At 43.6% G+C, this 72089-nt stretch overlaps 3 protein-coding genes across 5 annotated transcripts; 1 reads left to right on the top strand and 2 right to left on the bottom strand.

Annotated features, from left to right (window-relative positions):
• Positions 1 to 32598: 32598 nt before the first annotated feature.
• LOC120640715 lies at positions 32599 to 37303 on the bottom strand. Of its 2 annotated transcripts, none has more exons than XM_039916630.1 (4): positions 37039 to 37303; positions 35900 to 36336; positions 35678 to 35797; positions 32599 to 33984 (listed from the first exon to the last, which is right to left on the bottom strand). In XM_039916630.1, exons 1-4 carry the CDS (start codon positions 37040 to 37042, stop codon positions 32785 to 32787), a joined length of 1761 nt encoding a protein of 586 aa, XP_039772564.1. In that variant the 5' UTR covers positions 37043 to 37303; the 3' UTR covers positions 32599 to 32784. The 2 variants fall into 2 exon arrangements, with proteins under 2 accessions (XP_039772564.1, XP_039772565.1); XM_039916631.1 differs by lacking the exon at positions 37039 to 37303 and adding an exon at positions 36614 to 37022.
• A 15264-nt stretch (positions 37304 to 52567) lies between these two features.
• On the top strand, positions 52568 to 56113 carry LOC120640714 (DNA-directed RNA polymerases II, IV and V subunit 9B-like). Its single transcript, XM_039916629.1, has 5 exons — positions 52568 to 52831; positions 54290 to 54347; positions 54449 to 54524; positions 55215 to 55373; positions 55811 to 56113. The coding sequence occupies exons 2-5, from the start codon at positions 54319 to 54321 to the stop codon at positions 55889 to 55891; spliced, it is 345 nt and encodes a 114-aa protein (XP_039772563.1). The 5' UTR covers positions 52568 to 52831; positions 54290 to 54318; the 3' UTR covers positions 55892 to 56113.
• Positions 56114 to 56852: 739 nt separating this feature from the next.
• LOC120640713 (vacuolar protein-sorting-associated protein 11 homolog) lies at positions 56853 to 62618 on the bottom strand. 2 transcript variants are annotated; one of them, XM_039916627.1, is made up of 6 exons: positions 62213 to 62597; positions 61586 to 61645; positions 61472 to 61553; positions 61011 to 61337; positions 58666 to 60444; positions 56853 to 57596 (listed from the first exon to the last, which is right to left on the bottom strand). In XM_039916627.1, the coding sequence occupies exons 2-6, from the start codon at positions 61636 to 61638 to the stop codon at positions 57240 to 57242; spliced, it is 2598 nt and encodes an 865-aa protein (XP_039772561.1). In that variant the 5' UTR covers positions 61639 to 61645; positions 62213 to 62597; the 3' UTR covers positions 56853 to 57239. The 2 variants fall into 2 exon arrangements, with proteins under 2 accessions (XP_039772561.1, XP_039772560.1); XM_039916626.1 differs by having other exon boundaries at positions 61472 to 61645; positions 62213 to 62618.
• Positions 62619 to 72089: the final 9471 nt, after the last annotated feature.

The following is a 72089-nucleotide window of genomic DNA, read 5'->3' as shown; positions in this document are numbered from 1 at the left end:
CCGCCCCTAGAAATCATTTTTCAAAATTGTTCATACTTCTTTTAATGCAAAACAAATAGTAAAACACATCGAAAATATTTGAAATGTTTCCCATACGTATACTATGCTATGTATCACCATGGAAAAATATAAAAAATCAAATTTTACTGCATTTATTGAAAATAAGTGTCCAAACTACAAAGTAACCCTACACACAATGTACCCTTAAGACTAACTTTGTATTTTGCTCACTCTTAAACAATGAAGGCATTAAATTATGTATTTCATAATTTTCTCTAGGTCTATAGGTCAGCATATTTGTATGGCTTAAATTTCATGAATTTTCGATGTGTTTTACTATTTATATTGCATTAAATGAATTTTCGGATGAATTTTGGAAAATGATTTCTAGGGGCCGGCGACGCCCCCGCCCGCCCCTAGAAATTTATTTGTAGGGGCGGGCCACTTCCCCGCCCGCCCCTATAAATTGATTACTAGGGGCAGGCTAGGCCCCCGTCCGCCCCTAGAAATCATTTTCCAAAATTATTTCGAAAATTTATTTTAATGTAAAATAAATAGTAAAACACATCGAAAATTTTTGAAATTTTTTCCATAATAATATTGTGATTTTGAGAACATAAGAAAAATAACTAAGTCACATGTCAATGTATATAGCAAATAGAAGTGTTCATACACAAAGACCTCAAATGTTAATAAAGTAACAGGTGACATTTTTATTAATAATTATTTCAAAATACAGAAATTCATGAGATATTTAAGTTGTAACAATTCTTGATTCGCCATCTTTGCGTGCCCATGGCTTGTCATCTTTTCTTATGCTTGCTTCTATAATCTTCATCTTCTGTGCTAGATCTGTGAAAAGGTTCATTTCATTATACTGATTATATTCTTCCACATCGTCGATGTCCTCAACTCCGATGATATCTTGTTTTCCACGGACGACAACATGTTTTGTCTTTTTTGCAGGATCAGCAACATACAGTACCTGTGCAACCTGTGAAGCTTGTACCCATGGGTTGTCTTTATAACCAATATTGTTGAGGTCAACAATCGTCAATCCATAACCGTCCACCTCAACACCTGTCGGGTGTTTGACCCAACGACACCGAAAGACTGCGATTTGTATGTTGGAACCATAGTGCACTTCCCATATATCATCAATGATACCAAAATATGTTGTATTTTGACTTGTTCTCTCGTCTAAGGCCTCAAAACGAACACCACTATTCTGGGACACAGTTTTTCTATCCTTGGCGGCAGTATAGAATAGATATCCATTAATATCATACCCTTGCCAGGATGTGACCTAGCTAGATGGGCCAGCTGCCAATCTTTTGATTGTTTGCTCTTCCACGGTCTCCCCATCTGGTAGATGCAGGTCCTTCAACCATGCAGTAAGTCGACGTTTGTGCTCTCTCATGATCCAATCATCCGAGCGGCCGTTACTCTCTGTACGAATCATGCTCAAGTGTTCGTTGACTAAAGGTGTCATTATCGTGAGGTGTTGCAAGATGCTATAATGTGCTTGCTGCACACCTTTGAAATCTTTGTCGATGAAGATTTTCCTCCCTACTGTGCCAACACCTTCCAACCTCCCCAAAAATCGTGGAGTTGGCAAACCAATGGACACATTATCTTGTAAGTAACCAAGGCAAGACTCGATGACTTCCTCAGTACTGTATCCCTCTGTCATGGACCCCTCAGGATGAGCACGATTCAATACGTACCGGTTGAGGATGGACATAAAACGCTCATACGTCCATATTTCGTGTAGGTAAAGTGGACCAAGTGCCCGTATCTGATCGACCATGTGAATCATTAGGTGCATATCAAAAAATCCTGGAGGGAAGCACATCTCGAGCTGTGCCATAGTCTCCCCAATGAATTCTTTGAGATGCTGCAACTCATCTTGGTCGATCACTTTTTATGAAATCCTATTGAAGAAGTAACACAATCGAGTGATTACCATCTTTACATATACTGGCTTGATCGCTCTGATTGCAATCGGGAGGAACAACGTCAGCAACACATGGCAATCATGACAGTTATAGCCGCATAGTGACAAATCTTTCATCGACACTAGTTTCCTTATGTTGGACGTGAAACGACTCGGGACTCTGATCCCTCTTAAGCTCTCGCACATTGCCTTCTTTTCATCACGTGTCAAATTGTAGCTAGCTGGGGGAAGTTCATATCTACCATTCCCTTTGTCAACGAGGTGAAACTCTTTTCTTATCTTCATGGCTACCAAATCCTGTCGTGACTTGTATGTATCCTTTGTTTTAACAGATGTATCCAGAAGGAGCCCAATTGTGTTACCAAACACATGCTTCTTGAGGTGCATACCATCGATTGCATGGTGGACCTCAAGATCTGCCCAATACGGCAAGCACTTGTAGAAGATGGACTGTTTCTTGAATGGTACGCCTTCGATAGGTGCCTTATCTCTCTTTCTCTTCTTCCCATCTTCCTTCTTCTTCCCATAAATGACCTTGACATTTCGGACCATATTGAAAACATAATGCCCGTCTCGTCATTCTGGAGTAGAACGGAATTCAGGGTTGCCATCAAAATAATTATAGAACTTCTTACTTTGGTACTTATGCCCTTCAACCAAGAAGCGTCTGTATCCAAGGCAAACTACCTTCCGAGAACCCTCAAGGAAAGCCGATACGTTGTCATCCACGCACACCGTGCATCTCGTCCTACCTTTGATCTGTCCTGACAGGACAAACAATGCCTGATAATTATAGATAGTGACGAATATAATAGCTCTAAGATTAAAGGTCTGCTGTGTAAAACCATCATATATATCGATACCCTGCTTCCATAAAGTTTCCATCTCTTGCATCAAGAGGCTCAAGAAAAATATCTATATCGATGCCAGGATGCTTGGGGCCCTGTATAAGCATAGATAGCAAAAGATACTTCCTCTTCTGGCACAGCCATGTAGGCAGGTTGTACATTGTCAGTATCACTAGCCATGTGCTGTGGGTGCTACTTCTTTCACCAAACGGATTCATTCCATCCGTACTCAACGCGAACCGAAGATTTCTTGGGTCTTTCCCAAATTCCAGATAGTACTTGTCATCGAATTCCTTCCACTGCCGAACAGCAGCTGGATGTCAAAGCTTTCCATCACCCTTTTTGTGCTTATCTGAATCCCACCATCGCATCAGCTCCGCATCCTTTGGGTTCGAGAAGAAACGCCTAAGGCGATCAGAAACTGGGAGGTACCACATAACCATTGCGGGAATTCTGCCCTGTTTCTCAGAAATGCCTAAAGTAGCGTCATCTGTCTCAATGGAGGCAGCACTATTATTCTTCGCCATGTTCCCCTTCCCCTTATTCACACCGGTTGGATCTTGATTGTCGTCACCACAGTATCCGACATTATTTTTGTACCGACTTGCGGAACATACAGGGCATTTTTTCAAGTCTTTAAAAGCATCCCCACAATACAATATATAATGATTTGGACATGCATGGATTCTTTCCACACCCATGGTGAACGGGCTGACAAGCTTTTTTTCTCGGTATGTGTTTGCTGGCACTTTATTTGGCTTTGGAAGCAAACAACCCAAGATACGCAGCAGATCGTTGAAACTACCATCTGACCAACCATGGTTAGTCTTCAGAATCAACAGCTCAATTACAAAACGAAGTACGGTCCAGTGTTTCGGGCATCGCTTCGATCGCTCATATATATTTTCCTTTGCTGATTTTCTAACCGTATCAAAGTTTGGTAACCCCCTGGCATTAGCAACCAATACCTCCGCTTCGGTGTTCTGCAACAACTGGCTCAGAAAATCACCATCATCAATTTTCTTATCACTGCTCTCACCATCGATGGGCCCGTCGTCAACATCATCACCATGGAATCCACCAACACCATCATCATCACATTCGCCATCATCATCAATATAAGCATCAAACATTCTGTCAAACTTCTCGTCTAGTATCATTTCATCCGGTGGATTATTCGCCGGAGGGGGAGCATCCGTCTCACCAAGTTTCTTCCAGATCATGTAGTCCTTAACAAATCCACTCACTATCACATGCGATCTGATTGTGGTTGGGTCGCTGAACACTCTCAAATTTTTGCATGCTTTGCATGGGCAATGTATCCATTATGTCTTCTCATTTCTTGCATGCTTCTGTGCAACTTTAATGAATTTGTTAAGCCCTCCACGAAAATAGAGTTCCGTCCTATTTGCCTTGTACATCCATATCCTTTCCATCTCTAAACAACACCAAATAAATTAAATGCATTAACACAATCAAGTTTTAATGTAAATACATGAAAATAAATAAATCAAGTGCCCTAAATTTATATAAATATATACTTATATATATGCATATGTGTTGATTTTTTTATATAACTATAGTAAGTACAAACAATCAAAACTGATCATATCATATTACCACAAAATAATAATAACAAACTAACAAGTATCTTTGTGAAATAGGAAAAAAATAAAATTTCTTCTCTCTCTCCTCCATAGATCTTGGGCACTATTTTCTTAAGAATGAGGCTAAAAACTATAGATTCAGTCCAAATGATAACATAATCATGTTCTCCTACTAAAATAGCACAACTTCATCCAAAAGTTTGAGGGAAATTGGGTCTCAAATGGCTAATCTACACTATGAAGATCTAGATCTAGTTAGAGGCTAATAGAGCTCCATTTGAGCCATAAATCTAACAAAAGAGCTTAGAAATGAGAGAGAATTAGCGTCGACTTACCTCCTAGACCCTCCAACTCCAAGGAATTCAACTTGAAAACCTCCCCCTTTTTTCTTTTTTTTGGATCTTGGGGGAGCTCCTCTCCCGACCAAATAATGGGCGGGGGGGTCGAGAGGAGGAAGAAGGGCCCAGATTTTTATATACCTTTTTAGGGGCGGGTCACCCCATATGCCGCCCCTACAAATTAAATTTTCAGGGGCGGCCGAGGGGGTGAGCCGCCCCTATAAATGCATTTACAGGGGCGGCTCATTAGCACAGTATCCCGTGCCTTATTTGTAGTTATGGGTGGATTTTTTATCCGCCCCTAAAAAGAATTGGGGTGTTCCTAGAAATCTTTTCCGTAGTAGTGTGCCTACTCCTGATTTGCACTGACGCATAGGATAATCTTGATGTGCTCTTGCGACTTGTTGCAGATTATGATGTCTGTTCGAGGTCACCGACCCATGTTGAATGGGTGCCGATGCCACAACGGATGCCATGTAATTCTATGAAATTCGTGAGAGAGGTCACAGAGGATGCGTACCTACGTCTCTACATCAAGGGCACACAACACCACAAACCTACAAGAGCACAACGGATGACTGTGGCTCGAGGACGCTGTTGGAAGCTTGGAGCCCGTCGAAGGAAGCAAGACTGAAGGTACGGAGCGGTGGCCGGAGCTCTTCCTGTGCAGTTGCTGACTTGATCTCCTTTTGAATGAAGCAAATCCAGCACAAACCACATAACAGCGGAGATGCCCAAGGGCCGCGTCGTGATTACCACGCCAGCGGCAGGAGGGAGATGGGGGACAACAATGAGCGCGAGGCGAATCAGGCGTCCGAAATTTCTCCGGCGGGGGTGAGGGAGGAGGGGAAGGCAGCGACCGCGCACGCCGTGGCCATTGCAGGCTCATGCGAAGGACGACGACGCAGTCACAGGGCTTGCCGAGATGGAGGTTGCCCTCAGGTTGGTAGGTGGCGGTGTTGATCCGGCTTGTAGAAGCTGGCAACACCTGCACCACCCGACGCGAGCTGCCGACGGAAGATGAGGCCACGGGTCCAAGCCGTGGTGTTGGGATTTGGCTTTGGCCTATTAAGTATTTTATCTATTTTAAATAAATCTTAAAAGTCCATATGGGTATGAGGAAATGGTGTAGTGGTGCAAAATTTTAATCCCATATTGCTAGAGGAAGTTGAGGCGATCCTATGGCTCTCCTATATATCTAACCCACAGGCTGCCATCAGAGAAAATAATCACCTCAAACTAAGGTTACAAAACCAAGCTAGGGTTACAAAATCTAGGGTTTTTGCCTCTTCTCGCTGTTGCGCCGCCACCATAGCCTAATCCATCCCAAGCGTCGGCGTGCACCGGTGAACGGGAGAGCAGGTCTTCGGAACCTTTCGCCTTTGGGATCTTGCACCGGGAGAGGGTGAATAAGGTTTTTGGGAAGCGTCCAGTGCGACTGCTCAAAGATCTTCATCACGGCTCGTCCTTCGTCCAAGTCAGGCGCTGCGGCGAATCGTCGTCTGCAACACCGTCTCCTACACTCCGTTCGCAGGATCGTCTTCGTTCGGTCATCGCCGTTCGTCTTCCCAAAGGCAAACACACCGTACGTATACTGTTATTCAATCCAGTTTCTAATCATATTTTATGAGATCATGATCTTGCTGTGTTTTGCTACTAGTATGATAGAGTTGTTCATGCTAGATCTAATCATGTTCATGATTTATTTATTTCGAAATTTAATCATGCAGTTGTCTAATTATTCAACAATCCAAAAATCTTATGCTAGGCAATCTGTTGATTTTACTATAGCTGGTTTTGCTGATGCGCTGAGACCGGACAAGTTTATCGGTGTGAACTTTAAGAGATGGCAAGTCAAGGTCCATCTTTGGCTTACTGTGCTGCATGCATGGGAAGCGAGGCTTGGTATTCTAGTAGGTGATCATTCTCCTGAGGAGAGAAGAAAGTTCACGGATGCCAATAATGTCTTTGTGGGATGCGTGATAAATGTTCTGCATGATCGTTTGGTTGATGTGTACATGCACATAACCATGATTTTAAATAGCGGACTATGACAAATGGTGGTGTATTTTTTTCAAGCCTAAGAGGCTATAGCGGGTTATGCCAAATAGCGGTTTACTACTAAATCATGAAAAATACAAGTAATAGATGCACAAAAACATAGTAAGTAGTGAATTTCATAAACATAACTATATTTCTAGAGCTACGGAAACATTATTTAAATTGACAGTACAATAAAATTCATACAATCAAATATTAAGTTATCCAAAATACTAAAACAGTAGCACTGAGCTAAGGATAAGGCTATAGCGGCGCTAAAACTACAACATTTAGCATAGCTATAGCGCAATTTAGCGTTCAAAGCTGCCATAGAGGCACAAATACAAATAGCGTAGTAAAAAGGCTATAGCGGAACTATAGCGGGGCTATAGTCGGCTATTTAAAACCATGCACATAACAGATACAAAAGAACTGTGGGATGCTTTGGTTGCCAAGTATGATGCAACCGATGTGGGCTGTGAACTGTATACCATGGAGAGTTTTCATGACTTCAGGATGGTGAACAACCATTCTGTTGTAGAACAGGCTCATGAGGTACAGGTTCTTGTCAAGGAGCTCGAACTTCGGAAGTGTCCTTTGCCTGACAAGTTTGTGGCTGGGTGCATAATTGCAAAGTTACCTTCCTCATGGAGGAATTTCGCGACTACTCTGAAACACAAGAGACAGAAAATATCAGTTGAAAACCTGATAGCATCTCTTGATGTTGAGGAGAAAGCTCGGGCTAAGAATGCTTCTGAGCAAGGAGGCGAGGGTAATTGTAGTGCCAACATGGTGCAGAAGAATCACCCACACAGCAAAAACAAGAAGGCAGCCCACAAGTCTATCAAAACTACTACCTTCAAGAAGAAGAAGACTACAAACTTCAAAAGAGCTTGCTACACGTGCGGGGATGGGGGACACTTCGCAAGAGACTGTCCAAACCGTGCAGATCGCAAGGTAAAGGCTAATCATGGATCAGGAGGATCCAAGAATGTTCACATGACAACTCTCGGCAGCACTAAGGTTGGGTTCGGTAATCTGTCTACTGTTCTTTCAGCATTTCAATCTATGAATTGGTGGTTTGATGCGGGTGCTAATGTTCATGTGTATGCTGACATCTCTTTGTTTTCTTCTTATCAGGCCGTCCAAGGGTCAAGCGTGTTGATGGGGAACGGGTCACATGCTTCTATTTGTGGTGTTGGTATGATAGATCTGAAGTTTACTTCGGGGAAGATCGTGCAGCTGAAGAACGTGCAGTATGTTCCAACTATCAACAAGAATCTAGTGAGCGGCTCCCTTCTGTGCAAGGACGGATTTAAGGTAGTGTTAGATTCCAATAAATTAATAGTGTCGAAACATGGACAATTCATTGGTAAAGGCTATGATTGCAGAGGCTTGTTCCACTTTGCCTTTGCAAAATTTTGTAACAAGTCAGTGAACCATATTTGCGGTGCTGTTAATGATGATGGGAGTATTTGGCACTCTCGTTTATGTCACGTTAATTTTGGTTTAATGTCTCGATTGTCTAGCATGTGTTTAATTTCGAATTTTACCATCGCCAAAGGTTCAAAGTGCCATAGTTGTGTGCAATCGAAGCAACCTCGGAAGCCTCACAAGGCTGCCAAGGAGAGAAACTTGGCACCTCTCGAACTCATACATTCTGATCTGTGCTAGATGAATGGTGTGTTGACAAAGGGTGGAAAGAGATACTTCATGACTTTGATAGATGATGCATCTAGATTTTGCTATGTTTATTTATTGCAAACTAAAGATGAAGCGCTAGACTATTTTAAAATATATAAGACTGAAGTTGAAAATCAACTAGAGAGAAAGATCAAACGTTTAAGATCAAATCGTGGTGGTGAATATTTTCTCAAAATTTTTAATGAATTCTGTAAGGAACATGGTATTATTTATGAGAGGACGCCTCCCTACTCACTCCAGTCAAACGGAATTGCTGAGAGAAAAAACCGCACATTGACTGACTTGGTTAACGCCATGTTAGACACTGATAGTTTATCTAAAGCATGGTGGGCGGAGGCTTTATTGACTGCGAGTCATGTCCTGAATAGAGTTCCAAACAAAAATAAAGAGCAGACTTCATATGAGATATGGATGTGGAGAAAACTATCGCTTTCTTACTTGCGCACGTGGGGGGTGCTTGGCGAAAGTCAATGTACCAATCAACAAGAAGCGCAAGTTAGGACCTAAAACAGTAGATTGTATCTTTTTAGGATATGCTCAGAGGAGTATAGCTTACAGATTTTTAGTAGTAAAATTTGATATACCTGATATGCATGTTGATAGTATTATGGAATCTCGTGATGCAACATTTTTTTAGAACATTCTTTCTATAAAAAAATATGCATAGTACTTCTAGATTTTCTTCTGAGATAACTCCTGAACTTATTGTCCCTACTATTTCTGAGTCTTCTGAACAACCAATTGAGCGTGAGGAAATTCTTGAAAACGATGACAGTGAAGCTCCTCGAAGGAGCAAGAGACAAAGAGTTGCAAATTCCTTTGGTGATGACTTCACTGTGTACTTTGTGGATGACACACCCACTACTATTGCTGAGGCATATGCATCTCCAGATGCAGATGATTGAAAAGAAGCTGTCCAAAGTGAGATGGACTCGATTCAATCCAGTGGTACGTGGAAACTCACTGAGCGATCCTATGGTTGCAAATCTATGGATTGCAAATGGGTGTTTAAGAATAAGCTTAGGCCTGACGGTACTATTGAGAAATACAAGGCTCAGCTTGTGGCCAAAGGTTACATGCAAAAAGAAGGCAAAGACTTCTTCGACACGTACTCACCTGTTGCTAGACTGACTACTATTCGAGCGCTTCTTTTCCTAGCTGCCTCATATGGTCTCATCGTTCATCAGATGGACGTAAAGAAAGCTTTCCTGAATGGAGAGTTAGATGAGGAGATCTATATGGATCAGCCTGATGGGTTTGTAGTGAAGGGTCAAGAAAGTAAGGTGTGCAGATTGTTAAAGTCTTTGTATGGTCCGAAACAAACACCTAATCAATGGCATGAGAAGTTTGACAGAACTTTAACTTCTGCGGGCTTTATCATAAATGAGGCTGATAGATGTGTGTACTATCGCTATGGTGGAGGTGCAGGAGTCATATTGTGCTTGTATGTGGATGACATACTGATTTTTGGCACAAATATTGATGCAATCAATGATGTCAAGTCTTTTCTATCAAAGAGTTTTGATATGAAAGATCTAGGAGAAGCAGATGTGATTTTGAATATCAAGTTGATTAAGGGTGAGAATGGAATTACTCTTTCACAGTCTCATTATGTGGAGAAGATCTTGAGTCGCTTTGGCTATGTGGATAGCAAGCCTTCTCCAACTCCTTATGATCCCAGTGTGATACTCCGAAAGAACAAGAAGATTGCGAAAGATCAACTGAGATACTCCCAGATAATTGGTTCACTCATATACTTAGCTAGCGCAACAAGACCCGACATATCCTTTGCTGTGAGCAAATTCAGCAGGTTCATGTCCAACCCGGGTACTGATCATTGGCATGCACTTGAAAGGGTTATGCGCTATCTAGTTGGCACTATAAGTTATTTAATTCCCTATTTTAGGCACCCTGCTATGCTTGAGGGATATAGTGATTTGAACTGGATTTCTGATGCTGATGAGCTCTATGCCACGAGCGGATATGTATTTATCTTTGGAGGTGGTGCGATATCATGAAGGTCTTGCAAACAGACCATCTTGATAAGGTCAACCATGGAAGCATAACTTACTGCTTTGAATACAACCACTGTAGAGGCAGAATGGCTGCGTGAACTCTTGATGGACTTGCCTGTGGTTGAGAAACTAGTGCTGACTATCCTTATGAACTGTGACAATCAAACAGTGATAGTCAAAGTGAACCGTGCTAGGGATAATGCAAAGTCATCAAGGCACATTAAAAGACGACTGAAGTCTGTAAGGAAAATAAGAAATTTCGGAGTAATAAGTGTGACTTATATTCAAACAGACAAAAAACTGGCAGATCTCTTTACAAAAGAGCTATCACGGAATATGGTAAAAGGTGCATCAAGAGAGATGGGTTTGAGACCCGTATAGTTGCCATAGTAGCAACCCAACCTATATGATCGGAGATCCCGTGAATTAGGACCTGGGAAGAACAAGCTATCGGTTAACTAAGGAGAGTAATTTCTTTATAAACCCTCTCTAGATCAAGATGCAATACTCTCAGATGCTGTATAGTAGGTTGGCTATGTGACTTAATGTGTTTCTGTTGGCTTGGTTAAGCAAAGATGCTGTCCTACAGAGTATTCTTGAAAGAAACACACATATATGAGCCCGACTGTTCAACGTCGTAGTCTATGAGACTTGGTTAATCTCTAGTAAGCTCATGAAGAGATCAGGAAGTATGACGTATATGCTCCACCCACGGAGTAGGCTATTGGCAGCCGTGTATTGGTTATGACTCTGAGTGAAACTTGTTCGCACTAAACTTGCAATTCAAGGCGTAGTCCATTGGTCAAGTTGTGGATAAGTGTAGTTCGGAGCTCTAGGTGAGAGTTCAACTGAACAGTCCTCACCAAAACGCTGATATATCAAATAGTAGTGAGAAAAAGGCAAATCCCTAAATGGGCATTTGAGATCTGGTGGGGGATTGTTGGAATTTGAGTTTGGCCCATTAAGTATTTCAGCTATTCTAAATAAATCTCAAAGGCCCCTGTGGGCATGAGGAAGTGGTGGAGTAGTGCAAACCTTTAATCCCACACTGCTAGAGAAAGTTGAGGAGACCCTATGGCTCTCCTATATATCTAACCCACAGACTGCCACCAGAGAAAATAATCAACTCAAGCTAAGGTTACAAAACCAAACTAGGGTTACAAAACCTAGGGTTTTTGTCTCTTCTCGCTGCTGCGCCGCCACCGTAGCCTAATCCATTCCGAGCGCCGGCGTGCACCAGTGAACGGGGGAGCAGGTCTCCGGAACTTTTCGCCTTTGGGATCCTGCACCGGGAGAGGGCATATAAGGTTTTTAGGAAGTGCCCGGCGCGACTGCTTAAAGATCTTCATCACGGCTCGTCCTTCGTCCAAATCAGGCGCTGCGGCGAATCGTTGTCTGCAACACCGTCTCCTGCACTCCGTCCGTAGGACCGTCTTCGTTGGTCATCGCTGTTCGTCTTCCCAAAGGCAAAGACACAGTACGTATGTTGTTATTCAATCCAGTTTCTAATCATATTTTATGAGATCATGATCTTGCTGAGTTTTGCTGCTAGCATAATAGAGCTGTTCATGCCGGATGTAGTCATATTCATGATTTGTTTATTTTGAAATTTAATCATATAGTTGCCTAATTATTCAACACGTGGTGTGGGGGGTGGGGGTGGGGAGATCGGAGCCGTGCATGGGAGTAAGGCGGAGGAGGTGATCGTAACGGTGAGAGCTCGAGCAGAGGAGGTGGCGACGGTGAGGGCCCAAGCGGAGGTGAAAATATAAAGACGACGACTCAGTTAAAGTTGGCTCGATTTCTTTGCCACACAACGCTGAGGCCCTAGACCGGTTCACACCGCGTGGAACATACGCAGCCAGCAATGCTTGCACGGTAAAACACGCACCGTGATCTACAGTAAAACGATGCCCTGGCTGGCTTCCCTTTTCTTCGGGTATATATATATATATATATATGTGTGTGTGATCTACAGTAAAACGATGCCCTGGCTGGCTTTTCTTTTCTTCGGGCATAAAGAGGGGGCATAAAGAGGTACTAGGATGAACCGCGCGCTTCGCCGCGCCCGTGCGGCTGTGCGCTTGACCATGTTGCCGTATCTGTTGGTCATTTGCATTTGTATTAGGGCTAAAATATATATTTGAATAGCAATATATTTAAGCTGACTTAGTGTGTGTGCTGTTCTGACTTGTGGAACTGAACCAAGCCTAGCCTGCGCTGTGTTCCTATGGAAAGAACCAACACACACCCTTTCAAAAAAAAACGTACACACACACACACACACGAATTCTTCTTTCAGGGCGAAATGCAGATAAAAGATGCAGAAATGATAACCTTGTCCAAAAGTTCGTTTTAATCATTTGCATAGAAGTTCAAAAGGAGCTTGTTGCTACAAATTGCCAGCCACACAAGTTCATTCTTACATGTCGAGTTGTCGAGACTCATCTACCACACCACAGAAGCATCAACATCCGAAACATAATGCCTCTTACATGAAACCAAACTGAAAAACAGGAGTAAACATACGTATTTGGTAAAGTAATTTGAGGTCCCATTGTATCTTAGAGCACATCTTGCTGTTTAACTCCATGCACCGTGCAAACATCTATTGTTTTCCCCAGCAAAGTTAGAACGGCTATTGCAGTATTTCTGAATTAGCACAAAGAATAGTATCATTAGGAAAGAACACCAATCCAATAAGAGCAACATAAAAGGTTAATATACTCTTTTTTTCACTTTTTGCATGTTTAGTGCAGAGAGGGTAAATGCATGGAAGTCATTAAACATTAGAATTGAAATGAAACTGCACATTGGGTTTTAACACAGGAAGGTCAAGAGATTAAACACTGCTGCAAGTAACCCGCAAGAATGAGGAGGTGCACTACTACAATATTCTTTTTGGAGGCAGTTAGAAAACATTTTCCGAGGCGGGCAAGCCCGTCCGCCTCGGGCGGAAGGCCACGGTAAATCGAAGGATTTACCAAGGCGGACGGACTGCCCGCCTCGGTTAATGAAATAAAAAAATAAAAAAAATCCAGTGAGCCCGCCAAGCCCATCGACGAGGCCCGCCAAGCCCATCGGGGAGCCACCAGCCTCCCTGCCGCCGTGCAGCCCCCGTGCCGCCCGCGACGCCATTGAGCCCCACCACCGCCTTGGAGGCCCCGCGCTGCCGTCCCCCCACTGCGCCCGCCCTCCTCCTGGACGGCCCTCCCGCCGAGCGCCGCCGGGCCGCCGAGCACTGCCAAGGACGCCGTCGGACCGCCGCCGCCGGGTCCCCCCGCGCTCGCCGCTGCCGGGTACCGCCGCGCCTGGGCGGATCCATCACCGGGGGCAAGGGGAGGGGGCCTCCTGGCCGGATCTGCCGCCATGGGGACCCCACATGGCCGGATCCGCCTCCGCCGGGTACCCCCGCGCCCGCCGCCGCCAGGTACCGCCGCCATGCCTGCACGACCGCGCCCGCCGCCTCGCCCGCACGGCCGGGCCCACCGCCTCGCCTGCATCCGCCGTCGCCTCGCCCACGCCCGAAGAGGGAGAGGGAGAAGGGAGAGAGGGGCGGCGGCAGCGGGACTAGAGGGAGGGGAGGGAGGGCCGGTGGGAGGGGAGAGTTAGGGCCCTCGGCTGCGCGGCCGCCGGCCCGCCGCGGCCGCTCGCCATCCGCGGCTGCACGCTCGGAGCTGGGGCTCGACGCGGTTGGGGCCGGCGTCGGGGGCAGGTCAGGGGCAGGGGGGAGAGAGAGAGGTGCGGCGGCTAGGATCTAGAAGAGGAAGTGAGGGGGTTAGGGTTAGAGATTTTTCTTTTATAGTTGAATGTGGTAGTGGGCTCCACGGATATGGGTTGGGTCTGATTTTTGGAGATGGAAGCTTTACATATATCTGCCTCCGTAAATGATTAACCGAGGCGGTTCAAAAAAACTGCCTTGTTTAATAAAAAATAACCATCTCGGTTAATCGCAGGCATTAACCGAGACGGTTTTTTAACGTGTCTGCCTCTGAGGCCTTTTCAAAGCGCCTCGGTTAATCAGTTTTTGTAGTAGTGGTGTAAATAAGAAAGTAGGCGGCGTCATGTTAGGTCAAGAGAAAATACAGTGATGCGCCATTGGAATGTTTTGAGAATTAGCCTGCTTCTACAACCGTGTTGTCGTGTTGATATGGGCATCACACAGTAATGTCGCTGCACGGCTGCACCTGCACTAATCACAATATAGTAAAGCATGTACCTAATTTCTTGTTCCCGATTTAGATTTGGGCAGAGAAAGAAGATATGTGAGGAGAAGCTGGGCACAGTGGCGTCATGTGCTGAAAGCAGGACATGTTCTACAACTACAGCCTTCCTGGTTTATCATTTGACTACCATGTTAGCAACTAATACAAACCTGAAATAATGAGTGACGTAGCAGTAGGATTAAACTGAGCTATGGCTAATCTACTCGAAATTACACCAGTGAGAGAACCGAGGAAGAAAAATCATGCCATCTCCACTTCGACCGGCTCCTGTTCCATTATCACTGAGTGAGGAACAGAGGCCCTGATTGGTTACCCGCGCTAGAAAGTACTAGAAAATTTTAACCGCTAATTACAGTGTTGAACAAAGTTATTTTATAAAACCAACTCCAGAACTCTGCGCTAGGAACCCTGAAGAATCTAATGATGCCTTTGACCGTGTGATTAGAGAATAGTTACTGTAGCATCACTGTAGCCAATTATTGATTAATTACCGTCATTAGATTTGTCGCGAAAAATTATACTCATCCCTAAAAAGGTTTTGCAAATAGACTTCATTTAGCACTCCATGCATGCAAGATTCTTTTCTCGACTTGTGTGCACTAGGAATTCAAATATGAACGAAACAAGGCTAGAGATAGACGATTTGAAATTGATCAGAGGATACATACGACAATTCATGAGTACCCTGGATGATGGATCTGTTGGATATTACATCGTGGGAAGCTGGGAGTAAGGGTGGGAAACGGACAGCAGATATCTGAATTATCTGAAATCCGTATCTGTTTAAACATCAATATGGATATCCGTATCCGTATTCAAATTTAATATGGTAGTAAAATGGATACATCCAAATCCGATTTTCATTGATTTTCTCTATCCGATTGCACATTCGTATTCGACAATATCCGACACTATCCGTATCCGTTTTCATTCAAAAACTATTTAAAAATTATATTCATTTCTCATAACCCATATTATTAATTTTTATAATAAAGTTATAAGAAGATTAAATTTACCTTTAAATATTCTTATTTTATCATGAAATTACTTTTATAATTTGTATTTTTATATTGATAAAAATATTTATATATTTATTGCAATACATTTTAATTTCTAACTTCATTTTTATGTATTTATTTATTAATATATTTGTTGATAAATAAACTATTTTAAACTAGCTATCTTTATTATATTGTTACTAGTCTATCAACCTGTGCTCTCACACAGGCTAATTAGAGATATCTAATAATTATCTATCTCACGCTCTCTTTAACCAATTAAATATTCTAATCCAGTACTGTAAATATACTTATTTACCATTATGTAATTGTAATAAATGTGATAGATTTAGTTACTAACAATTTTTTCTCACTTTGCATCACACCGCCATATATGTTTGATATTTAATTAATTGAACACTTTGTTTGAGCTATGTGAACAACATGAAACTTGCTATTCTTATCTCTTCTCTTATACATGAATATATGGTGACATACATATTATGGTTAGTATTTTTATATAAATAATAATATAAATATAATATATTAATAATGATAGAAATATTAATTTAAAATTTTATATAGATGCGCTTTAAGATTTTATTATAATAATATAATTTTGATTCAGATTTGAGGTTTATTTTAACTTTTTATTATGACATCATTGGATAATACATATGAAAATTTAGAGGGTTATTTGATATTATTTTATAATGGCATAAGTGAGTAATTTACATGAAGATTAGAGGGTTACTTTAGATTATTTTTTATAATGGTAGATGTGGGTAATTTAGATACATATTGAGGGGGTTACTTTAGTCTATTTTCATAAAGGTAGAGGTGGGTAATTTATTAGAAAAAAATAACAAATCCAATGGCTATTATAATTAGAGTTATCGAATTGATGGCCGGATGTTTCTGATTTTTGTGAGAATTTATAGGATTTCTCTATTTTTTAGACTGTTCACCTAGGATCCTAGGTGGCTTTACCTGGAGGTTTCAGAAGGAGTCTTCAATTAGTAATAGTAAGATACTTTAATTTGTACATGTATAATAATTTTATAATCTAAAACTACCAATAAAAATAGATAAATGATATCTTATACATCAAGTAAATATTCGAATTAGAATCCGAATCCGAGGCATCCGTTTTGCATCTGTATCCGAGAATATCCGAATCTGTATCCGTATTCGATTTAAAATGTGGTAAAAAATGCTATCCGAATCCAATTTCATACGAATTCAATCCGTTTCCATCGAGAGCTGGGAGATATCGATGCGCTCCGCTCGAGATAGCCCCTTTTTTATATATACTTAGATAGCCCCTTGAGTGCCTAGGCGCAGCGCAAGCAGCATAAGCGTGCGGCGGCACGGACAGGCAACAGGCCGAGGAGGTCGCCGCTGCCAGGGCCGATGAATCCCCACGCTGCGGCATCCCAGGCTACTCCCGTCCACGTTGACCTGTACTTCATAGCTTAGAAGGCAGAATATGTGTGCAACCTGCTCAGGAACAATGGCGAAAAGATAGGAGGCACAAAGGGAGAAAGCAGTAGACCGACATCGGAGAAGCCGAGATGAGGAAGAGAAGGCATCGCGTCCTGAAGAAGCAAGGTTGATCCATGGTGGCGAGTGGCATCAATGGAGATGGTTCACATACCACAGCAATAACACACTATCTGTGCCCGCTGGTGATCCATGTTACGCAATTTCGGAGAACACGGGTGAAAAAGGGAGCCGGCGGGCGGTGGCGGGGGCGCGGTTAACCGTCACTTGAGGTGATGGTTTCACGAACCATCGCCTGAAGCTCCACGCGGGAGCCGAGCATACATATGATAATTATTGGGCCGACAGCCCAACAGTGCAACATCTATAGACGGTTTGCGCATATACATGTATCTTTCTATAGCAATTCACGTGTGTTCATATTACAAGTCGAAGGAACGAGACTGTGTATGCATGCATGCAAAGAAGACGGTGATGACATCACCAACATACATACAAATTCTAAACTAAAAAATATTATAACTATTAAACCGAACATCCAAATTAAATTTAGATTGTACTGTTATCTTTCTTATGATAAGAGCTTCAAAATAAGACCGCACACGCCAAAATTTGCACAATATTTTAAAAAAAATTTATTTTTAATACTAAATAGTTAATTTCATATACTAGAACAAATTTGTTAACAATACGAACAAATAATTATTTTTTCTAAACAAAAATTTTAAACATGACGAACAAATAATAATATACTACGAACAAAATATTGAACATCACGAATATTTGATTGTATAAGATAAATAATAGTAAATGAATATCACGAACAAATAAGTTAACATCACCGAACAATTTTGTCTATAAAACGAACAAATATTTTGGTATTACAAACAAATTATATATGTGTAGATAAATAATTTTTCATAAAGAACCAATGCATCTAAATAGCAAACCAAAATTATTCTTATGAGTATATATACCGTGCTAAAAAAGTTATTAGTATATAAAGTAAATAAATCATCTCATACACCAACTTATTTGGCCTATAATATAAATAAATTAGCATACACTAAATATGACTCGCTTTTAATTGTAAACAAATAGTTCATACTATAATAGCAGTCTGTTAACATTCAATTATATAATAAATAAATATTTAAATATAAATGACAAAAGATAAGATACAAATCAAACTAAAGATTATGTTCGTAAAGGTTCAGTAAAGAAAAAAGAGAATAAATAAACAAACAGTTACGAAGGATTAAAAAGAAAGAAAAAAATAAATATGGAAGGAAAGAAAAAGAACCAGATAAATAAATATAAGAAGAAAATAAGTAGAAAAGAAAAATAAAACACAAATAAAGAAAGAGAAATTAAAGAGCGAAGGAAATAAATATACAAAGAATTGGAAAAAGAGAAAGAAAGAAAAATAAAAAATATATAAATAGGAAGAAGAAATGAAAAGTAGAAAAAAATATAAAGGAAGAAAAAAAAGAAAGGACTAACATGCTTACGTCCATCGAGAAAAAGAAAGGGACAAAAGGAGGGGGAAAAAAGAAAACGTAGTATGTGGCCGAAACTCCTCTCTCGTGTCTTTCTGTCATATCTATACATGTACAACTCTCAACGTCAGATGCCTTTATGTGCATGATATCTGCTCTATACCAACACAACAGTCCAACATAGTATGCAATTGTCATGCTATTGAGGCAAATAATATTAAAAAGATCCACTCACTATTTCAGGCGATGGATCCTAGTTTGTAGCCTAGGCGATATATAGCCTCTCGGGGTGGCGGGGGCTGTGACGGAGGTGCTGAGATGGGCAAGGAAGAAAGATCAGGGAGCCGTGAGCCCTTGACATATGGAGAAAGAAACAATGTGTACAAATGGGGCGAGGGACGCGTGTGTCGGTGCGTGTGAACTCGTCCAATTTGTCACGGGACACGGACGACGTGTATGGTATGGAAAGGCTAGGACGGACGCGCGCAGGTGTGCAGCGTGTCTTGACTGCAACACGGTAACTCCGAGCCAATGCCACGCCACAGACACATGGCAGATATCTATTGGATGAGAAGCAGTAAACATCGATGAGAGAGGGAAACAACGGCTGCACACCGACGACACGCCCTGGCCGTCTCAGAGAGCCGCGCGTAGCGCGGCTGGCAGTAGCCGGTGGCTGGCTTTCTGCCCGCCAGGGTTCGAGCCCGGGTGGCTCCACTCTGGTGTCTCACCTCTGGGATTTATTCCCAGAATAAATCTGCAGTTCACACGTCGGTATTTAGCGAAGTCCGTTGACTTAGAGTGCGTGCGGCCGCGCGTAGTCTAGATATAGGTTGTAGGTCTAGCTTGCGCGCAGAATGGAGTGTGTGTGCGTGAGTTAGATGGTGTGAGTTTGTGCGTGAGTTCACATACTATAGCTTGTATTCAAAAGATGACTCCTCAAAAAAAAACAGTCAAACATGATTCCTTCTACGAAGTACCAACCTCCGTTTTAAAATAATTGACAATTTTAACTTTCACTATTTACAATTTGATCAACAATATTTTTTTAATTATAAAATTATGTAAAGAAAAACAAACATCATTAGATTTGTGATAACGAGTACCGTATCTTTGTAATACATTTATCTATATGTGTAAATATTCATATAAAAGACGCACGGTCAAACTTTAAATAGTAAAATCAAAGTTTTCAGTTATTTTGAAACGGAGATAAGTATTTCTTACTGCACATACTGTAGCTACAGTACCTTAAGGCCTCCGTTGGCCAAAAATTTCTTCAGCATATTGTTTAGTTGGCAAAAATTTGACCTCCTTTGAACACATGTATGAAGTATTAAATATAGTTTAAAAATAAAATTAATTGCACATTTTAGATGTACACGATGAGACAAATTTTTTTAGCCTAATTAGTGCTTAATTAGTCCATAAGTGATACAGTACCCCCGCATGTGCTATGTTGCGGTCAAAGGGCTCAAAAGATTCGTCTCGTGGTTTTCAGACGAGTTCGGAAATTAGTTTTTTAATTAGTGTCCGAAAATTTCTTCTAATATCTCGTCAAACATTCGATGTGACATTTAAAAAAATTTTATTTCACCAACTAAACACATCGAAAATTTCTTTTGAGTGCACACCGAAATCGTGCTTGACCAGAGAAACCAAACAGCCCCGGGCCCCGAGCGCTTGTCCGGCGTGCCTTGCAGGCGCGGCTTTCCACGTGCTTCCGACAGACGGCCGTCCCTGTCCCGGCGGCCAACAGTCACGTGTAGCCGTGCCGTGCAGGTCTCCGAGGGTCCGGGTCTGTGCGCGGTGCGCGGAGTTCCTTCCGTGACTGCACCTGCACTAAAAGTGTTTAGTTCACTTGGCTAAAATTTTTTGAAACGAAATCTTACTATTTCAAAATATTATATAAAATTTATTTACACAACTTTTTGTACGGATGGGTTGTAAATCACGAGACGAATCTAATGAGCCTACTTAATCTATGACTAATTATGGATTAAATAGACTCATTAGATTCGTCTCGCGATTTATAACTCATCTGTGTAAAAAGTTTTGTAAACAGATTTTATTTAATACTTCTAAATGGTAAGATTCTCTTTGATGTGACGGGGCATAAAATTTTAAGGAGGTGATCTAAACACGGCCTAAGGATAAGGATGGCTGAATATCTGAAGTATCCATATTTGTATCCGCTAAAAACGCTAATATGAATATCTGTATTTGTTTTCGATTTCAATATGGATGTTATATGGATGTATCCGAATCCGATTTTTAGAATTTTTCTCAATCCGATTCCATATCCGTATCCAAAATAAATATGGAATATCCGACCATATCCGTATCCGCAACGAAAAAGTGTCTAGTGACACCATCTTAAACTTATCTATATAGCTAATTACTTAATGATGTACACCATTTTAACTATTTAAAATCTAGATGACTAATAATGTTAATTCCAATATTATTAATTATTAAAAAATTAAGCTTAATTATTTTAATATATTCATTTAATGACAAAATTATTTTGTAAGTGTCAAATTACTTATTTATTTGATGGTGAAATTATTTTTTATATATCTTAATTATTAAGTATTTAAATATTTATTTACTTTATATTTAAAATTTATTTGATATATTTAATTATAAAACCTATACATTGATAAGTATGTTATTTTTTATTAGCTATCTTCTAATGCTTTAGTTTTTACTTGTACAATAATTCCGATCTATTATAAAATTGTTAACAAAGTAAATTGATACTCGTGATGACGCTATGTTTCAAATCGACAAGATATCCGGATCCGAATCCGAATTCGAACTATCAATTTTGTATTCGTATCCGATAAGATCCGCATCTGTATTCATATTTGAATTAAAATATGGTAAAAGGTGACATTTGGATTCAATTTCATCCCTATCCCGATCCGAATCGAACAACCCCCGGCCGACCAGTGGACCCGACGGGCGGGACGTGGCTTGTCGATCCCAGTGCCAGTGACAGTCGACGAGCTCGTGTCCGTGGGAGCAGGTCCCCGTGCGCTTTCTGTGACGCGCGGTCCATGTGCTCGGCGCTCGGCGTTCAAACGGAGACGACGGGGCATCTCTGGTCACTGCGGTCGAGATTAACAGCGTGTGGTGTGGGGAGGCAGGCACTTGGTCGTAGATGCTCTTTCGATCCCACAGACCTGAGCTTCTAACTTGCGAGCACAGGGAGCCGCGCTAGCCGGCGGCGAGATGGACACTGCTGCCAAATAGTTTTTAGGGGCGGGTAAAACCGCATTTGTAAGGACGGCTGCGGTACTTATTTCTAATTTTTGTAGCTAAAAATAACTGTTTGCAAAAGCGGATACCAAATCCGTCCCTAAAAACCCATTTTCAGAGCCCATTTCCAGAGGCGGGCCATGCCCTAACCCATCCCTGGAAATTGACTTCCGAAGCGGGTGATGTTGCGACCCATCCCTGGAAATGGATTTCCCTCCCACAAATTCACTGATTTGAATTCAAATTTTTGAAATATGTTTCCCACCATTGTTTAGAATTTTGTTTCCCGCCAATTTTGACCTATCAAACTAGTGCGCAATCCAATGTCCTAGTGACCGAGATGGAATATGTTTCATAAATATAAATAATTACACATAAAAAATTAAATCCTGTAGAAGTATAACACTACAGTGCATCATTAGAGTACATCATCAAAGTGCACATAGAATACATATTTTTGTCCTATTCCCTTTGATTAACGCTACTGGAGTCCGCGCAGAGGTGCTGAGCGTCCCACTGACGAAGAGCTTCGTATTTTTTGTCAGTTGCTAATTTATGTTCAGGGTGAACAAAATACCCCATTACACCAACCACTTCATGCAAAATGAAACGGCATAAATCGGCAACTACATTGAGAAGTTGTTGCTCATGGAGTTGACCCTCGTGTCTTCTCGGCTGATTCTGCAATTAAAAAATTCACGAAAAAAATTAAGCCAAGTGTTAGATACATGCAAAAACAGTATGCACTTATGCATCTATCCCTAACAAAGAGTAGCCTCTTACATGTTCGGGATCAGTTGTGTATCTCCCGAGCTCCCTCGTGTGCTTGCACATGTAGTACCCACAGTACACGGAACCTGCAGGTTACTTGTTGCATGAAAAGTTTGTGCGCATACTCATTTCTTTTGTTCTCTCGGGGGAGGGGGGGGGATGAATTCCTCATTTGGAAATGTAGTGCTTGTAAGCCCTGTTTGAAAAAGAAAGAAATAAGAAATAAGTTTATATATGTAGTTTTTTAGTGGAAGATTTAGAAGGATGTACATGTAGAGGATAAGAATTTTGCTAACATGTTGAGGATGGATACGAATCCTTTGTATCTCCTCTTGTCAAAATCAGCGGAGTCTAATACGAGCATTCTTCCATGCTTTGGCTGTAGCATAAAAGCAATCTAGTGATTTCTGCAAAAATATCATATATGATTTCTTAGGCATTTATTTGAATCAAGTGCATATTATAGCAAATGATTCAAACTACACTTACTGGAAGTAGTATGGTGCCCATATGACATCCCAGTCTTGCCACCGTTGCATCTGAAGCGATACGTAGGCAACAACCCTCCTGATCTTTTTGTGTTTGTCTATTCTTTTTGCTTGTCTTTGCTTGCACGTTTGACACTTGCTTAGCACATCATGATCGTCCTTCCTCCACATTGGCCCGAGATCCCTGGACTCGCAAACAGCTTGAGGGTCAAGGAACGCGATCTTACATTTTAGAACTTCCGCTTGTCTTTGTTGCATCCTGTAGAACAAAATGTATCACAATTAATTAGATATGCATATATAATAATGTAGACCATAGCATATAAGATATTACTTTCGATGCGACACTTACATACACCAGAGTCTAACCATTTCTATGCCTAGTTCTTTGAGACGGAATATGTTCTGGATGTCTTCAAAATTGAACATGATATCAGTGATGCCTATATCTTTCGGTTCAAAAATATCCGGGTCGTACCGAGCCCATATGCTTGAGAGCCCAAGTCTACATGCCCTCGTGTACCAACTATGCATCCTTTGCATGTCACTTGGAACCCCCTCTATCACAAAGTCGAGTAGAAATGGTTTCCCATACTCAAAATTTATCGGACAATCCGGTAATTCTTGTATGTCATCGACCCCAACAACCAGATGGTGCTCCGAGTCAGTGCGGGGCAAGGAAAAGCCCGATCATCTACTGGCCTCTGAATCATCCTTTGACTTAGCCTTTGACCCTTGCTTCTTGGTTGCAGCATGCCATATGTCTACAATCTCTGACCCTTCCTTCTGGTAAGGCCGTATCACTCGTGGCATAGAAAACTGCGGTGGTTCTTGTTGTTGTGGTGCTGGCGCCGGTGATGGTGATCGAGCATCCGGATCAGCCGGTGGTGGTGATCGAGCAACCGGATTAGCCTGTGGTGGTGATTGAGCAACCGGATCAGCCAGTGGAGATAGCGAGGCCAGTGGTTATGCCTCTCGTGATGGTTGATCCGGTGGTGATATCTCTCGTGGTGGTGCTGATAGTGGTGGAGCCGGTAGAGGATGCTCTGGTGCTACCCCCTCTTGATGTTGTTGTGGTGCTGGTGAGGTACGATCTGGAGCAGCCGAAGGTTGTGGACCAAGTAGTATGATATCTCGTTTATGTCACAGAATGGTACTGCTGATGCATTTTCCAAGGCAATTCTTCCCATCTGTAGTGGGGATATCTATCTCGTTGTCCTCATTACTTGATTTCAAGATTTGCTCCACTTGTACGCATGCATATAGGGGGCGGGATCGATTTTCCCTAAAATAAACCCCCAACCGGATCCACCTGGGCCTTGGCAACTTCTCTTGTCTTCCATGCTCTGCCGATCGGATAGAGCAACAAGCATGGAGTAGTACTTGTTATGCGATCTACCCGGTATGATTGTGGTGTGGTAGAGGCGACACTGCTCTGAGAACATGCCATATTCGCTTGGGCCAATACTGGAGAGGGCATCATCAGGATCAGTTGTTGCCCCACCTCTTGCGACGGGGCAATCCATAATAGCCCGGACTGCTGCTGCTCCGCCAATTGTGCTAGGAAAAATCCTTAAACTTTTCTTGTAATGCTTTCTCTTCCGCTTCTTTCATTTCTTCCATATAGCGGTCATGCCTCCTGTAGCTAGCCTGGTCCTGCTGGAACCCATCCTTGAGGGTCAACTTAGAGGGCACGCCTCTGACACGTCCTCCATGCTCTTTGGACCCAATGACTATCCTGAGCACTTCTCTATCCCTCTTGGCTTTGAACTTTCCTTCCTTCTGAAGCTCAGTAAGTTTGTACATTTTGTCTGCCACCGCTTCAGTCTCGGGTTGATCAAACTTAGGCTTGCCATCTACTATCTTCGAATTCCTTGCGAGAAGCCACATCCAGCCACGTTCGTCTAGGCCTTCAAAAGGGTCAGGTTGTCTAGCGGCTATTGCCACCTCTCTTTCACGCCGCCACTTCTCGACCTGCCTTTGGTATCCACCCGGGCCAAGATGAACTTTATGTATGTTGCTCAGTGCAAGTTCTCTATTTCTCTGGCTTAGGGCTAGGGCTTCCTCAAAGGTCTTTTGCCGAACAAACTCTTCCCATTATGCTTGTGTGATTGCCCCATAATCTAGAAATGGCGTTAGGCTCTTCTGAACATACTTGGTATTCAGATCACCTTTCCATCGGCAAAATGTTTCACCCAGCATCTTCGTAGCATAATGCTTCACTCGGTCATGAGTGCCTCTAGGCAAAATAAAAGTTTGGCTCAACATTTGCCACATCACTTCTTTCCTCTCTGAAGGAACCTTCATTCAATTGGGGATCGTTGGATCCAAGACCATCTTTGTTCTGATTATAGCACCAATGGCATTCCGAAACTTTGCACACACCTCAGGAGGCTCTATGGGCTCGCCTGCTGCGATAATTGCATTTACCATCCATTGGCCTTCGGGGTATTGGTTTCTTCCTCACTGACCCCGTTTCCATTTGATTTGGTTGCCAGAAGTTGTAGTTTTATCAGGTTTCGGACCCGAGCTTTCGTTGCCTTCAAGTTCTTCCTCTGTAGACCTTGGGCGTCGGCGTTGACTCCTTCCTGTCCTAGCCACCTACACAGATCATACAGTTTGGCAAGTCATTACGCGGTGTATATGAAAATGTGTAGTAAATGCTAGGTTTTAATTAATCGCGTAGTCATTACCTGACGCAGATTCGGTTCGTAATCATGATCAAACTCCGACCTTGAACGGCTTTCTCTTGGAGGAAAAGGGTGTGGATCTATTGGATCGTGCCACACGCCACCTACCCAAGCCCCGTGTCCAATCTCAGGGCCTTCGTCGTCCCCAGATTCGACACTGTTGCCGGCATCATCGTCCTCGGATTGCACACGGACATTACCCTCGTCGTCCGACACCATCTGCTATGCAATTTGCTCGACTTCATCGATTTGTGGTGCTGCATTCTCTGTTTGCGGGGATGCTGATGACGGTGATTGATCCATTTATGAGTTCTACATATTGCAATAGAAATATTTTTGAATAAGTATTTAAATAAATAATACATTACTGAAACATATTTCTCTACTCAAATTTTCATATTCAAATATATGATATAAGTTTTTTTTCTTTTTTGCATAAAGTCAAATTCCACTCACACACTCTATTCACATTCAGTAAAAAAATCCACAAATTCAAAATTCACATTCACTATTCCACACACACACTCTATTCACATTCAGTAAAAAAAGATATAAGTTTTTTCTTTTCTGCATAAAGTCAATTATACAATTAGTGAATTATTACAGGTCTATTCAAACGTAATTCAAACATAATTCACATATTCAAATTTCACATTTCACATTCACATAAAATTCCACATATTCAAAATTCACATTCACTATTCCACACACACACTCTATTCACATTCAATTAATAAAAGATATAAGTATTTTCGATTCTCAAAAAAAAAGATATAAATATTTTCTTTTTTGCATAAAGTCAATTATATAATTAGTGAATTATTACAGGTCTATTCAAACGTAATTTAAATATAATTCACATATTCAAATTGGTCTAGTCTTTGAAGGTGGTTTTGCCTCCATATATTTTCTAAAATAAATAAAAATTGGTTTAGTCTTCAGAAATTCATAACTAATTTATTTTAGATCATAAAAATATGATTTTGGTGTAATTGTTTTAACAAATATAATCTATCTGTTGGTGATATATTTATAATTATTTGTGACCTTATTTTTTATATTGGTATTGAATTAATGCTCATACACGCATTCATTATTTATTTATTTATTTATTGTTTTGCGCTATATTAGACTTGGAGATCGACTAAATGTATCCAACAAACTCCAAATACAGGGAAGATCTATAAAGGAAATACCAATACAATAAATTTCATGCTCTATCACAAATAAATTCTATTCAGTCATTTCATAGCAAAGCTCTTTATTTTATTTTGATCGCCTAACTAATGAACATGTTTTGCCAAGGTAGATGCTCGACCATCGTGCAATCAACTAATCATGTGCTCATCGTAAAGTACATCACAAAATGATAATTTAAAGAAATAATGAACGTGATTATGAGAGCTCAAATTAGCTATGAATAAATTAGCTCGGGAGGGAGGAGACCAGCGCGTGGATGGACGTCACCGACGTGTGGACGGCGGCGCTCGTGGAGGCCGGAGGCGCCGCGGAGGGCGCGGCGGGTGCGGCTGGGAGGGGCGAGCCGAGGGGAGGAGGAAGGAGGGGAAGGAGGACCGGCAGCGCGCGAGGGGGAGGCGGTGCGGCGGGCATGGGTGCAGCGAGCCGAGCTAGGGGAGGAAGGAGGAGGGAGGAGGGGAAGGAGGAGCGGCGGCGCGCAAGGTGGGCGGAGGCGGCGTGGGGAAAGGCAGCAGCACGCGTGGAGGAGGAGGCGCCGCCAGGGCCGGAGGCCCTAGATCTGCAGGGAGGCAGCAGCAGCGCGGCGCGGGGAAGGGCCAGCCGAGGGGAGGAGGGAGGAGGGGGAGGAGGAGCGGCGGCGCGGCGCGGGGAGGCCGACGGAGCTCGGAGAGGTGGCTGGGTCTGTGACACTTCAGATGTCTAGCTATTAGAAGCTAAGTCTATGTGTGCATTTTGTGAATTTATCCTTGTGTGATAGTCAAAAAATTTCAATGCATAGTAAGGGCATATATGTAATTATACAAAAATTACTAGCCTTTTTTGCAAAAAGTTTTAACATAGGGAGTATTTTCAAATTTATGAAGGGCTTTCTTGCAAATATACTAGCAATCATTACTTTGGCAGCTTTATTGCAAATAAGCCCTAAATTTATTGAATTTTGCTATCAAAAAGGTATTTTCCTTTATTAATTCAAGCTCTTCCAAACTTTTCAAAATATTTCAAAATCTATTGATCTAGTGCAAATTTACACAACATGAAAGTTGTAGATCTTAAAAAACTGAACAACTTTCATTTTGGGCACTTTTCATTTAAGCCATAGATCAGCGGGAAATTTTAGTTTACAATCAAACCCCTAAACTTTTCTGTTTTTGCAAACCAGTCCCTGTAGTCGTCTTCTACCTCCAGCTCCACTGGAGTCCTGGCAGGCCGCTGCCGCCGTGGATTTCCGCCGCCGCGGTTTAGCCCCGCCGCCTCTGGAGTGCCACCCGGCCTCCCAGGCCTCTCCCTGGCCCCACCCCTCCCTTCTCCTGGCCCGCGCAAGCTCGCCACGCCGCATCCCCAGAGTGTCGCCTCTATTTTTTCCATTTCCGGCGAACGCGCCTCCGCGGGAAGTCACCCCTCCGCCCCCGTCGGCCCTCCATCCTCTCCACGCGTCATGCATGCACGCCGCCACACCTCAAACCGCCTCTGCCTGGCGCCATTAGCCTCACGCCACGCCGCCCCGACGCTTCCTCGCACGCCACCTCGCCCGCGCCCATGGAAAGTCAGCGCCGTTGCCAAATTCACTTCCTCGACGAGTCTATCCCCTCCAAACGCCCTTCCCTATGCTCATCTTTCCCTCCATTGGCTATAAATAGCCCTGGCTGAACCCCATCGCCAGCCAAACCCCACCGCACCCTATTCCCATCTCCGGCGAGCTCATGTCCATCGTGGACCCACCGCTCCAGTACTGCTCCGCCCCTTCCAAGCACTCCAACAGCTTCGTCCTGCTCCAGCACAACTCACCAGCCCCTCCTCCCTGCCAACCCCTCACCGGAATGACATCATCGCCGTTCAACCCCTGCCTCCGCTCCCTGCTTCCACCGACGAGCCCCCTCCGGTCGCCCCCTCTGGCACCCAAGCACACCAAAAGGTGCGCCATGGCCTCCTCTACCTCCCTGGCCCCTTGGCCCTCGCCACCGGCGAACCACGCCGCCGGAATCGGCCAGACCCCCTCCCCTGCCGTCGGCCATAGGTCAAGGACCCAATTGTGTTGATTTCAATCTTTCTAAGGACTTTTCTGGAAAAGAATATTTTCAATTTTATTCTTTTCTTGTGAACTTTGCAAAATCCTAGAAAAATGTTGAAAAATCAAAAAATGTGAAATTAATTTTGTTGTGTTCCTTTTAGTAGCTCTATCATCTGGTGTGATGAGTTTGAAAACTTTTCTTCTGTAATTAATTCTAAAAATAAAGTTAAGTATTAGCTCTTTTAATTATAACTCTTGCTCTAAAGCTATTCTTTTAAAGATCTTTCAACCATGTGTTCTATAGACCACATCTAGTTCTTTAAAAATTTTGTAAATCTTTTACTAAACTCTAGCTCAGGCTTTTAAAAAGTTTTTTTGTATATTGTGTATGTCTTTACAAATTTAATTAAAACCTTTTTGTGGATTGTTTAATTGGTCAATTTCCAACTTTTAGTGAAGGAAAGCTATGCTCAAGCACTTCACTAAATTTCCAATTATTGCATTGCATATAGAAATAACATCGCTAGCTGACGGAACCTACGATCTCATCCAGGAGCCAGACGGGGATTTCTCTGAAGCTCAAATTAATACTGTGGAATTAACTGAAGACCCGAACTTCAATTCGGAAGAACCCCAACATATTGACTCTATAGACAGCTCTACAGGCAAGCCTCGGTGCATAATCCTAGTATTTTAAATTATGCATTTAAGTTATTGGAGTTGAATGAAAACCTTAGATTGCATAATTCTAGGTTCCTATTGTTTGAACACTAGAATCTGAGTCCGAATAGATGCTATGCTAATAAGATTGGTAAAGGTTGAGTGATTTCCTGTCACTTGCAAGCTTTATAGGAGTTGCTTGTTTACTTTCTCGCCATCACTATAAGGATCATGGGCGGATTTGTTGAAGTCCGTCTGAGTTGATGAACTTGATAAGGCCGCAGTGTGTGGTAGTGATGGTTAAGCGTTTGAAAGTACTAGCCACATGCCGTAAATATGGTACGCGGCAAGCCTAGTAACTGATTGGCCCGGCAAATGGACATACCCCCCACTCTCTCGTAGAGATAGGAATTTTAAATTTATGTTGCAACAACTACGGCTGCAGAGAGGGTCGGGCTCGCTGTAGTCGGGGAGAGTGGCGCTGTCCATGAACCGGAATGAGAAGCAAACGGTTGCTTGAGAGTGACTCATCGGTGCTCCAAGCATGTGTGTTAGGTTTACCCTTGCATGGTTAGAAATTCGATTCAGAATCATCCGTTTCTCGCGGAAATTGAGACTGCTTGATCCCTTTGCCACATAGAGTAAGAAGTGGAACATTTATGATACTTAATCTTGTTGTATGCAAATATCATCTACCATGTTTGTATAGATAAGTGCTTACCTAGACTGTTTAATCCAACTAGAACCTAAAAGCTAAAACTTGAAAGTAAAAATCTACTCTTTGTTGCTTTTCAGCAAAAGAAACCCTAGAGCCTTCACAAGCTTTGCATGTCTAGCTAAAGGGCTCTGTTATACCCTTAGACGGGCCAGTCTTGCTGAGTATTTGTATACTCAGACTTGCTTTTTTTAGGTAAAACTGGACTTTGCCGAGTGCCTAGAAAAGACACTTGACAAAATCTCATTTTGCCAAGTACCAAACGGGAAGCACTCGGCAAAGCAAACGGACGTGACGGCCGTCGCGCATGACGAGCACATGCGCCGGCTTTGCCGTGTGCCCGCTCCGAGGCACTCGACATATCCATATTTTGCCGAGTGCCATTTGTTTGCCGAGCGCCGGCACTCGGTAAATATGGATTATGACGTGTGCCTCTGGTTTGCCGAGTGTTGGGCTCCAGGCACTCGGCAAAGAGGTTCTTTGCCGAGTGCCCGTGTTGTGGCTCTCGGCAAACCTTCTGGCACACGGCATATAATAGGTTTCCGGTAGTGTATAATGAGGGGTAAACAGCACTTCTGATATCCCATAGAAACTGTTTGTTATGTTAGAATCAGATAAATCTAGTTTTATATAGAGAAACAACATATCTCTCATTTCCGATGCATATATTTTGTTAACTTAAAAATAAAGGTTCTTGTCTTGGCCAAACATATCGCTGCTGCAACATGAATATCAACGGCCAAATAATGCCCTATTCTTTGTTGAGGCGTGAATATACTCTCCCATTGTAGAATGGCCAAATACATCGTCGTCGTAATGTTTGGGCTATATATATATATATATATATATATATATATATATATATATATATATATATATATATATATATATATATATATATATATATATATATATATATTCCAAATTGACAAATTTTTGCACTGAATTGACCATTTTATAAGTTGTTGGATCAGTATACACCAGTGTTTTTAAGTCGTCCGACTAATCACGATTAATTGTGCTTATCGGTCTGCCAGCACAGATTATGTCCACTGAGGTAATTATCTCGACTAGAAGTCTGGTCGTTTGACTAACCATGATTAGTCATCTGATTAGCATGGAGATGACTAGTTTAAAGCAAGATCTGGGTAACTTTTGGACCATCGATGGTTTTGACCTTTTGGCTGGTAATTTGGTGGTCCATTAGATTTTAGGTATGAGTCTCACTCATGTCATCACATGAGTATTGGTGTGTGTTTCTGTGCTCAGCTCCCAGATGGTTCGATGTCTTATTCTTAGTGGCGTTGAATTAACTTGCTAGTTGATATAAAATCACAAATTACTAAGTTAGTGATCATCTGACCATCAACATTATCTTGATCTTTGTTTTACACAATATACTATATAGTATATCTATCCTAGAATATACAAGACAACTAGACTATGAATAGGACCGACTAGGCTCGACTAATCGGACCGATCGACGACTAATCATCTTATCGGTATCTTTACAACTAATCGCCTTATCGGTACCTTTACGACTAGCCACGATACGATTTGAAAACCTTTGTATGCACCCACATGCTAAATTGCTATATTTGGAGTGTCATTTACTCAAAAATTAACTTTTTCACATGAGCTTGGATGGATAGTATTTTTATCTAATTTTGAAGGGTTGAAGGTGTAGTTTGGTTTTATCGAAGGGTGAGGGAGTCAAAATGGACTGAAACCTCACTAAGTTGGCAACCTATTTCTTTTTTATTTTTGGTTCATCCCTGCACAATGGGGTTCTTGAGCGGATCGATAATGTAAAGAGGGGTAGAGGTAGACCTAAACTGACGTGGGATGAATCGGTTAAGAGAGACCTTAAGGATTGGAATATTTATAAAGAGATAGCTTTGGATAGGAGCGCTTGGAGACTAGCTATCAATGTGCCTGAACCTTGAACTTATTTCTTTCGGGTTTCATCTCTAGCCTACCCCAACTTGCTTGAGAAAAAAAGCTATGTTGTTGTTATTCAGCCCTGCACATTGACTTTAACCCATATATAGGACATTGAAACCATGCAACTGAACATGAATACACCAGCCCTATAACCCCAACTTTCAAGAGCTCAAGCATTTACCAGAGGAAACTCATCCACATAGGAGAACATTGACTATATATATATGTTTGTCTTCTTGAACACTTCGATCTAGCAATAAATAGTGATCCATATGACAACGCATTTAAATTCGTGTTCCATTTTAATTTATCTTACAAGCCACAGTACTTCCTTTCAGCATTTTCTCTTCCCTGCGACAGGATGAACCCTGACCCAGCCAGCATCTGCTCCCTTAGATTCTTGATGGCTTGATATCTCTCCTCATCATGCTCAAAGTTCAGGATCCCGTTGCTACACCCTTCTGCCCAGTCTCCCTCCAATTCTTCATCCAGGTCCCGAAAGCTTCGCTCTAAGCGGCATGAATTGGCACCATCCATCCCTCTATCTGAAAAGGATTCATGCCTCTGCCTGCCTTTTGAGGAAGGAGTATAGCTCCATGTGTAGGTCTTGCTGATGCCGTCAACATTCAGCTCAATCGAGTGCATGTCACTGCCTTCTGATGCATCGTCTTGGCTGTCATCGCTGCAGCCACCACCATTTCTGCAAGCAACTGCATTAGCTGCAGCTGCGCCAGTTTCAGATGCATGGTACAATTGCATTGGATCATTAGTTAGTTTCTGGTCTTTCCTAGTATCCAGATACACTTGGAGTTCGTCGCGCAGCTGATTAACAGCTGCATTCTTCTCCTCAAACTGTAGCCGTGCTTCCAGCAGCTTCATCTGAACTCTCTGTTCGCGCCACTCATCCGCAAGCTGAAGCATCTCACGTTCTTTCTGAAGCTCTTCTTGTCCCTTCTCAGTTTCTCTCTTCAGCGCCTCCACCTCAGCCTTGTCCTGGTCGATGCCTCTGATGAGCTCGCTGCAGATCTTCTCAACTCTTCCTCTAGATTTCTTTTCCCTTTCGAGTTCTTTTGTTGCTGCCTGCAGCGAGGCTTCATTGTTGGCTAAGGCAATGCTTAGCTTCTTGTTTGCCTTCTCTGCTCTTTTCCTTGACTTCTTCTCACTGTCCAGCTCCGAAACTATGAACTGGAGAGCATTTGCAACCTTCTCCTTTTGCTTCACCTTCCAAGATTCCATTTCTTCTGTAAGTTGCTTTTTTAAGCCCTCAGTTTCGTGGGCATCTGATTTTTGTTCTCTGATAAACCTCCTTACATGAGCACGAGCAACATCAAGCTCAGAACGCAGTGCGGAAATGAGCGAGACAGTTGACGGATTCATTTCTCCAGGTCCCCAGATGTGGGCTAGTACTTTGACAAGTTCTTTAGATGCAATCAAGCTGTTGTGCAGATCCTGCAGGTTGAATGTTTTCTCCTCAGGACATCTTGAAACATCATCTTGGGAGCATGTACCAACCTAAAAAAGATTAAATTCATTGCCGTGGAAAAGGAAAAGAAGCTAAAACTGAAACACATGCAAGCTACACAATTAAAGATCTCTGTGGCTGCAATGGTGCTCAAACATTGAACTATTTTCTAATTAATTGATTATTAGCTTCAAGCAACCTTGCAACCATCCAATTTGCCTTCCCAAATGGTTCCAAGAGTGTTCAACTCTTAACCAATGTGTTTACCCCCCGTACACCTAAAAGGCTACTACTGCTCAATAGCTAATAACTAATCCTCCTTAACAGCCTATCAATGCACAAAGTATCATTGAGCCACTTCATAGTATAATAAACAATTAAGCTGTTACAAGCTAGTTCATAGCCAGTTGCAGAAGTGGACAAGATGCATGTGCATATCAAAATGCTTCCTTGGAGATGCGCCTCGCGTTTCCACTCCTTTCATGTTTACACAATCAACTTGCACTTAAAGGTGTCCTACGTCTGAATGAGGCGTCAAAAGTTTTCGCTTTTATGAAGTGAAACATTCCTTTTCCTATGCAACTAGGTCGGTGTTCTCTAGATTTATAAGTAGCTTCAGAACTCAACCAGTAGGTGGTCATAGGCACGATTTCTTGGAGCCTTGGAATAGCATATTGAATTTATGGAAACCAACTTGGGTGTCAAAAGTTATATTGGCTTTTTCAAGTGCAAGATACCTTATTCTTACAACTAGCTAGGTTTATTTTGAATACCATGGATAGCTTGATAACTCAGACTAGGAACCTATTCAGACACATCACACTTTATCATTGGGTTAAATTACTGCAAATTTGCAGTGATCGCTTCAATGATGACTGAATCAAGAAACTATATAGCTTTGCAAGTTAGATAAGCTTTCATGTTTACAGAATCAACTTGGCCCTGATGGTGCACAACAATGAATGATGCATGAAAAGTTCTTGCCTTCTGAAGTAACACATTCCTTTTTCTTGCCCTTATGAATAAGTTTTTTTTCTCGAACACGCATGAGAGTTGCGTATCATTGTAGCCCTTCTGAATAAGTTACAACTAGGTCCGCATTTTTCAAATTTATAAATAGCTTTAGACTCAACAGTTAGCACATTCCTTTGCAGCCTACTATTCAGACTATTCTCGGGTGGTCATAATAATTCTTCCTTAGAACCTTGAAATAGAGCATAAAAAGATTAGCAAAACCAAGTCGTGTACTACATTGGGACAGAGTGTTAAAAGCTATCACCTTTCCAAAGTTAGAGAATTTTTTTTTCTTACAATTAGTTGATTTATTATGCATCATCAGAAGCTGAGGACTTCACTTTTTGAGATCATAGCTGGACAACTGAGAGCCTATGCACATACTTTCTCGTTTACCATTTTGGTTAAATTTGTGATATATTGCAGGTAGCCACTTCAATAATGACTGGATCAAGAAAGTAGATTTGGAACTCAGCGGTGGTGTTCTTCCAAACGTAAGCATATCACAACAAGAATGAGACTGTATGATGCACAGAAGTTTCAATGATGTTTCTGGCTAGAATTGAGCTTATTGTGATTTTGCAAATTGTAATAGCACTACAGCCAGAGCTTTGCCAAATGCCAACTACGGTAAAACTACAGTGCGCAAACCAAATAGAATATTCATGAAAGAAAAAAAATGTTTTGATGGTAAAAGCACTACTGCAGAACAATTTCTGGTTTTATTACCTCAATCGCACTGCCAATGCTCGTCATATCCGCCGAAATCCACCGGCCATGCCCGTTGCGCCTGCTTCCCTTGCCATCCGCCTCCAAAATCTTGCTCCGGCTTCTTGACCTCTTTGACATCTGAATTACAAGACAGTCGATAGCACCTCGTCACCCACAACCACAAACGCCCCCAAATAACGCAACCAAATCGTCAATTTGCTCAAATGCGCCCGCGCTCACCTCCGTCGACGCGCCGCCCCAGGGAACCAAGCTCCGGCGCGCCGCCGCGGCGTCCGCTTCAAGCAGCATACCCTTGTCCATATCCTGCCAGAACGCGTCGACGAGCCTCCTTGCCGACGTGCCGACGGCGCCGCCACGGCAATGCCGGCTCCGGGACGACTCCGACATGTGCCCGCCCGCGCCGGCCCGGCGCTGCGGCAGCAGCACGGCTGGGCGCCTGGACCGCTGCCTCCTCCCGGCGGCCGGGTCCGAGGCCCCCGACGACGACACCGCGCGGCGCTTCCGGATCTTGTTGGCCAGCCTCACCGCCGCCGCCGCGGCAGCCTTGTCGCCGGCAGCTCCCTCCTCCGCATCCCGCCTCGGCATTGCAGCCTCCCAGTCCCAGGATTCTTGCCGCCTCCCAGTCCCAGGATTCTTGCCGCCTCCTCCGGCTCCTCCTGCCCGGCAACCAAGAACAGGCAGAGGGCAATGCGGGTGGTGTCAGTGCTCGGTCTCGCCGGCCGCTGATGCGGTCAAGAAGAGGGGGAGGGAGATGCTCATGATGAAGGACCGTCACATCAGTCAGACCGATCAAAGGGGAAAGCGAGACAAGGAAAGCAAAAGCGGAAAAAGGATGGAATCGACGACGCAGCTTTAAAAGAAGGAATTAGAAGCAGGGGAGCAAGAACTGGCGAGCGAAAGCAAAGCGGGTCGATGTGACCATCACACACACACCTTTGTTAAGCGCAGGAGGCCATTGGGATTTGGGAACCAAGATTCGTCCCCTCGTCTCGCCTTTGAACAGAGCAAGGAGCCCGGCGACTGAAGATGCAGCTGAATCGTCTCGAAAATGCGCGAAAAGGGCACCGAAAATCAGAGTAGGGGGGATGGATGGTTTGGAGTAAAACGCGCTCGATTAGAAAGCTGAAAATGGCAAAGGGATAAAGAAGCGGGAGGGGAGGAAACAGCTTTCGCGGGGACCGAGGAAGAAGACACAGTTCCGAGGGCCCAAGAACCAAACCAGGCTACCCCAAAGAATGGCGGCACGACTGAGCAGGAGCCTCGAGATCGCAGGGCAAAAGCAGGGGAACCCAGAAGAAAAAGGAGGAAGAAGAAGAGCCGGCATGCATGGGAGTGGAGAGGTCAGGTGAGTGGCGTACCCATTGATGAGCTGCCTGCCCGCCTGTCCGTCCGTCCGCCCGAGCTCGGGCCGATCAGCAGCCGCTGCTGGCGCTGGCTGGTGCCGCAGCCATCATGGGGGCTTTGGAGCTTCTGCGCAGCGCACGAGTGGGGCGCGGAACGGACGGGGGACAAGGATGATGGGGTGGGGTGTATGTATGGTGTAGGCGCGCGTGTATGTGTCGACCTGCTCCAAGGCCAGGGGCGGGCCGCGCGCGTGAGCTGTCCGGGCCGGGGGCGTGGGTGCCTCGCATGATTGGGGCTTGTCGGAACGGCCGGCCGGCCGCCGGCGGCGTGATAGTAGGCGGCCGAGGTGCGGGGGGGCACGAGGAGGAGGAGTAGGGCGGCGGCGTGCGGCGGGGATACTGGCTGGCTCAGCACATGCGCCGCCCGGCTGCGGTCCTTGGGCCTTTCTTTTTCGCCCCGCTATGCACGTGTAAATATTTAAACATGCATGGTGTGTATGTGTGAATTTCAACAAATGCCAAGTGGCGTTGGGCCATTGATAATGGGCACGAGCATGGTCACATGAGCACAATACAGCCGCTAGATGATCATAGATCTCTACCATCCCCCTGTGTCCCCCGCTCCAATCCCAATCCATGGTGTTTTCCTTTTTCCTAGAAGAAAGTAGGCCGTGTTTGGTTGAGTTCGGTAAAGTTTTTGAAAAAACATCTTTCTATATTTGAAGTACTAAATATAGACTATTCACAAAAATAATTACACTCGTATGTAAATCGCGAGACGAATCTAATGAGCCTAATTAATCTGTAATTAGAGGTTGTTTACTGTAGCATTACTGTAGCAATTTAACATCTAATTATAGCATAATTAGGTTCATTAGATTCGTCTCGCCATTTACAGACAGCAGTCGCAATGTGTTTTTTATTTCGTCTAGATTTAAGTCTCCATGCAGGTGCCGGAAATTTTTTTTGAAATTTGGAAGTTTGCAACCAAACATGGGCGTAGTTTTAGTTTTGTTCCAGCTAGCGGGACAGTACATCTGTGTGTTCTCATGGGGGCCGGCAGTAGCCGAGGCTTTGATCACGGTTCAGACGAATCATGCAACGAGAAGAAACGAAACGAAACGAATTTCTCTGTAGCGCGTTGCGGACCAAGGGAAACGCCCCAGACGTGCGATCATGCGATGCTTCCAGCGCATGCGCTACTCTGCATTAATTCTGTAGCAGGGGCAATCAAGCTGCAACTGCAAATAGTAACTCAGGAATGTTCAAACTCAAAGAGTTCACATGCGGCTGGGGGGGGGGAGGGGGGGCACTCATCGGTGGATGGGATTCATGGGAAGCAGAGGGAAAAGTTGAGAGAGATGAAGTTTGGATTTTCTGCATTAATTGTATATATTCATAAACATTGTTTTAGTTTTGTATTAAAATAGTCTAGCTTTAACTAATTTGTAGAAAAAAGTAATAATATTGTGCATGTTAAATTAAAACAATTGATCTATTATATAAAATATATTTCCATAAGTTACTCCCAGTGCCAGACAAGTAGCCCAGTGCCAAGTGTTTTTCCTAGGCACTCGGTAAATAAGCAAGTTTGTCAAGTACATTTATTTTGCTGAGTGTTTTTCTCGAAGCACGGCAAAGAGAATGTTTGCGAGTGCCCGAAGGATTGCACTTGGCAACCATTTAGCACTCGGCAAACACCCATTTTCTGATAGTGATCATTGCCCTCTCACGACATAAGCTTCCACAACTTGTAACATCCCGGGGTGAAAACTTCAAAAACCGGAACCTCTGGGTTCCAAAAACCAGAACTTCCGATTTTACTCTACTTCATGGGCAGAGCACGAATCGCGGCATGCCGCACATCGCCACCGCCGCCGGCCATCCTCGCGACACGCGCCAGCCATCCTCGGCTGCCGTGCCGCCCCCTCACTCCTCTCCTCGCCTTAAGGTTTGACCGGCCCTTTCCCCTCAAACCCAAACCCTAGCTCTTTCCCCGTTCCCCATTGCCGTCGCCGTCCGAGCTCCGCCCTCGCCGTCGATTCGTCGTCTCCAGTGAGCCGTGGCTCGATTCCTCACGTGGGGAGCATCTTCTCCTTCTCCTCGCTCGATTCCCCTCCTTACCCGGCCTCTTTATTCGCCGTGTAGGGCCGCCAGCGAGCGCCTTCGCCCGCCACCGCCCGTCGCCGTCGCGGTCTTCTCTCGTCGCCTCTCTTCGCCGTCCACTTGTGGGGTGAGCTTCGCCTCGCCCTAGAACACCCCGTGCGCGCCTCCTTCGGCCCGTTCCGGCCCTGCTCTACCGCCGGAACACGGCCGTGCCGCCGCTGCGCCATGGTCGCTGCGTCGAAAGTCGAGTCGCGGACGGTCCGGCTCTTTGGAGCGGACAGTCCGCAAGTAACCCGCTGAAACCGAAACTGCCGGTTTTAGAAACCGGAACTTCCGGTTTTGGCCTGTCAAGTTCTAAAAACCAGAACATCCGGTTTTGAAAACGAAACTTCCGGTTTTGTCAAAATGGAATCTCCGATTTTGTCAGAGTTGCATATCCAAAATGTTGTTTCATGTACATCTTTTCGCGCATATCATTTCATGTAGTTTATTTTATGCATAAGCATAGCATCGCACTAATTCATGCATCGCATTCATGCATTATAGTGACCGAATCGTCGGAGAACGAACCCGTGGAGCCCGCCGAGTCCGTCGAGCCTGAACCCGGAGTCTAGTTCGCGGTCGAGCCTGAAGCTAACCGAGGCAAGCAGCTAAGCATGATTCCTTGCATCTATTTAATCTGAGTTAATTAGTTATCTCACCGGGTAATGTTGGGTTATATAGTATGTATGTATTGCATTCTTGTACCTATCTACGTGCATTATCCTTCCTTGATTTGTTATCCTCATCCTTGGCACTAGTTATCAGTTAATTACTTTACTTGACTAGATGCTAAGCTCTACTTAGAATACTTATATCGCTTGCTAGGAAGAAATGTCTTGTAGTATCACACTTATCGTTTATCATTGTTGCACTGGTTCGGCTTGGTGGTAAGAGTTTGGTAGCATCGAGATTCGAGCGGAATAGTAGGGCCTAGAGAATGAAGTCACATGGGCATAGTCCGCTTGGATTGATTAAGGACCGAGTGGATGACGTTGGTTTTGAGCACCTTTCCGTGCTACCACATATCCAATATAATGGTACGGATGAGCCAATTACCTTCTTTGACTTGATCATTGGGGCCCGGTCCCAGATACGTGGCCAAGGGCTATGCAGGGAGGCTTAGTGGGTCCCCGAGTGGAACTATGTATAGGAAAAATTTAGAGATATCCTCTGTGGAACTAAGTCTCCACGTGCAAGCTGGGCGTACCCTCAACGGTTGAGCCTTGTTGGGAACGGTTGACGTGAGTACCCCCTTGCCCGACGTGATTGGTTGGGTGAGTCGCATGGTCCTCGCGTCGTGTGGATAAAGTAGTACACCCTTATAAGGTTTGAATCAATTCGAATTGCCGCGCTCTCAGTTATGAGCATGCTCTTTATTCCATGAACTCGTAGAGTTACGGTCATGTTGAAGTGGGTTTTAGTAACTTGGGAATCACTATGTTATTCTTAATATGTTCTACTAAAATTTAATGGGGGTTCGGGCAACATTAATTAATTATGCTAGGTGTTGGTTTAGAGAGCTCATGCTTATGCAATAATTATTTAACCTTAAAGTTTTTACTTGAGCCTTTGCATGATCCTTATTTATTTAATCGCGTAAGTCTTGCGAGTACTTTTATACTCAGGGTGCTTCTAACCCTAATTGCAGGTGAATCGGAAGTGGTGTTCGGTCATTTCTACCCCGCCGTTCCAGGTACGGGGGAGGAGTAGGTCGTTGAGGCTGGGATGGTGTCCTTGAGCAAGACATCATCATCGTAGTAGGTTTTATCGTAATTGAACTCCGTGAGAGCATGTAAATATAATAATCTTTAAGTTTCTAAATAATATGGCTTCTGTGAGCCCTAGGCTTGTAATGGTGAATAGTGGAACCTTCCTATGTTGAACTTGTAATATTAAATTTCGAACTCGGTAATGTAAAAACTGCTCGTTGTGGTTCTTTGGTGATATATTCGATTGTACACGGTATGTGTATATGCTTATTCTGGGCGTATGTTGAAGCACATACCGGGACTACCGGATTTGATATTATTTTAGGCGAATGACGTGTCGGTTATTCGTGTCTCTACATGTGGGGTAACACGTGGCACGCTCTCTGGCAAGCACGTGTTAACTCTCATCTGGAAGTTAGTGACTGTCGGTTCGCTTAAAATAGTATTAAATTGGGCGGTTCTCACAACGGGTATCAGAGCTGAGGTTTCCATAAAGTGAACCTAAAATTGGCTTAGCGGGTTGAGAGTAAAATAAAATTTGATCACTTACACTAAAGATTTATTTTTGTTAAAAAGTTGAACTTAAGGTAAGATGCTACCTTTCTTCTTTGGTCTTAGAGCTAATTCTTCCTTATTGCTTTACTGGTTTAATTGAGATATGCTTAACCCCTCTTGTCTGTATGAGTAGCGGGAGCGTAGAAAAACCCTTACCTGCTGGAAACCTTTTGAGCCGTTTATCGGGGTTGAGAAGGTGGGAATCACTAATTGTCCTGAGTACTAGTAGGAGGGTTGTAGCGCTGCTGGGCAATGCGGTTGTTTTGGGTCGTAAGTGAGCGCTAGAACATTAAGGCGTGCTCACGATGTGAGGATACGCCATGTTGCATTCATATCTCGCATGCATGCATACTCTCTTTTCTGGTCTCCAAATCCATACTCAGTTAATCTAGTGTGCTACTGTCAAGATCTCGCTTAGTCGGTTCTTGTTAATCTTAGTGGGCCAAATCTACCCTTTTTCTTAGATATGTTATCCTAGTGTTGGTTATGTGTTAGATTTTTATCTACACATTGTCTTTCCACCCTGCCTTTGAGTATCATTCTCTATCTTTCATTCCTGACCGCTGACCGTTTTGTTTATTAACAGGATGGTGTTGCATTCGGGAATCGAGAGGGATGGTGCTAATGGTTCAAGTGGCAATAACAACCGCAACAACGAGGTTCCCCTTCCAAATCCTCTCGTTCACCCAAACCTCGCGGACGTCCTGGCCTGGCAAACTGAACTTATGGCAGCCATAGTCAATCAAATGGGCAATGCCGGCAATCATGGCCCAGGAGCTGAGCCTCAAGTGAACAGGTTCGGGGATTTCTTCCGTACCAATCCTCCCGTGGCTCCAAAGATCCTCTTGATGCGGATTTCTGGCTCAATATCATTGAAGAGAAGCTTGGTCTTATTGAGTGTGAGCCATATGAGAAGGTTTTATTTGCTGCTCATCAACTGCATGACGCCCCTGGGGCTTGTGGAGGAACTTCAAGTCTTCTCACCCTGCTAACCACCGTTTCACATGGGAAGAGTTCCGTACGGCTCTTCGCTCCTTCCATATCCCCAAGGGTATAATGGATATCAAGAAGAAAGAATTTCTGAATCTTACTCAAGGAAATCGTGATGTGATGGCATATGTGAATATCTTCAACATTCTCTCCCAATATGCACCTGAAGAAGTGGCCACCGATGCCAAGAAGCAAGAACGCCTGTATGATGGGCTTTCTGAAGAATTGCAATACAAGCTCTCCACTACCAAGTTTGAAGACTTCAATGACTTGGTGAATATCGCCATCAGAGCTGAGCATAACATGAAGAATCTTGAGGCCAAGAACAAGCGTCCCGCTCCTACCTCGGCAGGCGGTAGCTCCTCACGTCCACGTCTGGGGCCTTCTCCTCTTCCACCTCGGGCGCCGGGAGCTCAACCTCCCCGTCCTATGTGTATTGTGCGTAATCCTCAACCTCATCAAGGACAAGCTCCTAGGCTAGTCAATGCCTATTGGAGCAACCCAAGTGTTGCCGCAAAGGGCCCGTGTTACAATTGTGGTGGCACAGGCAATTTCTCCAGGGATTGTCCCTCTCCGAGGCATGGCGGTGCCTTCAATGCACCCAGGCCCATAACCCTCTACCTCAAGCACAGCGCCAAGAAGCCAAGCCACAACAAGCTCCTAAGCGTGGCTGTCTCAACTACACCACCGCTGAGGAAATTCTGGAGAATGCTGAAGTTCTCATGGGTACGCTCCTGATCAATTCTCACCCTGCGATGGTTCTTTTTGATTCTGGAGTAACTTTTTCATTTATCAATAAGAAATTTATGCTGCATAGTAAGCTTGAGATGCAAAACATACAAGTGCCGTACTATATAGAATCACCGGGTGGAGAGATCATTTCTGGAAACTTTGTGGATAGGGTTCCAATTCTCATTGAGGGAGCTACTTTTCAAGCTAATCTTCTCGTCCTAGATCAGATGGGTTTAGATGTAATTCTTGGGATGAATTGGTTGGGTAAGCATGATGGAGTCATCAAATGTGAGCCCCACACTATTGATCTTTTGCATCCCTCCAGAAAGAGAGTTCTACTCTCTCTTGCCAAGACGGAATCTTGTTTATATGCCTTGCCGAGTACTAAAGCTACAATATTGGAAGATATTCCTATGGTATGTGAATATCCAGATGTCTTTCCGGAAGAATTACCGGGTATGCCTCCTGATCGTGAGGTGGAGTTCGTCATAGAGCTCATGCCCGGGACTGCTCCTATCTCTAAACAGCCTTACCGAATGCCTCCCAATGAGTTGAAGGAATTGAAGAAACAACTCAAGACTTTATTGGACAAGGGTTTTATTCGTCCGAGCTCCTCTCCTTGGGGATGCCCGGCTCTCTTTGTGAAAAAGAAAGATGGTAGTTTGCAGATGTGCATTGATTATCGTCTGTTAAATGAGGTCACCATCAAGAACAAATATACTCTTCCTCGGATTGATATCTTATTTGATCAACTCTCGGGAGCTCGTTATTTCTCCAAAATTGATTTAAGGCTGGGTTATCATCAAATCAAGATTCGAATGGAGGACATTCCAAAAACGGCTTTCTCTACTAGATATGGCATCTATGAATTCACTGTCATGTCCTTCGGCCTCACCAATGCTCCGGCTTATTTCATGTATCTGATGAATAGCATCTTCATGGAGAAACTTGATGTCTTTGTGATCATCTTTATTGATGATATTCTTATTTATTCCCAGACCCAGGAAGATCATGCTCGTCATATTCATATTGTCCTTCAAAAACTGAGAGAACATCGTCTTTACGCCAAGTTCAGCAAATGTGAGTTTTGGCTTGAAAAAATATCCTTTCTCGGTCATATTCTTTCTAAGGATGGTATTGCTGTGGATCCTGGCAAGGTGCAAGATGTCCTCGATTGGAAGCAACCTCAAAATATTTCTGAGATTCGGAGTTTTCTTGGACTTGCGGGATATTACCGCCGGTTCATTTAGAACTTTTCGAAAATTGTGAAGCCAATGACTGAGTTATTGAAAAATGGAGTTAAGTTTGAGTGGACTCAAGCTTGTGAAGAAGCTTTCCAAACTCTTAAGGATCGTCTCACTACCGCTCCTGTTCTTACTCAGCCAAATATTTCTAAGAGCTTCGATGTTTATTGCGATGCTTCTCGCATCGGCCTTGGCTGTGTTCTTATGCAAGAAGGCCGAGTAGTGGCCTATGCTTCTCGTCAACTCAAGCGACATAAAGAAATTATCCTACCCATGATTTAGAGCTTGCGGCTATTGTCCATGCTCTAAAGATATGGCGTCACTATTTGCTTGGCAATCATTGCAATATCTACACCGATCACAAGAGCCTCAAGTACATTTTCACTCAATCTGATCTTAACATGAGGCAACGTCGATGGCTTGAATTAATCAAGGATTATGATATTGAAGTGCACTATCATCCCGGTAAGGCGAATGTTGTCGCCGATGCACTAAGCCGGAAGGCTCAATGCAACTGCTTGACCATAGCTCCTCCTGTGCATACTCTTTGTGACGATCTCCGGAAACTTGAAATTTCCATAGTCAAAGAAGGCTATCTTGCTACTCTCACGGTCAAATCTGACCTTTATGACCAAATTAAGGAGGCCCAAAAGAAGAATAAGGGTATGGCTCGAATTCGGGAATTAATGGAGGGCAAAGCTCGATGCTTCTCTACGGATAATGAAGGAGTTCTATTCTTTCGGAAGCGTATTATGGTACCAAAGGATCATAACCTCAGGCGAATTATCCTTGATGAAGCCCATAGTTCTCAATTTTCTATTCATCCAGGCAGTACCAAAATGTATCAAGATCTCAAGCAAAAATTTTGCTGGACTCTCATGAAGCGAGAAATCGCTCGGTACGTCTCTGAGTGTGATGTTTGTCAAAGGGTTAAGGCCGAACATCTCAAACCTGCCGGTACTCTCCAACCCTTGCCTATCCATCATGGAAGTGGGAAGAAATCGGAATGGATTTCATCACCGGGTTACCCAGGTCTTCTCAAGGATATGATTCTATATGGGTAATCGTGGATCGTTTAACAAAGTCGGCTCATTTTCTTCCGGTCAAGACCACTTATCTCGTCAAGCAATATGCGGAGTTGTACCTTACCCGCATCATTTGTCTTCATGGTGTTCCTAAGAAAATTGTCTCGGATCATGGCCCTCAATTTGTTGCTCACTTTTGTAGAAGTCTTCATGAAGCCATGGGAACTGATCTCACCTATACTACTGCTTATCATCCCCAAACTGACAGACAAGCTGAGAGAGTCAATAAAATCTTAGAAGACATGCTACGAGCCTGTGCTCTCATATATGAAAAGAAATGGGTTACTTGCTTGCCATTTGCAGAATTCTCCTACAATAATAGTTATCAAGCAAGTATCAAAATATCTCCTTTTGAAGCTCTTTATGGAAGACTGTGTAGAACTCCGATCAATTGGTCTGAATCTGAAGAAAGACCTTTCTTTGGTCCAGACTTGGTGAAAGATGCCGAAGAACAAGTCAGGATTATCCGTGAGAATCTTCGCATTGGTCAATCTCGCCAAAAGACTTATGCCGATCGTCACCACCGAGAACTCCATCTTAAGATTGGCAATTATGTCTATCTCAAGGTTTCTCCATTTAAGGGCACTCATTGTTTTCAAGTGAGAGGAAAGTTAGCACCACGTTATGTGGGACCTTTTCGGATCACCAAGAAAGTTGGAGCAGTGGCTTATCAGTTGGAACTCCCTCAATCACTCTCCGCAATACACAATGTCTTCCATATCTCTCAATTGAAGCAGTGTCATCGTGTTCCAAATGACGACGTCGACCTAGAGTCACTTGACCTTCAACCGGGTCTTACCTACGAAGAACACCCAATTGCCATTCTTGACCGAGATGAAAGAAAGGTGAAGCGTAACATGGTGAAGTTTATAAAGGTTCAATGGAGCAATCGTTCCGAAGACGAAGCCATGTGGGAGCGTGAAGATCAGATACGTCAAGAATACCCTGAATTCTTCTCTAATGAGTAAGTTCTATCTCTACCACACCCTTGCATTAGTACATCATCTCCTAGATCTTTATCTCGTCTAGCTTGGAGTTTTATCCTTTCATCTCTATCTATCTAAATCTCGGGACGAGATTTCTTTAAGGGGGGTAGATTGTAACATCCCGGGGTGAAAACTTCAAAAACCGGAACCTCCAGATTCCAAAAACCAGAACTTCCGGTTTTACTCTGCTTCGTGGGCAGAGCACGAATCGCGGCGCGCCGCACGTCGCCACCGCCGCCGGCCATCCTAAAGACACGCGTCGGCCATCCTCGGCTGCCATGCCACCCCCTCACTCCTCTCCTCGCCTTAAGGTTCGACCGGCCCTTTCCCCTCAAACCCAAACCCTAGCTCTTTCCCCGTTCCCCATTGCCATCGCCGTCCGAGCTCTGCCCTCGCCGTCGATTCATCGTCTCCGGTGAGCCGTGGCTCGATTCCTCACGTGGGGAGCATCTTCTCCTTCTCCTCGATCGATTCCCCTCCTTACCCGGCCTCTTTATTCGCCATGCAGGGCCGCCGGCGAGCGCCTTCGCCCGCCACCGCCCGTCGCCGTCGTGGCGTTCTCTCGTCGCCTCTCTTCGCCGTCCACTTATGGGGTGAGCTTCGCCTCGCCCTATAACACCCTGTGCGTGCCTCCTTCGGCCCACTCCGGCCCTGCTCTGCCGCCGAAACACGGCCGTGCCGCCGCTGCGCCATGGTCACCGCGTCGAAAGTCGAGTCGTGGACGGTCCGGCTCTTTGGAGCGGACAGTCCGCAAGTAACCCGCTGAAACCGGAACTGCCGGTTTTAGAAACCGAAACTTCCGGTTTTGGCCTATCAAGTTCTGAAAACCGGAACATCCGGTTTTGAAACCGGAACTTCCGGTTTTGTCAAACCGGAATCTCCGATTTTGTCAGAGTTGCATATCCAAAATGTTGTTTCATGTACATCTTTTCGCGCATATCATTTCATGTAGTTTATTTTATACATAAGCATAGCATCACACTAATTCATGCATCGCATTCATGCATTATAGTGACCGAATCGTCGGAGAACGAACCCGTGGAGCTTGCCGAGTCCGTCGAGCCTGAACCCGGAGTCCAGTTCGCGGTTGAGCCCGAAGCTAACCGAGGTAAGCAACTAAGCATGATTCCTTGCATCTATTTAATCTGAATTAGTTAGTTATCTCACTGGATAATGTTGGGTTATATAGTATGTATGTATTGCATTTTTGTACCTATCTACGTGCATTATCCTTCCTTGATTGGTTATCCTCGTCCTTGGCACTAGTTAGTCAGTTAATTACTTGACTAGATGCTTAGCTCTGCTTAGAATACTTATATCGCTTGCTAGGAAGGAATGTCTTGTAGTATCACACTTACCATTTATCATTGTTGCACTGGTTCGGCTTGGTGGTAAGAGTTTGGTAGCATCGAGATTCGAGCGGAATAGTAGGGCCTAGAGAATGAAGTCACATGGGCATAGTCCGCTTGGATTGATTAAGGACCGAGTGGATGACGTTGGTTTTGAGCACCTTTCCGTGCTACCACATATCCAATATAATGGTACGGACGAGCCAATTACCTTCTTTGACTTGATCATTGGGGCTTGGTCCCAGATATGTGGCCAAGGGCTATGCAGGGAGGCTTAGTGGGTCCCCGAGTGGAACTATATATAGGAAAATTTTAGAGATGTCCTCGGTGGAACTAAGTCTCCACGCGCAAGCTGGACGTACCCTCAACGGTTGAGCCTTGTTGGGAACGGTTGACGTGAGTACCCCCTTGCCCGACGTGATCGGTTGGGTGAGTCGCATGGTCCTCGCGTCGTGTGGGTAAAGTAGTACACTCTTGCAAGGTTTGAATCAATTCGAATTGCCGTGCTCTCGGTTATGAGCACGCTCTTTATCCCATGAACTCGTAGAGTTACGGTCATGTTGAAGTGGGTTTTAGTAACTCGGGAATCACTATGTTATTCTTAATATGTTCTACTAAAATTTAATGGGGGTTCGGGCAACATTAATTAATTGTGCTAGGTGTTGGTTTAGAGAGCTCATGCTTATGCAATAATTATTTAACCTTAAAGCTTTTACTTGAGCCTTTGCATGATCCTTGTTTATTTAATCGCGTAAGTCTTACAAGTACTTTTGTACTCAGGGTGTTTCTAACCCTAGTTGCAGGTGAACCGGAAGTGGTGTTCGACCACTTCTACCCCACCGTTCCAGGTACGGGGGAGGAGTAGGTCGTTGAGGCTGGGGTGGTGTCCTTGAGCAAGACATCATCATCGTAGTAGGTTTTATCGTAATCGAACTCCGTGAGAGCATGTAAATATAATATTTTTTAAATTTCTAAATAATATGGCTTCCGTGAGCCCAAAGCTTGTAATGGTGAATGGTTAAACATTCCTATGTTGAACTTGTAATATTAAATTTCGAACTCTGGTATTGTAAAAACTGCTCCTTGTGGGTCTTTGGTGATGTATTCGATTGTACGGTATGTGTATATGATGATTCTGGGCGTATGTTGAAGCACATACCGGGACTACCGGATTTGATATTATTTTAGGCGAATGATGTGTCGGTTATTCGTGTCTCTAGATATGGGGTAACACGTGGCACACTCTCTGGTAAGTACGTGTTAACTCTTATTTAGAAGATAATAACTGGCGGTTCGATTAAAATAATATTAAATTGGGCAGTTCTCACACAGCTGAAAAGGCATCAGGCAACATGTTCCAAAAAAAACTCATCAGGCAACAAACCAGATCTTCTTCTGATTGGCACAGGTTCCGAGCTTGAGATTGCAGAAAAAGCAGCAGATGAGCTGAGGAAACAGGGGAGAACCGTACGAGTTGTTTCACTTCTTTGCTGGGAATTGTTTGAATAGCAGACGGAGAAGTACAAGGAAAGTGTTCTCCCAAGTGAGGTTACTTCTAGGATTAGCATTGAGGCTGGGGTCACATTTGGATGAAGCTAGGATTTTCTCCATTACCTGTTTAATCTCGGTACCCCTTCTATATTAAAAATATAAGGTATTTTAGTTTGTTCTAAATCAAAACATTCTAATTTAACTAATTTTATAGAAAAGAGCAACAATGTTGTAAATATTAAATAGGAATAATTAAAACTATAAATATATTTTTATTTATATTAAATATATTTTTATAATTTACAGTTCGTGGGACGGCGGACGTCAAAAGAGTAAACGAATAAACACACGCATGCTTCTCGCATATGATCCTTCGAAACGTGACCCCTCGTATCCCGCGGAGGCTATATATCACGCGCCCTACAAAGAAATAAACCATCTCCTGTAGGATTTGCGCATGTGTGATTTGACAAATTCAACCCATTACCACATTTGCACCGGTTACCGTGCATCTTTCTCTTTGTTTTCTCATGGCCCAAGGTGCTAGTCCAGAGCCCCACGTCTTTCTGCTACATGTTGCTAGTTGATGTGCTACGCACACATGAAGCTGGGATGTCTCTCTGCTACATGCTGCTAGTTGACATGCTACGCACACATGAAACTGGGATGCCATCACATGTTACATACAAGAAAGAAATATGTAGCCTTGTTGTTTCTCGTTTCATTTTTTCTGCACTTTTTTTCATCAAGTAATAATAGTTTGGTTTCTCCCATCTATTTTTCCCTTCCCTCACACACTTTCTCTTTTATCTATTGTACAAATCTTTTTAGTCTTATTTATTTTATTTTTATTTATTTTATTTTCCCTTATATTTGCTTACTTATTTTTCTTCTATTCCTAAGTAGATGTTTTCTCTATTTTATAACCCATTTCATTCTTCTTCGTTTCCCATATCTATATAATTTCATAAAAGTCTAAAGGTGGGTAGCACACATGTTTTCTAACTTTTTTCATTCTCTTTCATGTATTCTTTTTCATTCTTTTATCCTTCCACTTTTTCCTTCCATAATTTTCTTTTATTTTTTTGTCTTTTGTTATTTTTCTCTTTTTAACATATTTTTCTTCTTTCTTCTTTTTCCCCTTTTGTTTTCAGTTTTCTTCGTTGAATTTTACGTTGACTTCTTCTGCCAATAAAAATAAATTGTTCGTTTTGGAGATTAAATTGTTCTGTGATGTTGATTAATTTGTTCGCTTTGTAGATTAAATTATTCCGCGATGTTAACTCACTTGTTCGTGATATTCATTTTTCATATCTATCCTATACAATTAAATACTCGCGATATATAATATTTTGTTCCTCGTACGTTATTATGTGTTCACTATATTTAATTTTTTATTTGTAAAAATAATTATTCATTCTCAGAACCCAAAATTAATTACCCAAAATTAATTATTTAGTTATAAAAATCTTGTCATAGAAAGATAATGGTACAATTCAAATTTATGACAAGAAATATAATGGTACAATCCAAATTTAATTTAGATGTATGGTTTAACAGTAATAATTTTTATTAGTTTGAATTTACATGCATATAGATGATGTTATCTTTGTTGTCTTTTTTATATGCATGCACAGAATTTCTCTGTTATTTAGCTGACACATGCATCACCCATTTTTTTGTTCGTGATGTTCCGTAGTGTACTATTATTATTTGTTCGTCGGATTTAATATTTTGTTCGCAAAGAGATATGTATTTGTTCGCTGTAGTCCATACGTTCTAGCTTTATCAAAAAAAAATGTTTAAAAAATAAAATCCTTCAAATATAGTCAAGTGTGGTCTTGTTTTGAAGATCTTGACGTAAGAAATATGATGCTGCAATCAGAATTTAATTTAGATATTCCCTCCGAAACTTATGGATTTTTTTTCAAACATGTTTCCAAGTTGATAATGTTATTGTTTTGTCTTATCTGCATGCATACAATGTCTTTTCTCTTTTTATGCACAAACAGTCATATTTATTGGGCTGAAATATGGTCCACTTCATATACAATCGGTTTTTCAGGCGATGGTGGGAAATGTATCGCCTTAAGTGACATACAACCGACCCCTCCTATCCTTCCACTCCGAACCGGAAACTGGAAAGAAAATAAACAGAATAATAAATAAAACGTGACCCACCATCGGGCATCGGCCAATGTTTTAAATCGCCGGCTAAGACGTTTAGCGGCAGGACTGCCGTTACGGCGTTTAGCGTGCTATGGCCGACATTTAGCGGGCTATAGCCGGTTTTAGCGGGCTAAATACCATAGCGGCTGCTCTTTCTATGAGCTATAGCGGTCTATAGTGGAAGTTATAGCCGGCTATTTAAAACTTTGGCATCAGCCCATGTACCCACCCACGGCCACGGCCCAAATGCTCTCATCAGCTGGCCGAGTACCCCTCCCAGCAGCCTCCCGACGCCTCCTGCCCCGATGCTGTTTTTGCGGTCGACCGCGCGGAGCGGTCGACGCGCTGCCCGCACACGTGGGGCTAGTGGCCCCCCCTCTTTACATATACCCTGCCTTTCCTAGTTTCAATTTTCACGTTCTCTTTTCTAACTTTTATGTTTATAATTTTAATCTTCAATGTTTTTTTTCTTTTGAATTTCTTTTATCTCGAAATTTTGTGTCAGAATATTTATCTCCAATTTCTCCATCTTAGAATCTTTTGCTTCGACTTTTTTTGGCCCCCAAATTTTTTCTTGTACAAAAATTTTGCACCACCACTTTTCTCTTCAAAATTTATGGATCTAAAAATATTTTAGTCCAAACTTTAATGTATTCTAATTTTTGTCTTCAAATTTTTTGTTTCTTTAATTTTTTTATCTTGAATTTTTTTGTGAAAACATTTATCTCCAATTTCTCTATCTCAGAATCTTTTGCTTGGACTTTTTGGCTCCCAATTTTTTTCTTGTACAAAAATTTTGCGCCACGACTTTTCTCTCCAAAATTTGTCGATCTCAAAATATTCTTGCCCAAACTTTTACAGAAGCTTTCCGTTTAGAGTTTTTTTCTTTCGAATCTATTTCTCAAAGTTTTGTTTAGAATTGTTTGTATAAATTTGATTTTATTTGTATAAATCACCTGTGCTTGAATCACGTGTGCTGGGATATATCGACTGTGCGGACTCGAACTTCCGGGCGACCGCAAATTAGCGGCCCCCCGCCTCCTGCCCTCCTTCTGATTCCCCCCGCCGGCCGGCCGCGCTCGTCGCCTCTGGGGCTCGCCACCCCCCCTCCCCCCTCCCCCACCGCACGCAGGCCGGTGCAGAGCTCGCAGCTCGCGCAGGGCCGCAGGCAGGCTCCGGCCGCCAGCCACCAGCCGCCCGCGGCGCGCCCACGCCGCACAGCGCGCAGGCCGCAGGGGCGCCGCCGCGCTGCGCAGGCTGCAGGCGCAGGCCGCCCAGGGGGCAGGGCGCGCGCGCGCGCGCACCGAGCAAGAGCCAAGAAACCAGCCGCCAGCCTGCTAGGGAACCAAGGTGAGCAGGAGATTGAAAAATTTTATTCATAGTTCGTGAAACTATGTCATTGCAATTTGTGATTACTTATGGATTTGTGAAAAAAAAATAGCAGCAATGTAGATATGTAGTTATGAATTTTTTTCCTGAAACTTGAATACTTGTGCGTGTATTATCGTGCACTAGCGAGAATTACCTAATAGGAACTAGAGAAGTACACAACTGGCTACTATTCTACTTGTTCTCTTTCTCTTATTACAGTAACCTGTTCGGTTCTTCATGCCTTGATTGCAAGGTTTCTGTTTGGTTTTCCATCTTTATAGTTGTAGTAGGCAGAGCCATCTTTATAAAAGGAAAACAGAAGGAATGAATAAGGGTTGCTCTTCTTCCTCTTTTTCAAGTTTACTATTATTTTAAAATTTAGTTATGCTTCTCAACTCGTATATTGGTCTAAAAGTATCATAAAAGATACAAGAAAAGACTTCATAGATACAATTAGCAGTACTTCTATACAATTAGTCAATTTGTAATGTTATACTCAATTATACATGCCAAGTACCAGGATTAAGGCTGTTAAAAAAATTACCATTGTGAGTTTTTGAATATCCATGATCAAAATCCTGGGCCCACCCCTGCCGACCACCGGCCCGCCCGCCCGCCTCTCTAGTTCCCTCGCCTTGGAGGCCCCTGTTCCTCCCTATCCCCGCCCCGACAAGCGATCCACGAGTTGGGAGGTACTGCTCCGTGCGACCGTGCCTCACCCCTTCCGCCCGTCCCACTCCTTTCCTCCTCCTCTCTGGGTCTGATGCCCTAGGCGGCGGTTCCATGTTTTGATCTCGCCAGCCAGGTCTTGGGTAGGAATTGAGACTGTCTCCTGGAGACTACCGGACTAGATTGGAACTTTTTATGGTTTTCGCCCATACATTGTACTGGTTTTTTCTAGTTCTTTATTTTTTTAGCTGATTGTGATACTGATATCAGGGGATCAGCTCAGTTCCATTTTTAATAACGATGAAAAAAAATCAGTGCATGTGCAGCATTGCTCATTGAATAGTATTACCCACTTAGTACTTATGGGGGGCTAGGTTGGCAACCTGAAGTCTTCAATCAACTGTTGGCATATTGAGGCAGTAGTTAGTGGGGATGAAACGCCAGGATTCTTAGGAGGTCGTAGTAAGGGGAAATTTTGCCCTTTCTAGATGCAGTGAAGTTGATAAATATTTCTTTTAATTATCAGATACTGCATCTTAAGCAAAGTCATAGATTTAGAAGTTTATTTCTCTGTTGTAGGTGTAGCTATTATTTTTTAAAATTATCGTCGAATCTACTAGTTGGGCTTCGACATGGCAGCGTGATGTGATTTGTATTATACTGTGCCACGAATAAATCGGATGGTAATTCACCTGAGGGATGCATGATAAGTTTAGCTGTTTGGTTTCTACCATTTGACAATCTGAAATCTTTCTTGTTTCTGTTCAGGGCTTCAAGAAGGCTCTGCTTCTGCAAGCATGAGTACCATGAAGTTTTGCCGCGAGTGGTATGCACTCTCCTACATCGATCCTCTTCCTCTCTCTCTCTTTCACTGTCTTGATCATTGCCTCAAATAATATAATTAACTAATGATGGATGGACGTGCAGCAACAACATCCTGTACCCCAAGGAGGACAGGGACAGATGCACCATCTTCTTTGCATGTCGCAACTGCGAGCACCAGGTACAACCCATCAGCCTGAATATTTGCTCCACCAACAATCTGCTTGCTAGATACCGTTAAGTTACCATCTCATCAGTCCATTTATGCAAGAATGGCCCCTTCTTCATGGAAAGTAGTTACTACTTGAGCCACGAAGGATGATCTTTGACTGATATCTACATAAAGACATATTACATCTTGCCCTTTTCGATTGAGAATTGTATCTATGGATACTGCTGGTTTGCCAGTCTGTCTGTCCCCAATAATTAACTCTCGCTGTTCCACAGAACTTGCATGATTGGGTGGAATGAGCATGCATTACAATGCTCATGGGGGGTGGCTTGGTTGTTCCCCTTTCCCCAAATTCTAGTATTTTGGCCATACCAATGCCATGTATCCTTAAGTGCAACCTTGGCTATTGAATTCCCCCATGCACTGCATCTATCCAGGGCAAAAGCTAAACATAACTAGAACAACAATATGATTCTTATGCGTTTATCAAAAAACTCATCCCTGCTTCTGTTTTATTTATTCTGCACCTGTCCTCATTGCAGAAAGAAAAAACGCACTGAAAATTCTAGTACTCTACGTCTTTCAATGTTGGTTGTTCTGCTTTAATGAATGGGGAATTGAAGAATTTGCAATTCCTCAAACCTCCTTTTCTTCCGGCTACAAGTTAAGAATAACATTACTAATCCTGGTTTGATTCAGGAGGTCTCTGACAATAACTGCGTCTATCGGAATGAGGTGCACCACACTGCTGGGGAGCGAACACAGGTCTTGCAGGATGTAGCTTCTGACCCAACTCTTCCCAGAACCAAGACCGTCCGCTGCGCTCTCTGTGGGCACGGAGAGGCTGTTTTCTTCCAGGTCTTTTTTCTTCTTGTTTTGCCTCGGCTCATTTCCATGTGATGCTATCTGAATGACTTGTTAAATAAAACAGTATACTAAAATGCATCACTTTGTTAACGTTACAGTTGGATATTGCACCCCTCATTTTTTTTGCTGTTTCTGTCTCGTGCTGAGGCCTTCATCTATATCCTTGACATCATCGTGTCTTATGCAACAAGTCAGCAGTCAGATCCCAAAAAAAAACGTGGCCTTAAGATATAATTGTTATGTGCCCGAATAAGGGTCCCTTTTTGTGCACTAATGCTATTGAATGCCACTAGAGCGTACCATTCATGTTTCATTCTCTATTCTTCTGAACTAATGCATCTAAAGTTGAGCGATGTTTGTATTTAACTGATCCTGCTTGAATGTTTTGAGAAAATATTAAACCTGATGCTGTTTTTAATCTTTTTCAGGCTACGGCAAGAGGGGAGGAGGGGATGACCCTGTTCTTTGTGTGCTGCAGCCCTGATTGCGGTCACCGGTGGAGGGAATGATGCAGGAATGATGCGCAGAATACATATCTGTGCCCTTAATGTAGCATGCTCTGGAACTTCTAATCGCTATCCCCATTAGAGTTTGAAACTGAACTTGTAGAACTTGGTCTGTGATTTTCTTGGAACATACTTACAAGTCTTCACTTATCCTAGGGTTAATGAGAGAATGCTTATGCATTGTTACTTCTATGTGATATGTAGCTGCACGGCATGGTTGCAGTAGTGTTGGTCTCTGCAATCGTGTAGAGGCCTTGCCCCTTCAAGAAAACTGACAGATAAGGAGAATCGTAGCTAGCTATGGAAATGGATCGAATACGCATGAAATCAAATTCGGATATCGCTTTTTACCATATTTTAATTCGAATGCAGATACAAATATTCTCGAATATAGATGCAAAATGGATACCATGGATTCGGATTCGCATTCAGATATTTACTCAATTCAACGCGAAACGAATATCACTAAATTCGATGAGACAAATAAGATTTTGGTGCCAAGATCATCGATAGCCAAAGCGAATCAAAATCAAATTATACATCTAATAATTTTCCAAGTCATAGTTAATTAAAATAATTGGTGATAATATTTAGTACGTGCCAGATCAAGTGAAATAAATACAAAGAATGGTGGCAGCACCACAGCAGTACTCTGCACTCTCATTTGAGTAGGTCCCTCCTAACAGGCAAATACAGAGGTCCCTGATCAAAATACATGATACTGAGCTTGCAGATCAAAGTACATGTCATTTAGCTCATAGTAGTAGTGAACTGATAAAATTAAACAAAACACTTTCAGCAGTAGGCCGTGGCACTCCCAGCATGCCACCACTTTCTGCTAGCCTACACAGATTAGTCTGTTACAGAATGCAACCAATGGTCCAAGAAACATCCGGTGGTAGCTAATTTCAATCTATCGATATATAAACGAACAATCTATGGGTAACTCTGACATGGATACATCAGGTCGCCAAAAACAAATAGATAAGATATTTACTGAAACATACAAAAAACATGATCCGTGTGATACTTCTATTGTTAACAATGCGGGCATAAACCAAACATCAAAACTCTATGCTGTATGGTACAGCACTGTCTAAGAAACATTAGTCCGCAAAAAGGGGTTGCTGGAAATGAGTATTTACAATGCCATGTCAACACAAAAACTCACAACATGGATGAAAGAGGCCAGATAGGATGACCAGGTACATGAGTGGAACTTGCTATCTGTACCTCAACCTGCTATAATGGATGGACACAGGAGCGCCCTCACATCTGATCAACCGCCGAAGAAAGGGAAATAACACCATATAAAGGCTATACAAGGAGCAGCAGTACAAGCGATCCTTCCCTATTGGCCATTCTCGGGCGGTACGGTTGTCTTGCTCACTATGCCCTTGCTAAAATAGTCCGCAACGACAGAAAATCCGTCCTTCGAACCCCTCAACTGCCTGAAAAATAGGTCATGGTCCCTGGCGTTTTGTTCTAGCTTCTGCTTTGCCTCCATAATAGATCTATATTCAGGTGCACATTCCGGGCATTCTTTTTCGTTGTCCCCAAGGCAGCGGAGGTGGAATGAATGCATGCACATGAAATGGACAGCTGGAAGATCAAGGGTGAAAGTACAAGCTGTACACTTGCTGAGTTGGAAAACCTTTGCATTTGTCTTGAGATCTTCAATCTCCCTTTTCATCAACTCTGTCTCCTCCTGTAAAAAAAAGTAATGATTCACAGCATGTTCGATTTCCATCGTTGTAGATTATTCTTGCTACCAAGTTTCAAATATCCGCTCACAAATCATGCTACATCTGAAAAAGATTATGATGATCCCTCTTTCATACACAAGAAATAGAAAAAGATGTACTTGTGCATGTGCTTGTTATAGGACTGTTAATCTTTAGGCACGCTCAATTTGCATTATTAGTACGACTTCAAGTGAAACTCAGGTGTGGGTCATAGTCAATTTCAAGAATTTCATTGCTACCATGGAAATAATTTGGAGTACTGAACCATTTAGGGAGGTATTCACACAATTGCAAGCACCCAGGTTCGATTCGACCATGGGGAGAACTCCCCCTTTGTCTCACGAAAGGGGAGTGTTGACCTATTTAGGGAGGTACTCACACAAATGCGAGCAACCAGGTTCATGCCAACAACTGGAGGCTCTACCAACCAAGCTATTCTACCATAATTCTCCATATTAACCTCTGCGTGTTTCACATGAGAATCATTGCAGTTCAGAATCATATTTTAGCATATTATTAGGAAAAAAATGACTATGTCTAAAATAAGTATGAACAGTTCATCATATTATGATGTATGATTAAATAAAAGTAAAATAAAACTAGAAATTTAATAATATTACCATGGTGCATTGTACCCATAAGAGAATTTTAAAAATTCGGTGAACTGGGAGAATATGGTCCAATACATAGGTTTCTCACATGTAAAGGTAGCTGCTGAATGCTGAGAGTAACTAGTATATCATGATTGCAGGGTACAAGAGGAAAATAAAACAAATTGCTAGAACTGCATTTGAGGTAGCATCATCTCAAATAACACCCTCATGTAATGTGTTAATGCCAACAGCCAAACACCAATTTGCCACGTACTTTTTTTGAATTGATCTTGAATTGTATCTAAAACCATTATTTTTTTCTATCTTCGATTTATCGAAGAACCAAGAAATAGTAATGCCTTCTCCTAGATATTTTAAAGGTACTAAGAATGGCAATGGGAAACAAATGTCACAATAACTTCACAAATAAATTACTAACCTGATACTTGTCAATGGATTTTCTATCATCTTCAATTAACTTTGATTCTTGCTCAAGTTTGCGAGCAATGTAATCCTTGACAACTGAGAGCGTCAAAAATGGGTTTTTTGATAGTGTCTGTAGCACAACAATGGGAGGCACAACATCCTCCTTTTCAATGTAGGTCAAGACCTCTTTAACTTCTTTAGAGCAGTCTTCCCCGAGTTCCCCAAAATACTTCAACAGATCACCCCACAGAGATGGATCCCCTCCTTGAGACGAGTCCCCCAGCTTCTTGCAGCATGCAATTAAACCTTCGTGATCGTGAGCTTGCTTGTAACAACTAATAACTTCTTTGTAAAGTTTTAGTTTCTCATACAGAAAGAGCAATCCATCTTTGAATGCATGTGTATTACAAAGAATAAGAGCAAGATCAACATCATACAAAGGATCTTGCATCTCAGATGTCCAAGCAGATTTGAGTAATGCAAGCCCTTTCATCCTCCTATCAACAATATTCTTTGCTATTTTAGTATCTTCTTTTCCTAGATTTGATTTGTCTCTTGTTCCAGACTTATAGCCATTTGCAGTTTCCATACCATTCGTTTCTTTGGTATTGTGATTCTCAAAGCCATTTTCTTGTGAGATAGAAAGGAAGCTCAAATCATTTGAAATATAGAGCTCCAGAAGGGTGTTATGAATTTCTGTCTGCGCAGGTGAGTCCTTGACTGCTTTGATATAATTTTCCAGAAATTCCATAAGATATTGTGCGCTGTGCACAAATATATTCACAAAATCTATTGGCGATGGTATCATAAGCAAGTGCATGCTGTTTGAACCTCTTCTTGTTGTAGGATCTCCAAGATCGGTACAGAGCCTTAATAGTATTTCAACTGTTTCAGCAGGTCTATGTTCCACAAGAATTTTCCCATATTCTTTTACAGTAAGACCTGCTTGATTTGCCTCAAGACTAGATATATATTGCAGTGCCTCATCATATCTACCCAGATCCTCAAGTAAAATTTTCAAGTACAACTCATGCCTCCCGGCCTTTTTTGCCACAAACATAGCATGCTCATGATATCCAGCAGCACGGCATACTCTTATAGCAGTTTCCACATCAAACTTTATTTCACCTATCCCATCTTCATCTTTGATGAAATCGTTAAGTTTCTCCACATCTTTCAATTTGGTATAGCAGTTCAACAGAAGGGTGGTGTGGTCTTTGGATGCTAACCCTCTATCATGTAACTTCTCTAAATAATTTGTCAGGTTGTAGATGCGCTTTGCATCAAGGAACTTCTGTATAACATATGATGGTTCAAGATGACCAATTGTGTGGATATACTGGGACATAGCCTCATCATATTCCTGTTTCCCATACAGATGGTCACCATACTTTCGCAGAACCTCAGCAGTCGAAGCAGGATCAGCCTGCTGACTTTGTACAAGATTGATTGCAATTGTATAAAGATTTTTCTTGAACAACATGTCAAGCTTACTTTCCATGTCTTTCTCTCCAATGCACATAATCTTTTTGTCAGCCATAATAAGAATAATATAACCCCACTCACAGACCAAGTGTGAAACATCCCCCACAGGCATGCTATGTGCAATTAGACGATTCTTAAGGTCATAAACATTAAGGGTACCCTTCTGAGTCCTCTGATCTTCGATAATGCAAAGTAAGTAGCCTCGAAACCAACCTACGAACTTTTTCTCACCATCAAATGCCCAACAAGGACCCCTACCATCAACTTCATAGAAATACACAGCTTCAGGTCTACCGATAATTAGATCCTGTTGATTGAATATGCAATAAATCAAGTTTGCAGCTAGAAATATAAAACTCTAATAACAAATGTATTAGAACAACACAGGCCTGATAGATAAAGAAGTGCATGCGCAAGAAAGTAACCAATTGGCCCAAGCTATTAAACCAGCCTAAAGTTTCCTAATATCGTATACATTGTCTTGTGGACAAAACCACACAATCAATATCTGTAACAAATTGGATAGTGATTTAGTAGATTATGGGTCCCTTTTCAATATACTGAGACTATTTGGACAATTGACACACATTACCTGCCAAGAGTATCAGTTGCTGCAACAGCATTTTAGTTGGCAGGTTGCAGCAAATTTGAGGCTTACAATTAGGCGACGAATTAACTATGAAGTTTCAGCTAGTAAAACTTCTTCTGCTCATGAACTGTAACTAGCCTGCCTAAATTATTTTTAAGTCGTCCAATTAACCAAACAAGTAACAAATTCTAAAGCATATTAAATTACCCAAAAAATTGCAAACAGAATCCACAAAGCTATATGGTTAGAAAATTAGCAGAGGGACATGTGTAATCCATCCTTACCATTCGGTCACTCATTGCCACAGCATTAGTCTGGCAACCAATCTGATCAAGTGTTTGCCTCCTTGGTGGTTGAACATGCAAGTTGAACAAGGTTACAGAACTAGGAGTTACAGCAAAGAGCTGATGTGCTTGCCCCTCAACTCGGAAACCAAGGCCAGTGATAGGCAAACTAGTGCTGCCATCTGAAGCAGCCTCAACCTGCAACTTGAAGCGTGTAATACGCTCACGTGCAATGTCACCTTTGATGCAATAAATGAAACCATTGTCCAGTCCAATGGCAATTAACAGTATAGGTGGTGCTTCTTCTAGAACCATAAATGATGTAATCTGCAAAAGTCAGCAAAATAAGCCAATTAAACTAGAATCGCATGTTAACATTCATATAACATATGTGAATTTTTGTAATAAAAGATCATCTGAAATGCATTACATTGGGATCAAAATGAACTAGGAGAATTTACCTTTGCTTGAGGAAAGTGATCTGTGAAGACCCGCAAAATTTGAACACAGAAAGGAGCTGTTGTACTTGATCCCTCTTCTTGTACTTTGTCAAGGTCAAAAACCTTGAGACATATTGCTGATGACTGCGAAGACGACTGATCATCATCTCCAACGGTGACAAGAACATTCCTTTGCTGGTCACACAGAAAGGTAAGTTGTTATTAAGTATATGATGTAGGTGTAGTTATCACAATGATACAGTGCATAAATGTTTCACGGTGCAGTAACAGGAAATACATAGATTAGCAAATGATCTATGGTACTGGTACTGCTACTGAACCAAATGGCACTTTTTCCTTGAGAATAGGGAATTTGGTAGGCCAAAACAAATGAAATCATCGATGCTAAATGTTGATGTAATCAATTAATTCAACAATATACTTGTCCAATTTCCGATACAATTTTCTGGCATTGCTTCAGAACTCAGTAGCAGTGTAAAGACTTATGATTCTATCTAAGATTGGACTGCCTCACACCAGTTGGTCATCATAAGCAGCAGCTGATTTCAAGTCGTAAGAAGAAACATGCCAATTTTTTTTCTCATTTTGTTTCTAAATGCACCCCGATTACATATGTACCAGTTATAGACGACGCTAACTAGTACAGTACCAAGAAAGCTATCGACAAACCCAACAACTTCCCGAGGCGGAGAAAGAATCCCAACCGCAGCATCAATCAGATCGAGTCTGCGCGCCCCGTACCTTGAGCTGCTGGAGGAAGAGGACGGAGGCGGCGTGGGCTTGGAAGCCGTAGGAGAGGCGGAACCCGCGGTCGAGGAGCCCGACGGTGCCGTCGTCGCACCCCACCGCGACGCGGCCGCGGCCGCCCGAGCAGCAGGTGACGCGGCCCGCGATCTCGGCCGGCACGGCGGCGGCGGACGACCCTCCGCCCCCGCCCCCGCCGCGGCCGGCCGCCTTCTCCTCGAAGAACTCGAACTTGCGCCACTGGTACATGCCGGGCCGGCGCGGGGCGGCCGGATCGGGCGCCGGCGAGGCGGCTCGGGTGGGATCGGGCTCGGCGGTGGACGGGGGCGAGCAGGAGCGGAAGGGAGGGGGAGGCCGCGCGGTCGGACCCGAACGCGACACCGGCCTCCGTAAGAACTTTTCTGAAGGCACCCCGCTGACTGTTTTCCACTATTTTTTCAAGAGAAAAGGCAGAGGTTCGATGAATCAATGCAAATTTGCAACCGTCAGGTTTTCATCCTGCAGGATTCGTCACATTAGTTGCTGATATTTGCTCAAATTTATAGAAAAATACAAATATCTGCAATATCAGATTAATTTTATTAACTCCACCATGGAATATATATTAATAGTATGTGTTATTAGTGTTGTAGAAATTTATATTATATTTCTATGCTTGATAAAAGGTAGAGATTTTTGACTTAAAATAAAGGGTTTTGGATCTGTGATATTAATATTCTATCATATTTGAAGCGTGCTACTACTTCTTGACTAACTATGTCTATACCATTATAATTTCACACTTACTGGAAAAATATGTCTTTACATACTCTTTTGACTTGTTTATGAAATAATTTGGACCAAAATGCTCTTATCTTCACCCTCCCACTCCTATGTTTACCTCCGCTGCCATCCTGCTCCTCCTCCTCTCCGGCTACTTCGAGGTGTCCTCCATGTCCTCGCTCTCCATGGTAGCGCCCTTCCTTTCCGGCGCCGGCGCCACCCACTTCCCCACCACGCTCGACTCCGTCTGCTCCCGCGACCGGGGCCCCTTCACCTCCATTCTCAAGGCCTTCAACGCCTAGGACGCCTCCGTCGGCTGTCCCCGAATCCGCGCCAAGCTCAATGCCGCGGAGCCGCCCGCCACCATCGCCACCGCGGAGGCCTCTGCCTCCGCAGCCATCACCGGCGATGCGGCATGGGGCGGGGCCAGGTGTGAGGAGCTTAAGATGCGGCACGTCGGGATGCTAGTCAAGGGGTGGACGTGGATCCCTGACGTGCTCGACGGGGTCTACTCGTGTTGCTGCGGGGTCAGTTGCATATGGAGCACAAGTTTGTCCCCATCGTCAACCCTGATGCGCTGCTCTACGATGAGGGCCGGCGGCCACTCCGGTGGGCACTCGAGGATGGGGAGAAATGATCGAAGGTTGAACATGAAGCTATTTGATCCAAATTCTTTCATAAACACCTCTAAAAGAGTACGTAATGGCATATAGTGTGAAATTGTAATTGCAAAGATGTAATTACTCGAGAAGTAACTTCAAATAAGGAAGAACTATTTTGGCTCCATATATGGTTAAATTAATGTTTGATATTCTTTGCATAATGGCATCTAAAATGTTTTCTAAATTAAAGATAAGATAAAATTCACCCTAATTAGAAGATTGGAACCCTTATATATGTATGTATAGACAGTAAAAAATTATTCAAAATCAACGTGAATGTTTTTTTTTGAACTCAAAATTAACATGAATATTACAGGCGAGATAGAAAACGGGAAATAGCCGATTGAGGGACCGAAACTGGCGAATAGAGGGGGGTGAATGGGAGCCGATCAAAATTTCTTTTGAAATCGATCTGTCGGCCTATATCCCAAAAATCACCGCAAACCCTCAACCTAAGGTATGAGAGAATAGCTATGAACTAGCTATCTCACAACAGCACACCCTAGGAAACTTCGCGGAAGCAAAACGGGAAAAACTCCCCAAACAGCAGCACTGCTGAGTCAGACCGGTTTGACTGCTAGCATAGACCGGTCAGACCGGTTGGGCTGGAAACTGAATTTCCAGACCGGTCAGACCGGTCGCTCCTAGACAGCCCGCAACCAAAGCTTCAAATGGCAAATCTCGAGCAAACAAAGTCTAAATCCAATGAAACATGGAGGATACCTTCACAACTGTTCCATGAACATATCCTCAAGAGATCTTTCCCAAAAGATTAACAGATCGTGATAAATCAAGGGAAGATAAAAAATGATTGGGGTTTTCTCAAGAGCTCAAAATCTCCAATTCGTGTGAACTTGCGATTACAGGGGGTTTGGCACTAGGCTAGATGCATAGGAATCATCACAAAGAGTTCGGCAAAACACGAATCCACGGTTTTGATTCCTCTAAACACGAAACATCTCAAAAGAGGAGAAATCAAGTCCAAAACGCAAAAGAGGAAGGGAAGGACGAATACTCAGTGTACAAAGGTGAATCTCAAACGAATGTCATTCATTAACCTCAGAGGAATTCACCTATACAAAGGCTAGAGCCATCTGCCCATCATTCTACCCACTAATTTGAGAGATTAGCTAAACCCTAACCCTCATTTTGCGTTGGAGTCCTTGGCCCTAACCTGGAGCAGGAGGTAGGGGAAGGAAAAACGAAAAGGACTCAAGAAAACTCAAAGACTCAACCAGCCACGGGCTGGTGGGGGTATTTATACCCAGCTGCTGCGGCCAGACCGGTCAGACCGGTCCATGGGACCGGTCAGACCGGTCGGGTCTGCAGCAGCCCGCTGTACAGACTCAATCGACGGCGGAGTTTCTTTCTTCGACTCGAAGTTTTTGCTGCGATGCCGCCACGTCGACGAAGTTCCGGTCCGCGGTTTTGGAGGTTCCGCGAAACCCGGGTAGGTGGCCGGTTTTGAGAAAACCGCCAAAACACCTCGCGCGGGAAGATTCTCGCCTCCACGCCGTGGCCCTAGATGCCGTTGCCGCCTCGGTCTTCTGACGGCCCTAGACGCCGCCCGGCGCCCGTCACCTCCTCGCCCGCAGTGAGGCCCTAGACGCCGTCGACGCCCGTCGCCTCCGTCAGTCCCGAAACCGACGCCCGTGCCTCCACGACTTGGCGTCTTCAACCGCCGTCCGCCTGCTTGGTTTTGTGGCACAAACCAAGAAACCCACCTTCCGTCGCCGCTTGCGCCCTCGATCCAGGAATGGACGCCACAGCTGTCGCCCGGCCCGAGCTCCTCCACGGCAACTCTCCGTCGACACTCGACGCCCGTGTACCTGCAATCCAAAGACCAAGCGCATGATCACACCGCACGGTTGACAATTCACTCATCACAAGCAGGATAGAGTACTCAACATTTCTTAATCTCCCCCTTGATGAGTGCATTGTCAACACACCACCTGAAAACAGAGAAGTGATAAAATAGAAGTAAGAAAGTGAAAAACTCAAGCAAGTGACAAAAAGCTCAGAAAGTCAAGAATAGTCACTTACTCAAGCACAGATCGATTCCCTAAGACAAGGGCAACGACTCGACGCAATCGATCAAAAGCCAAAACATGACTCCTCAAAGACAGAGGTAACGCTCGACGCAGTCATGCAAGAAGCAGAGGGAAACCGAGGAAACCGAGGAAACCAGGAGCCACAACCAAAGCAGAAACTCCCCCTAAAATGCATTTTCCCTTCACACGTGCAACTCTCACAAAATGATACACTCTCAAAGCCCTGTGCACAACAAGTTTTTCAAAAATCAATCAAGTCTCCCTCTTGTTCGATCACTTCTCCCAAATTCTCCCCCTTATTGGCACATGCACACATCAAGTCTAAAAAGACCTAAAGCTCCCCTGAAGTTGAGACTCCCCCTGAACAGATGTTATGCAATGAATGCAATGCAGGAGGTGTAAGTGAAAGCATTCAGGGATACAAGGATATGAGCAACATCTAGTCACAAGCACGTGTGCATCCATAAACAAGACCTGCATCTAGCTCAACAAGGTATATCAAATCAGTCTAGAGCTAGGCAAGTTCAGTTTAGGAGAAATAAAAGCATCACCCAAGATCTAGCACTAACAAGTAGGGAATGGAAAGCAGTGCTAATCATACTCATACAGGTGAGCCAAACCAGCCAAAAGCATGTTGCAAACATTCATTTTTCGATCAAATTTATATCAAGCAATTCTTAATGTCAGGGGTTGAAAGCTTGTCATGCTTTACTTAGCAACGAGGCCAAGCCTATGCCAAAGACAATCAGAAGCTTAAGGCACTCGTTTCAGTCACGCACAGCCTTGCTCGGGTTCTCACAAGTGCAAAGTGAGCCGTCCCGAAAACTCGATCAGTGCGACAAGCAATCCCACCTGGATATTTTCAATCCATTTCAAGAACAGTTCAAGCAATTTTATCAAATTTAGATCATTTCAAGTATGAATTGCTGAACGAAAACCTACACTAGCATGAATAAGATAGCAAAGCATATCAACATGCCCTAACATGCTAGTAGCCAAGACAGGGTGATCATGTTTTCAGATTTTCAAATCAAAATAACTTAACTCAAATGATGTCATATACACAGTGGAGCAAGCTATCCATGATCAAATTTATCAACTCACACAAGCAGACACTAGAAGATCATAGCAATATATACAAGAATGCTAGTGCAAGTGAGGCAATGCAAAATACAAACATGTACAATGCATATGCACAATGCAACTGCCAAACCTAGAAAACGAAGAGAAGAGCAAACAAGACCTACAAAGCTAACCAAAGAAAAGTCAGCGATCAAAAGGGGTAACAAACCCCAAGCTCCCCTCGCAAGCGAGCAAAAGTGTCCTGCTCTAGCGGTTTGGTGAGGATATCTGCGGTTTGCCTTTCTGAAGGGACATGGATCAGGTCTATGTGTCCTCTCTTATGATTATCATGCAGGAAATGGAATCTGATATCTATGTGCTTGGTTCTGGAGCGTAGGACATGGTTCTTTGCAATGCTAATGGCTGACAAGTTGTCAACAAAGATGGGAACCCTACCGAAACTTAGTCCATAATCCTGCAAGGTTTGTTTCATCCAAAGGATCTGGGAGCAGCAACTAGCAGCGGCAACATACTCAGCTTCTATGGAAGAAAGCGCTACACTAGCCTGCTTGTAAGAGGACCAAGACACCAAAGATGTGCCGAGAAATTGACAAGTGCCGGATGTCGACTTGCGATCCAACCGACACCTACCGAAATTGGCATCAAAAAAGCCCACCAAAACCAGAGAAGAATCAGCAGAGTACCAAAGACCAAATTCAAGGGTGAATTTCAGATACCTGAAGATGTGTTTCACCACCTGCTTGTGGGAGGTGCGCGGAGAAGCCTGGTACCGCGCACAAAGGCCGACGCCGAACTGAATGTCCGGCGGCGTCGCCGTCAGGTACAGGAGAGAGCCGATCATGCTCCTGTACTCCTTCTGGTCTACCGCCTCACCGTCCAAGTCCTCATCAAGCACCGTCGATGTGCTGATCGGAGTCGGCTGAGGAGACAAGTCGCTCATGTCGAACTTCCGCAGCAAGTCCCTGGTGTACTTGGCTTGATGGACGAACGTGCCCTGGGAAGTTTGCTTGATCTGCAGCCTGAGGAAGAACTGCAGCTCACCCATCATGCTCATCTCGAACTCCCTGGACATCTGCTCAGAAAACTTGGAGACAAGAGCAAGAGAAGAGCCACCAAAGATAATATCATCCACGTATATCTGAACTAATAAAAAATCAGTGCCAGATCGCATGAGGAACAAACTTTTATCAACACATCTCATTTTAAAGCCCTGAGCCAGCAAAAAGGTTTTCAATCTATCATACCAAGCTTTAGGTGCCTATTTCAAACCATAAAGAGCTTTCTGAAGTTTATAAACACGGTTTGGAAACTTGGGATTTTTGAAACCAGGGGGTTGCTTCACATAAACCTCTTCTTCGATAAAACCATTCAAGAAGGCAGATTTCACATCCATTTGGAAAACTTTAAAACCCTTGGAAGCAGCAAATGTAAGAAAGATTCGAATAGCTTCCAAATGAGCAACATGGGCAAAAGGCTCCTCAAAATCAATACCCTCTTTTTGGCAAAACCCCTGGGCAACAAGACGAGCCTTATTTCGAACAACCAACCCATCCTCACCCTGCTTGTTTTTGAAAACCCACTTCATTCCGATGGGATTACAAGCAGGTGGAGGCTCGACTAAAACCCAAACTTGGTTTCTTTCAAAATTTTCAAGTTCCTCATGCATGACATTGACCCAACTAGAATCAGAAAGAGCGTGTCCAATATCTTTGGGCTCAAAAGCGGCAACAAACGCTGAATGAGCAAAGTCAGCGATACTTGTTACCTTGGACCGTGTGACTCGCTCATTGAGGTCACCTAGCATCTGTTGAGGTGGATGACGACGCTGTATATGTCGAGGTGCTTCCCGCGTCGAAGTCGCCTCCTCCTCAACCAAGTCTAGTGTCTCCTCAGGTGCAGCTGGTGAAGCCTGAGTCACCTCCTCGATCAGCCCTCGTGATGTAGACGTAGTCGGATCAGGGCCGTCATCATCGTCCGAGCTCGGGGCGGAGACGGCTGGGTCCACAGCACGCGTGGTAGCCTCAGCGTCGCCCTCCGCAGCTTCTTCCTCCTCATCTTCAAAGATGGAGGTGCCGAGCTCATCATCTCCTGCAACTTCAAAGATAGAAGAATTGCACGATGCAGTCTCGTCGAAAGTGACCTCACAAGTCTCTCTGACGATGTTAGTATCAATAATCAGCACACGGTAAGCTCTGGAGTGAGAAGCATAACTGAGAAAAATGCCATCAGACGAGCGAGACTCAAACTTATCAAGATTTCCATCTTTCAGCACAAAGCACCGGCAACCGAAAACTCTGAGATGGTCAACATGGGGCTGGCATCCAAACCACAACTCATAAGAAGTCTTGTGCATGAAAGCACGCAAGAAAATGCGGTTGGACACATAACAAGCGGTATTGACCGCCTCAGCCTAGTACTTTCGAGGAGTCCTATGCTCATCGAGCATCGTTCTCGCCATCTCAACCAACGTCCGATTCTTCCGCTCTACAACTCCATTCTGCTGTGGAGTGTAGGGAGAAGAATACTGGTGTTCAAGCCCTTGATCACTGCAAAAGGCATCAAAACGAGCGTTTTTGAATTCTGTGCCATTATCACTGCGAATCGCTCGCATGGCCTGGGGTAGCTCATTTTTCAACCTCAAGATCAAGTCTCGAACAAACTCGAAAGCCTCATCCTTGTTTCTCATGAAAAAGACCCAAGAATAGCGAGAGAAGTCGTCCACGATCACAAAAACATACCACTTCCCACCGACAGACATCACTCTAGAAGTACCAACTGTGTCCATGTGTAGCAACTCTCCAGGGTGAGCGGTCATCACCTGATTAACAGGCGGGTGTGAAGTAGCAATCATCTTCCCGTGGTGACACGGATGGCAAACAAGGTCCTTTTGAAACTTCAATTTGGGCAATCCTCGGATCAGGCCAAATGAGCTCAGTCTCGACAACAGATCAAAGCTCAAATGTCCAAGTCTCCTATGCCACTTCCACAGATCAGAAGAAGGACCAGCCAACAAGCAATGAGGAGGTCCAAGAGGAGTTCCAGAGAAGTTAACCAAGAAAACCCGATCGCGAGGTGTAATCCGGCAAACCAAATCTCCCTTGGAATGCAAAACACGCGAACAGCCCTCCTTGAAGCGAACCTCAAACCCCTCATCAAGAAGTTGCGAAACAGAGAGCAAATTGAACCCAAGGTTCGAAACCAAAGCAACCTCTCTCAGGGTAAAGTGATCAGAAACTTGAACAGCGCCAAGTCCACGTACCTTTCCTCTTCCATTATCCCCGAACACAATGTACTCTTTTGAGCATATCGGGGTGAGGCTGGAGAACCATTTGTCATTCCCGGTCATATGGCGTGAACAACCGGAGTCCATGATCCACCTATTCTCCAAGCCTCCGACCTGCACATCAGTAGTGAGACAAAGGGTGAGCAAATGTCTCAACACTGGGGTTAGCAAAGTGAGAAGCAAACCAGTGTCGAGCCATTTGCTCTACAGAAGGGTTAGCAAAACTAGGCAAAGCGTACCCCTCGTCCCGTCTACCGCGTGACTGACAAACACCACCGCGAGGAAAGCGTGGTGCCTCGAAACCTCCGCCAAAGCCTCGGTCCCGTGGTCCATAGCCGTACCGAAAATGACCAGGAGCACGACCGGCAAAGCGACCACCCTCTAGAGCACGGTAAACACCACCGTCTCCCTGACCTCCACCTGCACGGCGCGCCCTAGCATCTTGCCTATCACCACGCCGAGGAGGACCATGCACCCGAGCAGAGTACATGTCCGAGTTCCATCTCTCCTGCTCACGCCTCATAGCCCGCTTCCTCCTGAAGCAAAACTCCTCCAGGTGACCCTTTCTATCACAGTACTCGCAGTGGTACCTCACCTCACGCTTGGGTGGTGGAGGCCTAGCCTGCGGATGGGGAGGAGCAGCCCCCTTCTTCTGGGCAACCTGGGCTGCGGCAGCAGGGAGTGTATCGAGGGGATTCTTTAGCTCATTGGGCTTCGGAACCCAAACCTGCTTCTGCAGAGGTGCTTTCGGTGGTTCTTTAAGCACACCATCCGCGGGGTCAACAAGCGAAGACTGCGTGCTCGTACTGGCAGTGTTTAGAGAACTAGAAGCTCCAGCAGCCTTGCCGATCTTACCGTACAACCTGTCAAAGTCTGACTTCGTGTATGTGTAACCGACCCCAAAACCATCATCACGCTTAAACTGCTTAATCATCATGCCCAACTGCAGCTCACTAGCAGAAACTCAACTAAGAATCGCCCTAAGATAGGTATTCTCATTCTCCAAGTTGGCTTTCTCTACCGCAAGATTATCCAAATCAGAGATCAAACCAGGGCAAACAGAACAGTCAATAGATGGGCTAGACTCCACGACCTTAGTCTTCCCCAAAGACTTAATAAAGGCGTTCTTCTCATCTAGCTCCGACCTAAGCGTGGGACAAAGCTTACAATCACCAAGCAGAACAGGTCTAGACCTAAGCTCCTCTAGTTCACACACAACAGTAGCAAACTTTCACTGTAAAGAAGCTAGATCAGCCTTAAAGATAGGACACTCATCACATTCAAGTACATCACAAACAATGGGAGCGTCCTTAACCAGTTCAAGTTCATGCTTGGCCTTAGCGAGCTCATGAGACACGTCTGCAAGCGAAGTCTTCGCAACATCCAAGTTTGCAATGTTCTCATCATGCTTGGCACGGAGAGCAACAAGATCATTCATGTGAGATATGTAGCCAACGCACTCATCCTCACTAGATTTCTCCCTAGCACAAGCCAGCTCAGCCCTAAGCTTTCTACGCTCTCTAACTGCTTCCTTAACTAGCCTTTTCTGGTTGTCGAGAGCGGCGTACAACTCCCTAACCTCTGTATCTAGCAGGTCGATCGTGGAGTTTACCTCTGAATCACTCTTGGATCCAGGAGAAGAGTCGGCGTGCGTCGGTGTAGCATGTCCACCTGAAGACGCACGAGCACCATCGGCTTCACCCGCCATGGTGCAGAAACCCTTGCGCCGACCAGCCGCCAAGCACAGGCCGATGAAGCCGGTGGCTTCATTGTCCCGCTTCTTCTTCTTCTTGTCGTCGTCGTCGGAGGTCGGTGAAGAAGAGCGGTCGGTGTCGGAGCTCTTGTCGAGGTCGCTGAGCTGCGCCAGAAAGGCCTTTTCCCGCTTCTAGGCCTTGTACTGGAAGCGCTTCTTGAGCAACTCCTTGTCGAAGCGTCCTCTCCGGTCACGACTGCGGTGCTTGTGGCGCCAACGCTCCTTGTTGGAGCCTCCCTCGTCGCGGTCGTGGTGGCGGTAGTAGTCGAAGTGGTTGTTC

Source organism: Panicum virgatum, chromosome 7K (genome assembly GCF_016808335.1).
Source record: "Panicum virgatum strain AP13 chromosome 7K, P.virgatum_v5, whole genome shotgun sequence".
Classification (NCBI taxonomy): Eukaryota; Viridiplantae; Streptophyta; class Magnoliopsida; order Poales; family Poaceae; genus Panicum; species Panicum virgatum.
Note: the sequence above shows the minus strand (reverse complement) of the source record. Positions and strands in the feature narration are given on the sequence as shown.

Coding starts and splice junctions, on each gene's coding strand:
- LOC120640713 (XM_039916626.1), bottom strand. CDS start 62,464: ATGTACCAGTGGCGCAAGTTCGAGTTCTTCGAGGAGAAGGCGGCCGGC. Junction 61,646..62,212: donor TCTTCCTCCAGCAGCTCAAG/GTACGGGGCGCG, acceptor CTGTGTGACCAG/CAAAGGAATGTTCTTGTCAC. Junction 60,445..61,010: donor TGGCAATGAGTGACCGAATG/GTAAGGATGGAT, acceptor TTCAATCAACAG/GATCTAATTATCGGTAGACC.
- LOC120640714 (XM_039916629.1), top strand. CDS start 54,319: ATGAGTACCATGAAGTTTTGCCGCGAGTG. Junction 54,348..54,448: donor ATGAAGTTTTGCCGCGAGTG/GTATGCACTCTC, acceptor ATGGACGTGCAG/CAACAACATCCTGTACCCCA. Junction 54,525..55,214: donor GTCGCAACTGCGAGCACCAG/GTACAACCCATC, acceptor GGTTTGATTCAG/GAGGTCTCTGACAATAACTG.
- LOC120640715 (XM_039916630.1), bottom strand. Junction 35,798..35,899: donor GGGGCGGCGCGTCGACGGAG/GTGAGCGCGGGC, acceptor CTTGTAATTCAG/ATGTCAAAGAGGTCAAGAAG. Junction 33,985..35,677: donor GCATTGGCAGTGCGATTGAG/GTAATAAAACCA, acceptor AATCTTTTTTAG/GTTGGTACATGCTCCCAAGA.